The sequence below is a fragment of the Salmo trutta genome, chromosome 39 (assembly GCF_901001165.1).
Source record: "Salmo trutta chromosome 39, fSalTru1.1, whole genome shotgun sequence".
NCBI classification, from domain to species: domain Eukaryota; kingdom Metazoa; phylum Chordata; class Actinopteri; order Salmoniformes; family Salmonidae; genus Salmo; species Salmo trutta.
In genome coordinates, this window is record NC_042995.1 from 24,514,028 (window position 1) to 24,586,116 (window position 72,089).

Genomic DNA, 72,089 nt, shown 5'->3' on the forward strand with positions numbered 1-72,089 from the left:
TGGTCATAGACAGTGGGTCCACAGCTATACCTGCAGTAACAGTACAAATAGTTACTTCCGTCAATACCCAGTCAGCAGCAGCAGCTATATGAAATCCCATGTTTTCCATACCAAGTAGCAATTCCTTCCTGCGCCAATACCAGTGGTTCTTTCTGTTTGGTGAGGCTGTTGTAGGTCTTCAACCCCGTGTCGTATCCTGTTGGTCGAGTCCATTTCTTCCCCACCCCTGTACATGATGCACTGGGTCTGAAGATCAGTTTGCTTGGTGACACTAACGTTAGCTGAGTGTCCTTTGAGAAAGCATACCTGCTTCTTAATTTCAATAGAAGCGGCCTAAATATTGTTATGCAGGGCCACATGGTTACAACTTGAGTGCAAAAGAATAGGATGTACCTGGCGACGGAGCCACTCGTCCAGTCTCTTGTGTCAAGCGTGACAGACAAGTAGCTAGCTAGCTTGACAGTTCTCAATATAGCTAAGTAATGTAGATTAGCAAGCAACTCAACTGCCACTTCCAAATGTGTCGTTAAGTCGTCCGTTGTGCCTGATCGCTACCTCGACATGCTTCAATATTTGATTGTAAAGTGCACGTGCATACACCGAATCTTGAAAGCTGCTGTACACGGCGTTACATAGTTGCATTCCGTTCACAACTAGCCTCGTACAATACATCCAGATCTCGCGAGCTCTTCTTCTTCTTCTTCTTCTTCTTCTTCTATGATATAATGGTGGTCCGCAAACCAACGTTAAAGGTGCATGCCGCCACCTACTGTGCTGGAGTGTGTGGTCATTCACGGTTTATAACGTTTCTAAATCCTCCTACCTAACTCAGTCCTTCTGAGAAAATAAAAAAAGAGCACTACTAACTTCTAATAGACCCTTCCCCCATCCACAAAAACCTTTCCCAACCCGTCCAACCTGAATGACCCTACACTTCAATCCAACCCTCTCTTCAACATACTTACAAAAATATAACACATGCTCCACCGTTCCATCGACCATACACTCCAGACACAAATCATTCACATGCTTGCCAACCACATGTAATGACAAGTTCAATGTACAATTTCTTAAGCGCAATCGAGCAAACACCAACTCTTCCTTCCATTTACATAAGTATTCAGACCCTTTACTCAGTACTTTGTTGAAGCAGACTTGTCTCGAAGCCACTCCTGCGTTGTCTTGGCTGTGTGCTTAGGGTCATTGTCTTGTTGGAAGTTGAACCTTCGCCCCAGTCTGAGGTCCTGAGCGCTCTGGAGCAGGTTTTCATATTGGATCTCTCTGTACTTTGCTCTGTTCATCTTTCCCTCGATCCAGACTAGTCTCCCAGTCCCTGCCACTGAAAAACATTGCCACAGCATGATGCTGCCACCACCATGCATCACCGTAGGGATGGTGCCTGGTTTCCTCCAGATGTTACACTTGGCATTCAAGCCAAAGAGTTCCATCTTGGTTTCATCAGACCAGAGAATCTTGTTTCTTTAGGTGCCTTTTGGCAAACTCCAAGTGGGCTTTCATGTGCCTTTTACTTAGGAGTGGCTTCCGTCTGGCCACTCAACCATTAACACCTGATTGGTGGAGTGCTGCAGAGATTGATTGTCCTTCTGGAAGGTTCTCCCATCTCTACAGAGGAACTCGGGAGCTCTGTCGGGTTCTTGGTCATCTCTCTGACCAAGGCCCTTCTCCCCCGATTACTGTTTGGCCGGGCAACCAGCTCTAGGAAGAGTCTTGGTGGTTCCAAACTTCTTCCATTTAAGAATTACGGTGGCTACTGTATTCTTGGGGATCTTTAATGCTGCAGAATTTCTTTAATACACTTCCCCAGATCTGTGCCTCAACACAATCCTGTCTTGGAGCTCTACGGACAATTCCTTCGATCTTATGGCTTGGTTTTTGCTCTGACCTGCACTGTCAACAGTGGGACCTTATATAGGCAGGTCTGTGTGTCTTTAAAAAAAAAATTTAACAAAAAAATAATAATATTTAACCTTTATTTAACTAGGCAAGTCAATTAAGGTCAAATTCTTATTTACAATGACGGCCTACACAGTCCAAACCCGGATGACACTGGGCCAATTGTGCGCCGCCCTATGGGACTCCTAATCACCGCCGATTGTGATACAGCCTGGATTCAAACCAGGGTGTCTGTTGTGATGCCTCTAGCACTGAAATGCAGTGACTTAGACCGCTGTGCCACTCAGGAGCCCATGGCCAATCAATTGAATTGACCATAGGTGGACTCAAATCAAGATGTAGAAACAGCTCAAGGATGATCAAAAGAAACAGTATGCACCTGAGCTCAATTTCAAGTCTCATAGCAAAATGTCTGAATACTTATGTAAATAATCAAATCAAATGTATTTATATAGCCCTTCTTACATCAGCTGATATCTCAAAGTGCTGTACAGAAACCCAGCCTAAAACCCCAAACAGCAAGCAATGCAGGTGTAGAAGCACGGCGGCTAGGAAAAAAAACTCCCTAGAAAGGCCAAAACCTAGGAAGAAACCTAGAGAGGAACCAGACTGAGGAGTGGCCAGTCCTCTTCTGGCTGTGCCGGGTGGAGATTATAACAGAACATGGCCAAGATGTTCAAATGTTCATAAATGACCAGCATGGTTAAATAATAATAATCACAGTAGTTGTCGAGGGTGCAACAGGTCAGCACCTCAGGAGTAAATGTCAGTTGGCTTTTCATAGCCGATCATTGAGAGTACCGCTACCGCTCCTGCTGTCTCTAGAGAATTGAAAACAGCAGGTCTGGGACAGGTAGCACATCCGGTGAACAGGTCAGTGTTCCATAGCCGCAGGCAGAACAGTTGAAACTGGAGCAGCAGCACGGCCAGGTGGACTGGGGACAGCAAGGAGTCATCAGGCCAGGTAGTCCTGAGGCATGGTCTAGGGCTCAGGTCCTCTTGAGAGAGAAAGAAAGAATTAGAGAGAGCATACTTAAATTCACACAGGACACTGGATAAGACAGGAGAAATACTCCAGATATAACAGACTGACCCTAGCCCCCCGGCACATAAACTACTGCAGCATAAATACTGGAGGCTGAGACAGGAGGGGTCAGGAGACACTGTGGCCCCATCCAATGATACCCCCGGACAGGGTAAAACAGGCAGGATATAAACCCACCCACTTTGCCAAAGCACAGCCCCCACACCACTAGAGGGTGTAAGGTATCTGGTTTTTATTTTGAACAAATTAGCAAACATTTCTAAAAACCTGTTTTCGCTTTGTCATTATGGGGTATTGTGTCAATTGATGAAGATTTTTTTATTTAATACATTTTATAATAAGGCAATAACGTAACAAAATGTGGGAAAAGGGAAGGGGTCTGAATACTTTCCGAATGCACTGTAAATATTTGTGCTCAGAGTCCCATCTCTTCTGCCACACATCTTATGTTTGGCCTCACCTCTACCCAGTGGAACATTAATATCAATTATATCTCGTTTTAAAGCTCTTTTGGCTAACTGGTCTACAATTTCATTCCCTTCCACACGCAAATGTGCTGAGTCCCAGCAGAATCTCACTACTACACCAATTCTCTCAATTCTCCATAATAACATGAATACCTCCAATAGGTCACTCCTATTCGATTTACCAGATGATAAACTATTCAATACATACAGCAAATCTGAGCATACTATAATTCTAACAGGTTGCACTTCCTCCACCCACTGGAAGGCAACTATTATCACCAACAGTTCAACTGAGTATACTGACAGTTCATCTGTTAGTCTTCTACATATCTGCACATCAAATTCAGAAACATAAACGCCTGCTCCTGTGCGCCCACATTCTGGGTCCATGGATCCATCTGTGAAAAACTTCTGACAATGTAATTGTTAACCAGTTTCCCTCTATCACTGACTTGTGACCAATTGTCCCTTTTCTCTACCAAGGTTAGATCAACACCAGGATCTGGGAGTAACCATGGAGGAACATCCCCTATCATCACAGTAGGGCCAGCCTCCAACTCCCTCAAACCACTCTCATCAGCAAGCTTCCAACTGTCCAACCAAAACCACTGCCTGTCTACTAGTATATTCCCAACAGTCATCTAGAAGTGTAGCAGTGGGATACTCAACCTCACAGCTTTTCAACCTAACCCAATAAGCTAATGACAATGTTTTACTCTGTATATCCAAAGGCATCTCACCTGCCTCCACTAGTAAGGCACATAGATGTTTATTTAAATGCACTAGAACATATCCTTAAAGCTATATACTGGATTCTGTCCAGCTTCTGAAGCCAAGTCTTCGCCGCTGTTCTCACGAGCTCACAACAACACTAGTCACCACATCACTTCACTAATGTCACAAACATGGCTGACGGGGGAGGAACTTAGCTGAGCCAACCCATAAAGCGAAGCTTGTCCCAGACACAGAGTTTTACCAAACATTAGGAACACCTTCCTAATATTGAGTTGCACTCAATATTTGCACTCAGAACAGCCTCAATTAGGGCATGCTCTTCAAGGTGTCTTAAGCGTTCCACAGGGATGCTGGCCCATGTTGACTTCAATGCTTTATGCTTCCCACAGTTGTGTCAAAAATCCTTCTTTAACCTGTCTCCTCCCCTTCATCTCCACTGATTGAAGTGGATTTAACATCAATAAGGAATCATAGCTTTCACCTGGATTCACCTGGTCAGTCTGTCATGGAAAGAGCAGGTGTTATTAATGTTTTGTATGCTCAGTGTTTCATTTGTATTTATTAGGGATCCCCATTAGCTGTTGCCAAGGCAGCAGCTACTCTTCCTGGGGTCCAAACACACCAAAGCACCCACATTACATATAAAACATAAGATAAAACTGTGAACTGTTTGTAATGAATGAGCTAAAGATAAAACACTACATCACATAACATCCCTACACCACCACATATCATATCACCTGACCACACTACTGAACAGTAGTCTAGGTGCAACAATACCAGGGGCCTGTAGGACCTGCCTGGTTGATAGTGTTGTTAAGGCAGAGAAGCGCATTATTATGGACAGACTTCTCCCCATCTTAGTTACTGTTATATCAATATGTTTTGACCATGACAGTTTACCAACCAGGGTTATTCCAAGCAGTTTAGTCACCTCAACTTGCTCAATTTCCACATTATTCATTACGAGACGTAGCTGAGGTTTAGGGTTTACTGAATGATGTGTCCCAAATACAATAGTTTTAGTTTTGGAAATATTTATTACTAACTCGTTCCTTGCTACCCATTCCAAAACTAACTGCAGCTCTTTAGTCATTTTTGTTAAGTGTTGCAGTCATCTCAGTTGCTGTAGTAGCTGGCGTGTATAGTGTTGAGTCATATATGAATAGTCATAAAAAATTATAATTACAGCAAGCTGTAAAAGATTTACCAGAAAACGTGAATGACGCCTTTACTAATAAACAACCTGAAATGGTTTCCTGTGTTGTTTCAACAGATGTTCACCCCCAAATAATGTCACAATTGTGTTGCTGTTGCTGTGTTTTATAATGAGCTATTTCTGATATTATTAGCATGTTATGTGGTTGTATGTAGCCTTTTGTAATGTGCATAATGTACAGCAAAGTTAATGTTGCTCTTTTCACCTGATCTATTGTGGGTTACACAGTGGAGCTACACAATTAACATTCCATAGAATATTTAGTTAAGATTAATGGCAAAATTAGATGGTTGTTAAAATATCACGGCGACGTCGCTCAATATCTCCATCTCTGCATTACATCCTGGTATTTCTCGTTTGGAATAAAGAAAACAAAATGCTTGTTTAAAATATATTTTTTATGAAGGTTGCCCTTTTATTACAAGTGCAAAATAAATGACATTTTCAAAACCTGTGCTGATACCGTACATGAAGTCAGATGTGTTCTCGCTATATACATGTTTGAGACAGATACACACTGCCGGAGGCATTCATGCATAAACACAGGGACTATGGTGTGGCGGGTTGTGAATTGCACGTGGGTCAATTAAATGTATGGGGTACATTCTGAATGGTAACATTACATGTCCAGTTGATTCTACACTGAGGAAGAGCTGCAGCTCAACCTCCCCAAAATATGCCCATGCATATCACTGACCACGTTTACATGCACTCCAATATCCCATTGTTATTCGGGATACTCAAGTATTCTGTTTTTGAGTCATATAAACATCATACCCCGTTTACAATAACCCAAAAAACCTTGAATCCCAGTTATGAGAAACCCAGATAAGACGCCTGGGATATGCTGATTTTAGACAGGATACTGTGGCATGTAAACATCTTATCCCGTTTACAGTTGTTTTTCACGGTCTGCGTAGGCTTAGTTTCGGAAATCATGGGTGTTGTGTGATGTTTTCATTTGATTGTCAAACAAATCACTTCAGAATTTAGGCTAGCTGTGCAGTTCTATCCACCATAATAATTTATTTTGCCGATGCTCTGTACTGGACCTTGTAGTCTACTGGCTTAAGCTACTTTTATCCCTAATTTAGATACATTTCTGCTTATAATTTCAGACATTTGGTAGGCCATTTATTTGTCAACTGCAGTTAGATACATGCAGGGTCTCTTCTGTCAGAACTTGTTGCTCCAGAAGACTAAATAAAGTAGTGCTCACCAGAATAATGTCTTACATCAATAGAATTAATGCATTAGTATTCTAGTTAACACTGATGAAGTTGTATTTCGTTTAGGGAGCGAATAAATGCAATAACTCCAAAACAATGGAAAGATTGTTCCTGTGCGAAATGTCATCAGTTTGACCGGTTTTTACGAAATGAGAAGCTGAGAAAACGATGAAACAGGTTTCTGATAATACTTCAGTTAAACTTGAGTGCATATTGTATGTGGTTTAAATACTGTCTGCAAGTCTGCATGTATGTATTACAATTATACACTTCAACAGTGTTTACCACTCCTGCTCTGAGGTGGGGAGAGAGGTGTAGAAGACAGAAAGTGAAAGAGGTAAGAACAGTGGCAGACAGCATATGATTCATGAATTACGGTGTTACCCTAATATTCTCTCAGTTCGTCACAATTGCGGTGTCTCCTAACCAGCCTTGGGCCCCCTGTTGGCCCGATGGCTATCTTAAGAGTGGGTGAGGTGGCAATGACGGGATTGGCTTCCTCTCTCACATCTAAACATACCTGCAGACGAGTGACAGATGGATGGAGAGAGAGCATGATTAAGCCTTGTTTTTTTAATTCTAACAGTCAGTCATCATAATCAGGAGGTGAAATGCAAAACTGACCTTGGATCATTAACTCAGGGACTACTACATCTCCGTCTGTATTTCAATGTAAAGCATCTCTTTAATAATACTTCCTGTTGACCCGACCAAGTGACATCTCACCTATGATCATGCTGTGCCCTCAGTGTCAGCAAGTTCAGATGCGGGAGGGGTTCACCAAAACAGCTGATATAACCTAGAGGATTTAGGGAGAAGGGGGAGAGGGATGAAGTGAAGAAGAGAGACTTAATTGTGTGTATGGTCTCACCTGGTGGTGAGACCCCATTATGTGGCTACAGAGTACTTTATGCTGAAAAACAGACACATGAGGACAAACAATAGAAGATAATGTCAATAGAAGATACTGTATGTGACAGACACCTATCGGAGTGTACGTGAAACATTTAAATATAGAGGGCTATGTGCCTCACCACCAGGGAAATCATGACTTGGCAGCAACAGATAGTCCAGTGAAAATGGCTGTGTTTATGTGGTGTAAATCTGAAAATTAGCAGCTGACATCTTAAGGGTTTTTTAATTAATGCATGTGAGACAGGTTCCATGTACAACAAGACAGACAAAGATAGAGAAAAGAACACAGAACAGTTTAATTAATTACGGGCACTTTTGCCAGCAATAAAGCTTCCATGGCCTGTTCCTCGGACAATATCTACATTTTTGACCCCTTGATCAGCTCGCTCTCTGAAAGTAAAGAAAACAGCTTATTTTTTATAGATATGAAAACAATAACTGAGATATGACCATTCAATTTAAAGCAGCAGATGTCCTTTTTGGGATACGCCAATACAGCCCAGTGCTGCTTACCTGAGATGCCATCTTCGTAGGTGTCCGCTTTGACTTTGTGTCGAAAAAAAAGTTGCTTTCAAAACAATTATTTTTGATTGAAAATAAAAAAGGTTTTGCTCTCAACAAAAAGACACAAAATGTACCTCCATAGCATATAACAATTTGCCTGTGAATAACCACACTTTCATACAAACGTGCTACTGTATGCAGAATTATTGATACACAACCAAAGATGCTGCCATATCCTGCCAGCATGCCCACAAGCGAGCCACTCAGGAGCAGAATGATGACGCATTGAAGAGGGAAAGGAATGAGATGGGAACAACAATTTGTTGCAAGTTGGGGAGGGGGGCTCTTAGCTGAACAATATACTATAAAACCTTTACTAAAGAATAGTTTAATAGCCGAGCTAGGTGTGAAAAAAAACAACCTATCACAGACCAGATTTGACCTAACGACCAAGGGGTAGCTTGCTACACAATGTAATAAAGTAATGACTTTTCAAATAAGTTACCTTACCGCACGTTATGTAGGCTGACAATTTGTTAGCTACGCTGTCCTTATGAACCACATAGCATATCATTACAGCAGTATGTACTGGTTTGTCAGTGTCACGAACAGGCTCGAAGCCCGTAACAAAAAGGGAGACAACATGTAGATAAAGAATAACAAAACATATTTATTAACTGAAGTAAAGTAAATACAATTAACAATGGTGTGTGTTTAGTCAGTAGAGTAAGTGAGTGGTCGCGTGTATACATGTGATAATGAGGGGTGTTGAAAGGTGCAAACAAACCAAATAACTACAACCAAAATCTGTCTGTGTCTGCATGGAGTCTCCTCAATGAATGGGGAAGAGGTGCATTTATCCTGGGACACACCCGAGCCCTGTTGTGTCCCATTTCACTGACGACCCTCCCGGCTCTGCCCACCGACATCCTATTAAGGAAAACAAGAGCAAAGAGAACAAACTCGGCAGACAGAGTGGGAGGGTCGTCACAGTCAGCTAGCTACCTAACATTAGTAGTTATACATCAAACTTGCCAGTATAGCCTAACTAACTACCCAACGTTTATTGACTTGAGCCCATAGCAAATGAATGAAATCGAACATTCGCAGAGCCTGTTTTGACTGGAGTGAGGCTTAGAATTCCATACAAAATGCATCCCTTTTTATTTTACCAATTCAATCTGTTCGTGGGACGAAACTGGAATAATTTGTATTTATTTATAGAAAGTAAACATCCGCACCTCGATGGTGTCAACTGTGCATATGTCTCCGTAATGAAAAAGTAGGGAACAAATAAAAACTGACTTTCTGGTCTAGCGATCAATGACAAACAAGCTCACTGCCCAGACTTACATAATTACAAAGGGGAGGTTCTCCTGATTAAAATGGTGCCCGACTTGAAAAAAACTAAATACACACAGTGAGCTATTTGGCGAAATAGACCGGCATGCCTTTCCATAGAAAAACAATGGGGGGAGCTCAGAGTTCCAAGGGCAAAAAGTATTTGGGGGCTAGCATTTGATGACAACTGAGCTAGCTGCCCAGGCTTACATAATTAGAAAGAGATTCTCATGATTAAAATGCCGTCTGACTTGAAAAAAAATCTAAATATACACATTGCGAGATATTTTGTGAAATAGAAAGGCATGCCCATATTTCCCCCATAGGAAACAATGGGAAGACTGCAGAGTTCCAATATTATTTTTGTTGTTTACATTTTAACTATAAAACAATGTGAGCAGGTCTCATTGTCAACAATAGCGAAGCAGGCATTGTGACGTTGAACAATAAACTGGGAATAGGACGTTCGGAAGGCGAGTTGGTGCCACAGTGCTCAATAGAACTAATAGGAGCTGGCAGGGTGAAAAATGCAATAAGGCCTGTTTTTATTCGCGATTACTTCAAAACGACGGCATGCAGCTGGGAAATATGGTCATATTATGAAACTGGGCTCCACGGCGGATGCAATTAACTCGTTTATTTATCAGAAAAGAACGTTGTTAAAAATGTCATGTGTCCAGCCTACTATCTACACGGATTTCAGAGCACTCTCGTCAGTGTACCAGAGCGCAGAATAATTCATTTACAAGCGCTCAACACCCGTTGAATATGGCCGGTGTCAGTAAATGTTGGAAAAAACGCATAATTAAATTGTTTCCAGCAGCACATTTACAGTCACCAATGCTCTAGTTAACACAAAAACTGCCTTACCAGCTCTGCTAGGGCGAGTAAAATGGTCAGTGGTCTCATTTGTGTCAATCTTACTCCTTGGCCCGAACGTCCAGTGTGCGCTCCGAGAGCGAAATGGTCTGAATTTACAAACTGACAATGCTCTGAATTTATGAGCGTCACGTTGTACAGCGCTATAATTTATTTTCTATCCTAACGGAAACCCAGAGGGTTTTTCCTTTTTCATGGAGTAGAAACACCATAATATTAATCTAATTAATTAAGCAAGTACCAGTCAAAAGTTTGGACACACCTACTCATTCCAGGGTTGTGCTTTATTTTTACATTGTAGAATAATAGTGAAGACGTCACAACTATGAAATAACACCGGCCTCCCGTGTGCCCTGCATTCTGTATTACAGACATGGCCTGCTCTCCCTTATTTAAGCAATTAGGCACTTCCCATGTTTACGACAGTATGTATTGTAGACTGCACAGTAGCCTAATAAACAAATAAACACATTTCGTTAATAAAATAAAGATTAAAAAAATACTCTTTCAAAATGCAGATGTTGATTTAGTTATGGATCCATAACAAATTACTATGGGAATAAATATCACTGATTTACAGAAATATTGGAACAAAGTTGTCTACTGAAGGCAAACAATTTAGAATCCTCCAAACCTGTAGCCTACTCCCGACAATCACGTTGTACAGCGCCATATTTTCCATTCCATCCTAACAGAAAACCTTAGGGTTTCGCTTTTCTTCTTTCTCTGAATGGAAACACCATAACATTAATCAAATTAATTAAGCCAAATTTCTTAAAATCAATCCCATATACTATGTTATTACAAGAATGGTTTTAAATTCTCTGGTAATGCCAATACGGAATACTATAAAATGCTTCTCAAAGATGCCCTCTGGTGGTCAAACTAGCAATAACTTGCAGTAACAAAAAGAATGGCTGAGAATTGAATGACGTGCCACAGAATGCCGCAGCAGCATGCAAGGTGTACCGCAGTATGACGCAACTTTTAAAGGAGGAACCACATATCAGGATGTTTCATCATAGACATAGATACATTCTATTATGGTTTTCTTTGTTTCCTATTGGTTTTCGTTGCTGTAGATGTTACTTTACGTATTGGAAAAGTGTTTATGTTGAACTCATGAGCTAGGGGCATGATTTTCCATGTTTGAAGCGGGCCTGTATAGGTCTATTTATTTAAGAACTTGAAAATAAGTGAGAGCCGCACACTATAGGAGCTCAGATGCAAAAATGTAATATCTAACGTTTGGGTATTTAAATTCTGGCCAGATAACCAAAAAAGAACGACTTTCAACACCATAAAATTGCCACTTTCTATACTTTGCCGAAATTACACAAGAATGTTACAAAACCTCCAGGGCGCCCTATTGTAGCGGGCATTGATGCAGTAACGGCCCCTCTATCTATCTACTTTTGTTGACATTTTTATTAGACCACTCGCAGAACAGCTCCCCTCCTTTGTAAAGGACACCAGCAGTATGATCTCTATCATTGAATCTCTTGATCCTCTCCCTGAGAATACCTTGTTAGTTACTTTTGATGTTGAGTCGTTATACACAAATATTCCACACGAGGGCGGTATTGAAGCCATGGAACATTTTCTTCTGCAACGTGACCCTAAATGAACTACCTTCCAGTGCCTGCATTATAACATTGGCTGAAATAGTACTCACACACAACTATTTCGTGTTTCTAAATGATTTCTTTATTCAGACGAAGGGTACTGCTATGGGATCACCCATGGCTCCTAACTATGCTAATTTGTATGTGAGTTACATGGAGAAACAGTCCATTTTCAACCCTCAAAAATGTTTACTTGCCTAACATCATTATATCAGATTTCGATAGAAATATGGCTGAGACGCACAGAAAGTTCAAGGAGAGGGGGTACAAAAATGATCAGATTAATATTGCCATTGAGAAAATTCAAAACAAAACATGACCTTTTTCAAGGTCAGTCTCGCAAAAATATGCATTCTTGCGTTCTAACTACCCGCTATTCAAAGCGCTCTGAACAAATTAAGGGAATCGTTCTCAAACATTGGCACATTCTAAAATCCGATGATAGACTCGGTAATGTGTTTTCGGACCTTCCCTTGGTCGTATTCTCGCGGGGCAGAAATCTCAGAGACCTATTGGTACACTCTGATTTACCACCCCAAGATATTCCTGAACAACGTCTATTTGCGCCCCTACTGGATGGAAATTACAAGTGTAATGGCTGTGCTCAATGTAATGGCACTTATAAATGTAGATCCTTCAAACACCCACAAACAGGGAAATTGATCCCAATCAAAGGTGTTATCACGTGCTCCACTAAGGCAGTTATTTATCTTATAACTTGTCCTTGTGGTAAAAATTATGTGGGTAAAACAAAGTGTGAATTACGTATCTCAGAGCATCGTAGCACCATTAGGTGCAAAAACTTGACTTACCCAGTTGCGGCCCACTTTATGTAAGCAAACCACTCGATTTCGCCTCTGCGTTATATTGGCATCGAACATGTCACCCTCCCTAGGAGAGGGGGGGACCTTGATAATTTATTGTTAAAACGAGAGGCTGCCTGGATCTTTAATTTAAAGACCCTTGCTCCCTTCGGTCTCAACGTAGACTTTGATCTGAAGCCATTCTTGTGATTATTGTGACTTTGCCATTGTAATTGTTTGTAAGCTTGTGTAGTCTAAAATGTATCTATGATCGTATGCCATCCATTTGTTCTTTTGTATGTTCTTTGAATGCCATTTGTATATTTCAAGATTAACCAATGATATTAGGCCACATTTGGCCATGAATACAGACACCTGTGTGTCTTCTGACACTATATAAACGAGTCATCTCGCAGTGTTTGTGATGATACCCTGATGAAGACAGCTTGGCTGTCGAAACGTTGGATATTACATTTTTGCATCTGAGCTCCTAGAGTGTGCGGCTCTCCCTTATTTTCAAGTGTTCTACTCCGATAGCCAGCACCTCGCCTTAATAGGTGTGCGTTTCTTTTTCTTCTAGATTGTTCTATTTATTTGGGAAGACAGCTGTGCATGGCTGCATCTCCCCGTAGTAGGCTGTGTTTTGGTTATTTGGATCTCCATTCACCTTTAGTTTACTGTGTTTACTGTTAACTAACTTTGTCAAACTGATATTTTGTTTAATAGATCTACTACTTTGTACCATTGTTTTGTTCTGTTCGCATTCGCAGTTGTGTCTGTATTCTAAGCCAAACTGCTCTTCTGTTTTTTTGTTGCAGGCATGAATAACTAGGCTATTACTTTCAGCATTTAGTTTGCATTATTTTGGTAAGACAGCTGTGTGTATGGCTGCATTCACATAAACTATTTGTAATAGGTGAATTTCCCTTTCTATCTTTAGGCATATATTCATTACCAAAACGGCCTTGCTGTAGCACGCTGTTCATTGTGCTGATACAGCGCATCAGAGCTCAAATCAAACTTTTTTTGCCACATGTGCCAAATACAAGTGTAGCCTTTACCGTGAAATGCTTACTTACTATCCCTTAACCAACAGTGCAGATCAATAATTTTAATTTTTTTTACCAAGTAGGCTAAAATAAAAATAAATAATAAAAAGTAACAATAACGAGGCTATATTCAAGGAGCACCGGTACCGAGTCAGTGTGCAGGGGTACAGGCTAGTTGAGGTAATATAGATGACATGTAGGTGGGGGCGAAGTGACTATGCATAGGTAACAAACAAACAAAGAGTAGCAGCAGTGTACAAGAGGGGGGGGGGGGTGTCAATGTAAATTGTCCGGTGGCTATTTTTATGAATTGTTCAGCAGTGTAATGGCTAGGGGGTAGAAACAAATGACTATATGCAAAGATATAGAGAAGAAATAAAGGCTATTGGAGCAAATTGCTGCATTTCTGATTCATTCTTGTTACATATACTTTAGTACAGTCATTAAAGTGAAAAGGTGTTATTCTTATTCCATAATGAAATACTTATTTATGTGAAAAATCATTCAAACTTCAAAGAAAAAAGTGAATCATTTATGTAATGCTCCCTGTTAGTGTTTTTTAGGTCAGTGTGTTACGGGTGACAATGTATGCTTTCTGAGTGAGAATTGTTGCCAATGTTATGGTCGAACGAGCTTATTTTGAGACAAGTATGAAGCGTTTTGGTGGTTTGATGCATGTTGGTAATGCAGACTGTGAAGAGTTTTGAAAAAGTGGCTTTCAGTATTGACTGATGCTTGTTAGCAATTGAAAAAAAATGTAACAGGTGTGCCTTCTTAAAAGTTAATTTGTGGGATTTCTTTCCTTCTTAAAACCTCTTGACGTTACCCTAGGATAGGGGGCGCCACAGCGCATTTTGAAAAAAATGTGCCCATTTTCAACGGCCTACTAATCAAACTCAGAAGCTAGGATATGCATATAATTAATACCTGTGGATAGAAAACACCCTAAAGTGTCTAAAACTGTTTGAATGATGTCTGTGAGTATAACAGAACTCATATGGCAGTCAAAACCCCGAGACCGATTGAAACAGGAAGTGGAATTCTGAATTGTGGACTCAACTTCACCACTTTGCCTATTAATCACACCGTGAGCTATGGTTCATTGAGCACTTTCTATTGCTTCCACTAGATGTCCCCAGTCTTTACAAAGTGATTTGAGCCTTCTACTGTCGAAACTGAATGAATGAGACGCTGTGGAAATTGGTCACAGGGGGAGGGCCATCACCATTATGACGCCGGCGGCCCTGTCTACCCCCTCCTTTCGAAACGTTTTGAAACACAATACAATCGTCCCCCTCGAATCTTATTGGCTCTCTTGTTGAAACAGGCCCAGAAGATTTATGTTATACAACGTTTGACATGTTTGAACGAACCTAAATGGGGGAAAAATGTTATTTTTCGAAACCGCTGTCCCGCGCCGACGGAGCATTTGGATACAATACATTTGTTGTGGACCTGGGATTTCTGGAAGTGCTTTCTGATGAAGACAACTAAAGGTAAGGGATTATTGACAATAGTATACAAAATTAGATGTGATATGCGATTGTTCCAAGATGGCGCCGAGCTGAAATTACTAGCAAATCTTCTGAGTATCGCATCCCCTTTTATCGCAAAGTGTGATTACCCAGTAAAGTTATTTTTAAATCTGGTATGACAGGTGCTTTCAAGAGATATTCATCTATAAATCTTAGAATGACAATATTACATTTTAAAAATGTTTTCGAATAGTAATTGAGTAAATTGTAGCACTGTTTCCCGGGATGCATTTGAGGGAAAATAGTTAGTCAACGTCAGGCTCCGATGTAAAATGCTGTTTTTATATATAAATATGAACTTTATTGAACAAAAGAATGCATGCATTGTGTAACATGATGTCCTAGGTGTGTCATCTGATGAAGTTTGTAAAAGGTTAGTGCTGCATTTAGCTGTTTTTTGGTTATTTGTGATGCATGTGGTTGGTCGGAAAATGGCTGTTGCTACTTTTACCATGTACTCCTCTAACATAATCTAATGTTTTGTTTTTCCTGTAAAACCTTTTTGAAATCGGACGACGTGGGTCGATTCAGGAGAGGTGTATCTATAAAACGATATGAGACAGTCCTATATTTGAAAAAAAAAAATATTCAATTTCGTTATGCTAATGTCGCTAGGAGTTTTTCGCTGGATGTTGATCCCGCTTACGGGACGAGACGCTCTTAATGCATTTGAGCCAATCAGTTGTGTTGTGACAAGGTGGGTGGGGGTATACAGAAGATAGCTCTATTTGGTAAAAGACCAAGTCCATATTATGGCAAGAACAGCTCAAATAAGCAAAGAGAAACAACAGTCCATTATTACTTTAAGACATGAAGGTCAGTCAATATGGAACATTTCAAGAACTTTGAAAGTTTCTGTAAGTGCAGTCACAAAAACCATCAAGCCCTATGATGAAACTGGCTCTCAGGAGGACCGCCACAGGAATAGAAAACCCAGAGTTACTTCTGCTACAGAGGATAAGTTCATTAGATTTTCCAGCCTCAGCAATTGCAGCCCAAATAAATGCTTCAAAGTTCAAGTAAGAGACACATCTCAACATCAACTGTTCAGAAGAGACTGTGAATCAGGCCTTCATGGTCGAATTCCTGCAAAGAAACTACTAAAGGACACCAATAAGAAGAAGAGTCTTGCTTGGGCCAAGAAACACGAGCAATGGACATTAGATCGTTGGAAATTTGTCCTTTGGTCTGGAGTCCAAATTTGAGATTTTTGGTTCCAACCGCTGTGTCTTTGTGAGACGCGGTATGGGTGAACGGATGATCTCTGCATGTGCATTTCCCACTGTAAAACAAGGAGGTGTTATGGTGTGGGGGTGCTTTGCTGGTGATTTATTTAGAATTCAAGGTATACTTAACCAGCATGGCTACCAAAACTTTCTGTAGCGATACATCATCCCATCTGGATTGTGCTTAGTCCCACTATCATTTGTTTTTCAACAGGACAATGACCCAACACACCTCCAGGCTGTGTAAGGGCTATTTTACCAAGAAGAGTGATGGAGTGCTGCATCAGATGACCTGGCCTCCACAACCAAATTGAGATGGTTTGGGATTAGTCGGACTGCAAAGTGAAGGAAAAGCAGCCAACAAGTACTCAGCATATGTGAGAACTCGTTCAAGACTGTTGGAAAAGCATTCCACGTGAAGCTGTTTGAGAGAATGCCAAGAGTGCGCAAAGCTGTCATCAAGGCAAAGGGTGGCTATTTGAATCTCAATATAAAATATATTTGGATTTGTTTAACACTTTTCTGGTTACTACATGATTCCATATGTGTTATTTCATAGTTTTTTGGTCTTCACTATTATTCTACAATGTAGAAAATAGTAAAAATAAAGAAAAACCCTTGAATGAGTAGGTGTTCTAAAACTTTTGATCGGTAGTATATATATATATGTGACACGTATTAATGCCAAAATAACATGCATTAATATATACTTATATGTGACACGTATAAGTTTGCAAACAATGTAAAAAAAATATATATATAATTGAGTTAATAAAGCAGCATACAAACATGGTCTCTTTCTCAGTGCTTTCTGTGGTGGTGTACAATGATGTAATATGCAAGGGAGATATGTATACTGTAGCTAAGAAAGTAATACTAAGTGTATGTTGTGTAGTAAGCTGTTAGTAGCCCATGTGCCTCACCCTAATAATTTGGTCTATTTTCACCAACGCGGTATTGTAAACGCATTGTTCGTGGCCAGTGTCTGCTTGTTTGCCAACTTTTTTTGTACAGCTTTGGCAGTGCTATTAATAGTACTGGTGGCGCTTGGCTTGCACCTGCAAATTCAGCACACACAACATTCTATAATAGAATTGTGTTATTTGACACATCAAATTAAAAGCTTATTTAATGTGTCAAAGTGTTACATGACGTATCTTTTTGATACGCAAAGAATCAAACAGCGTTCAATGTGCCTCACCCTAATATTTTTGTCTATTTTCACCTCTTAATTTCACCGACTGTTCTAACATGGTGGTGCACATGTAGCGTATAACTTCTTTTACAGAAATGTAATCAATCTCCCAGCTTTCATTGTCTGTTTATCTGCTCCCTTTATTTATCCTATGGTTCTGACTTGTTGTACAGGGAGTACACTGTAAGAACAACCCATGTTCTGAATTATGTTGCTGTACATTTCAAACGTGCTGAACAAATAGTTATATTTACTACGTCCGTCGTCGCTCGCTCATTAATGTCTTAATCGAAATCACGGATTTCCTATGTTTCTTTAAAAGGCAGTAAATGAAGCTGAATTAACTGTTTCGCTGCCAGACAAGGCTCCGCTGAAAGCCAGGTGTAGCACTGGTAAGGTGTTGGGAATGCTGCTGGGACTGTAATAGGCCCTAATAGTTTGTGGGCACCGTTTGTTACCGTTAGAGTACAATCAATGTATTGTTTAGTGTTGTGGCTTTGCTGTCATGCATCCCACTATTTTTGTTTTGTTTGCCCCACCAAGATTTACATACTAAAATCGGCACTGCTCCTTTGCCACTTTTAGGACCACAGTCGGTATGAAGAGTTTACTCTTCATACCGTCAGACAGATTGAGACGTACAGCTGCATCAAAGCCAAGACCGGAAAACTAAAAAACAGCTTCTATTACCAGGCCAGACTGATAAACCGCCATCAATAGCCGTCTACCTGGTGATGCACACTCACACAACGCTGCTGTCCCATGTTATAGAGACATTGAACCACCGGTCACTTCCCGTTTCACGCTGTGTATTTAAATACTGTATCCTCAACATAGTGTATTCTAATATTTCTACTACTGTATATTGTATTTTAGTTACATTGTTTATACACAGCGCATATTCATTTATATACTTAATTATTGACGCTCACTATAATATATCTACTGCTGTACATATCATTCTTAGTTTATCTTGTGTAAATTCCCCCAGTGTACATAGTGTAACGACCCTGGCTTTATAAGCGCGGAAATCGAGCATGCTTTTGCGGCACAGTCGATAGCGCGCCGGACTTCGGGCTAGAAGGTCGAGGGTTCGAGACCTGCTCCCTGCCTGCTGTTTCCTTACATTGGTGTCAGAAGTGGGATCGGACCTTGCATCCACGACAGCGCGTGTGCTCGGCCGGTGAGCGCGTTCCTGTAAGACGTTGAGTCGCAAGCTAGCGCGAGGACGCGCTCTTTGAAAGGAGGGAGTAGTGTAACGACCCTGGGTTTATAAGCGCGGAAATCGAGCATGCTTTTGCGGCACAGTCGATAGCGCGCCGGACTTCGGGCTAGAAGGTTGAGGGTTCGAGACCTGCTCCCTGCCTGCTGTTTCATTACAATATGTATAGATTGCATTTTGATATTGCTACAATGATATTTATGTTAATTGGATTCGTCCCACCATTCTTTATTTCTTTGGTTGCAGTCCAAACACATAAGACACACCCTATCCCCGCAGCCCTCATATTAAGTGGACACTTCTGATGACGTGTCATGACATCTGACGAGTATACACTTGCAGGGCAAGGGGCGAAGGAATGATTTTTAAATGGACAACGCTTGGCCGGAAATTCGTCACTCGTTTGTACCGCCCGATGATTGTGTTCTCAGCCACAGTCAATTATAAGTGCATGTCTAAGTATATTAAATATATAATTATTAATATACGCCTACTGTATGATAGCTAGCAAATTAATTAGCTAACTACCGTTAGCCCACCTAGCTGGAACTTCTGAAGAAGGATGTTTTATTTCTACAATTTCCAAAAGGTAACCAAACAAAAACATATTTACTTTTTACGTAGTAGCAGAATTTCTAACTTATTTGCATTCGTTTGTACTTACATTTACGTATGTTGATTTTTACGTTTTCGCTGACTTTTCTTAGCGGATGTACAATCGTCGCAAATTGAATTATGGGGAGTTTCAGGCCAGGAGTGACTATGCTTGCAGTCCAAACACTTAAAAGTCACACACACTCCATCCCCTCAGCCCTAAAATTAAGTGGACTCTTGTGATGACGTATCATGATGTCTGATGAGTATACACTTGCAGGGCAAGGGAGGAGGGAATGATTTTAAAATGGACCACGCTTGCCCGGAAATCCGTCACTCGTCCATCCCGCCATGATTGTGTTTTCAGCCAACGGTAGCACTACAGTCAATTAATTTTTACATATGCCTACTGTATGATAGCTAGCAAATGAATTAGCTAACTAACATTAGTCTGCATAGCTGTAACTTCTGAAGGAAAATGTTTTATTTCTACATTTTTCAAAAGCTAACCAAGACATGTTTGTGCCGCAATTTGCATTAGTAACAACATTTCTAATTGATTTACATTCGTGCATGAGAAAATAAATCAATACAAAGTAACAAGGGACGGAGTGTTACAATGTATCAACATATTTGTAAGCAGCGCTGTAGCCAGATCACTATGCTGGTTTGTTTTAAACAGTAAACAAGCTCAATGCCTTGACACCCTCGCAACAAATTACCTTTTGAAATCCCTCATGAGTCGCCTTCTCGCAGGAGTAGACATCACTGAAGATTATGCACACATCTTTTCGGGTCTATAATTGTTGCAGTAGTTATGTTTTGACACGAAATGTACCCTTTCGTCCTGACAACAAAACACATGTTCTTTGTATGCCCCAAAATATAATTAGCGGCGATATCGCATTCTCAAAATAGATAAGAGTTCTGTATATAGTTGTCGTCCTCAGGCACACACACAACCAAACAAAAAATACATTCTTGTAATGTATTTTCAAAATAAAGCATTGACAAAATCTACAATAATGTCCATCAGCGTGGCTAATATCACGTCTAGAGATACTACAAATGCACACCCCTATTTCTAGGTGTAAAATGGAACAGACTCAGCTGGAGGCGTGGCCTTGGAACTTGAGTGGTTGTACAAAAAGGTTGACCGCAGAGGCGACAAGGTGACGCACAAGAATGCATAGCCATGTGAGTTCGAGATTGCCCTCAAGGGATGGCATGTACTTTTAGGACTACAATTAGTATGCATGGGAAGAACAACTTCAAATAGATTTGACAAATGTATTCTGTGGTCTTTGACCTACCTTAAAATTAGTCAAGTCACACCTTGTCCATCCAGGACTTCTACATCAGGTGGTGTCAGAGGAAGGTCCCAAAAAATGTCCAAAGAATCCAGCTACCCAAGCCATATACTGATGTCTGACACACGGTGCCTTCTCGAATCAACAGGCGCCGAGACCGCTAGTACCCCCAAGCCATAAGACTGCTAAATAGCCAGACCACTAAATAGTCAATTAATGGGTACCCAAAATATCTGCAGACTCTACACACACTTTTACACTCATTTGCTGCTGCTACTCTTTCTTTATTTTACTCTTATCTACCTGGATGCCTAGTCACTTTACCCTTCCTTCATGTACATATCTACCTCAAGTACATCTGCACATTGATCTGGTACTCCCTGTATATAGCTCCATTCTTGTGTATGTTATTTTATTCGTCATGTGTTAGTTACTATTTTATTTTTAAAACTCTGGATCATTGGTAAAGGTTTGTAAGCAATCATTTCACTGTAAAGTGTACACCAGTTTTATTCGTCGCATGTGATAAAATTTGATTTGATGAGAGTAGTATCTCATGAAAGCACATGATTGTACATCTTCAGACATGATTCAGTTTGTATTATTAAGTCCAACACAACCCTATAATTCCCATTTAAAATAAATGCTAGTTGCACAAGCAAGATAAGACAAGGTCATTCAAAAAAATTATTCAAACATTTTAGCAATGCCATGGAAGCAAAAGGGAAGACATGGTCAAGCATGCAATTTGATAAAACATTTATTTCAGAAGACAGTCAGTTTACAGATTGTCTACATGATAAATACTGTTTGCAGTGCTCCAAGTACAGACAAGGAACAACAAGGTAAAACAAACTCAGTACAAACACTTTTTTTGTGCCATAATAGATTTAACATAAGTGTTGGCACAGAACCTACATGTCAAACACAAGTCATTTACCCTTTTGGTGTAACACACACACACAAAAAAAATAAAAATAAATCGGGCATCGCAGTCTTATCATAACTCATAATTCTAATAACCTGCATTTTATGCAAAACCATCACCAGACAAACTAGGATCAGCTTACCACAATCACATGTCTTGCGCTACAACACAGACAGTAATAAAATAAGAATTTCAAATATCAAATACAAAAACGACAATGCTACAGCTGAAGACAGAAGTTTACATACACTGAAGTTGGAGTCATTAAAACTTGTTTTTCAACCACTCCACAAACTTCTTGTTAACAAACTATAGTTTTGGCAAGTCAGTTAGGACATCTACTTCGTGCATGACACAAGTAACTTTTCCAACAATTGTTTACAGACAAGATTATTTCACTTATAATTCACTGTATCACAATTCCAGTGGGTCAGAAATTTACATACACTAAGTTGACTCTGCCTTTAAACAGCTTGGAAAATTACAGAAAATGATGACATGGCTTTAGAAGCTTCTGATCATTTGAATCAATTGGAGGTGTACCTGTGGATGTATTTCAAGGTCTACCTTCAAACTCTGTGCCTCTTTGCTTGACATCATGGGAAAATCCCAAAAAATCAGCCAAGAACTCAGAAAATAAATTGCAGACCTCCACAAGTCTGGTTCATCCTTGGGAGCAATTTCCAAACGCCTGAAGGTACCACGTTCATTTGTACAAACAATAGTACGCAGGTTTAAACACCATGGGACCACGCAGCCGTCATACCGCTCAGGAAGGAGACGCGTTCTGTCTCCTAGAGATGAACATACTTTGATGCAAAAAGTGTGAAGATGCTGGAGGAAACAGGTACAAAAGTATCTACAGTCGTGGCCAAAAGTTTTGAGAATGACACTAATATTAATTTTCACAAAGTCTGCTTTGTGGTAAAGGTAAAGTCATTTTCTCTGATGAATCCCCTTTCCGATTATTTGGGGCATTCGGAAAAAAGCTTGTCCGGAGAAGACAAGGTGAGCGCTACCATCAGTCCTGTGTCATGCCAACAGTAAAGCATCCTGAGACCATTCATGTGTGGGATTGCTTCTCAGCCAAGGGAGTGGGCTCACTTACAATTTTGCCTAAGAACACAGTCATAAATAAAAAATGGTACCAACACATCCTCCGAGAGCAACTTCTCCCAACCATCCAGGAACAGTTTGGTGACGAAACAATGCCTTTTCCAGCATGATGGAGCACTTTGCCATAAGGCAAAAGTGATAACTAAGTGGCTTGGGGGAACAAAAACATCGATATTTTGGGTCCATGGCCAGGAAACTCCCCAGGCCTTAATCCCATTGAGAACTTGTGGTCAATCCTCAAGAGGCGGGTGGACAAACAAAAACCCACAAATTCTGACAAACTCCAAGCATTGATTATGCAAGAATGGGCTGCCATCAGTCAGGATGTGGCCCAGAAGTTAATTGACAGCATGCCAGGGGGATTGCAGGTGTCTTGATAAAGAAGGGCCAACACGGCAAATATTGACTCTTTGCATCAACTTCATGTTAATTATCAATAAAAGCCTTTGACACTTATGAAATGCTTGTAATTATACTTCAGTATTCCATAGTAACATCTGACAAAAATGTCTAGACACTGAAGCAGCAAACTTTGTGGAAATTAATATTTGTGTCATTCTCAAAACATTTAGCCACAACTGTATATCCACAGTAAAACAAGTCCTATATCGACATAACCTGAAAGGCCACTCAGCAAGGAAGAAGTCACTGCTCCAAAACCGCCATAAAAAAATAGAACTGTTTGGCCGTAATGACCATCATTATGTTCGGAGGAAAAAGGGGGAGGCTTGCAAGCCGAAGAACACCATCCCAACAGTGAAGCACAGGGGTGGCAGCATCATGTTGTGGGGGTGCTTTGCTGCAGGAGGGACTGGTGCACTTCACAAAATAGATGGCATCATGAGGATGGAAAATTATGTTGATATATTGAAGCAACATCTCAAGACATCAGTCAGGAAGTTAAAGCTTGGTCGCAAATAGGTCTTCCAAATGGACAATGACCGCAAGCATACTTCCAAAGTTGTGGCAAAATGGCTTAAGGACAACAAAGTAAAGGTATTGGAGTGGCCATCACAAAGCCCTGACCTCAATCCCATAGAAAATTTGTGGGCAGACCTGGGGCCAGAATTCACCTAACTTATTATGGGAAGCTTGTGGAAGGCTAGCTGAAACGTTTGACCCAAGGTAAACAATTTAAAGGCAATGCTACCAAATACTAATTGAGAGTATGTAAACTTCTGACCCACTGGGAATGTGATGAAAGAAATAAAAGCTGAAATCATTCTCTCTAGTATTATTCTGACATTTCACATTCTTAAAATAAAGTGATCCTAACTGACCCAAGACAGCGAATTTTTACTAGGATTAAATGTCAGGAATTGTGAAAAAACTGAGTTTAAATGTATTTGGCTAAGGTGTATGTAAACTTCCGACTTCAACTGTACTTGTTCCCTTTGGTAGATGGGCCAAAGTGTCTCTTTCTCCTCTCCATCCCCAGTGCAACAACGATGTTATGGTAACCATTAGGTTTTAAGGCAGGCTAGCGGCTCTAGGCAAAGTTGCGTCATTGCTGGGGCAGGTAGATAGACTGACTACTTACTTGGGAAGGGCCAGCCTCCCCCGATTTAGGATCCGTGGTAGAGGTGCATGTCACTGAGCACGGCCTGGTCGTAACACTGCTCCACGCACACCGAGCTGCTGTGCTCTTCAGCCAGGTCCTCTGCCGTGTCCCCAAAGCCATGGTAATGTCCGTAGTGCAGGGTGTCCCCCAGGTCGCTGGCCATGGCCTCCCAGGAGGGCCGGTGGGACACGCAGCTGCTGGGGCTTCCCGTCAGGTGTAGTGAACCGCACATCTCGTGGGCTGAACGCTGCCGGGTCTCCTCCGCCTCCTGATTACCTAGCCGTGATGACGACAGTCCGTTTTCAGTGGAAGTAGCCAAGGCCGGCAGTCCCCATGACGTGGAGAAGCCGGTTGACAGCACAGCAGGATTGTCCCCACTGAGGTGTTTTGGCATGTGGCCATTGGTGGAGATGGCACCGTTCTGTGGCCCACTGTTGCCATTCGTCTGACCCGTGGTGGCTTTGGGGTCATCTGCTGTTGAAAAAAAGACATGACTTGTCATATTCAAATGTTGGATGGCACATAGATGGAACACACTTGGCAGGTTAATGAACAGGATTTGGGAGCAACTCTCCAAACACATAAATACGAGGTAAGCATCTTGATTTTGTTTTGCAAACACGTCCTTGTCCGATTCTCATGATACGTTTACAAAAATAAACCTTTGAATATGACCCAGACAATTACTTACCCTAGACAGATGATTTCAATGTAATTAAATGCCTATGAAATTTCATCACGTCAAGGTCATCAAAAAGGTTAATAAAAATATGACTTTCGAGTATACATTCTCTATCGATGTGCCTTTCAAACACATGACAATGTACCAGAAATACATACCCCTGGCCAAACTAGATTTGTACTTACAAGGATTAATCATAATAGATACACTAACATAACATTAATAGAACTGTCAGAATCAGAAAAAATCTAGGCGTACTATAAACATTGGTAATTATTTCTATAATGTACAGTTGAAAGATACTGTGTCAGATTAATCACTACCATACCATGCAAATACAATTGAGAATGTATTATTTGCTAAGGTTTGTCAAATACAGTGGCACAGCACAAATCCTTAATTAGCCTATTATACAATGCAGTCCATATTGTGTTTCATTGAACTGATTAAACCACAAATGGCCAATTTTATAGTACAAACAAGTTCATTTCTCATCGCTTCCCTTTGAAATTTAGAATCAGTCAGGGGAGTAAGAAGTCTACCCTTTGGCTCTTAAAGGATTTACAAGGAGTTAAACCAAAGCACCAGCTTGTATCTCATTCTCTTAATTTTCTTTAGATCAAACAGGGTATGGGACAAGGTTATTATAGTTGTGATTTTGTATTAGTTTCTATTAGTTATTAAAATGTTATTTGAAATTCAGTTATGATTTTATAAAACTATCTATTTTGTTTTTGTATTATTTAGTTTCAGTGTTACGGACAGAAAGTAGCCCATGTGTGGGAAGCTAGGATCCATTTATGTGTTGTTGGCCTTTTATTGTTTTTTGGGGATTTTCACATCTTGCCACTGGGGGCAGTAATACAAGCTGAAGGTCAGGTAATAGGTTTGGCTATGTTTAAAGGAACTTAATGTGACTTGGATTTAAAAGGATAATCGTCAGTGTCTGACTCAGATTCAGACATTTCTGCCACACACCGTTTATAGTCATGACCAGCTCTGGTGGTTCTTGTTCATGGGTATTCTCTTGCCTGTTTGGAAAGCTTGATAGCTATGTTCGCCCCGTTGTCAGTTACGAGTAGGCTCTTCTCCTCTGGTATGTCCTATACGTCCAATGTGCAGTCAATTACCACTCCGGTGTGTGGATGTTAAATCCAAGAGGCTGAGCAACACGTGGTGTCTTGTTAGAGGGGTGATAGAAGCAGGCTGATATGCACATAAACAAAGCAGTCAGTCCTTTCTTGCTCCAGCAGTCTACACAAAGGGTTGCTTTTCATGCCTCTTTTAGAATGTCCTTAACTTTATGGGTTGCTGTATCCATTTGCAAAGCAATCAACACGTTTACTCTAGCATTGGCAGGAGTTTTAAATTTGGGATCAAGTTCCACTGGGCAAAGACGTCAATTCAGCATCTATTCCACACTGGCGTGGAAACAACATTGATTCAACCAATGTATGCCCAGTGGGGCATTTGGTTGAATTGTCTGAGGGCTGGTTCATCGCACAGTCTTGTGGACTTGCCCGACTGGATGAATAAATTAACCAGTGCTGCTTTTATAATTCTTTTACACATTTGAATGAGGTTTCCATGTTTCTGCTCTTTTCATTTAAACTACTAGTTTTTTGTCCTAACGTTGATGTGCAGCTACTTGTAGCTTCTGGCTGTCTCGCCTTGTCTTTAGCCTGAAATTGTATGATTCTTTGTGGGCACTGTTCAGATTAACTTTGAGATTGGTTGGGATTTCCCTTTTACCTCTGTTCCATACACACTGCTGACACTATAATACATGGTCCTTTCCAGAAATGTACTCAAAACAATCCCATACAGCGCTTTACCTTTTGCTGCCACCATTGCTCACCCTCAGATTTCTTCCCAGTTAGGTTGTGATAGTGATGCACAAGCTAGGCCTAGTTGAAACATAGCCATCTACTGGCAGCATCTTTCCACCACGCTCTTAACCCGGAAGCCAGCTGCACCAATGTGTCAGAGGAAACACCATTCAACTCACGACTGAAGTCAGCCTGCAGGCGGCCGGCCCGCCATAAGGAGTCGCTAGAGCGCAATGAGCCAAGTAAAGCCCCCCCGGCTAAACCCTTCCCTAACCTAGACAACGCTAGGCCAATTGTGCACCGCCCTATTGGCCTCCCGTTCATGGCCGCTTGTGACATAGCCTGGGATCGAATCCGGGTCTGTAGTGATGCCTCAAGCACTGCGATGCAGTGCTTTAGACTGCTGCGCCACTTGGAGGACAATGGTTTTTATTTTAATTCGTTATACAGTCAAAGATAGAAAAATACTGAAACTAAATGTTCATTATTTTAACAAAAATTTGAAAAACAATTTTGTTTTGTTTACTATAATAACCTCGGTATTGAAAGAAGGGAATATGTAGGGGACGAACTTGGAATAACACTTATACCATGTAATCAGTCAAAATGTACTTTCATAAACACCCCCTTTCAAGAAAACCTTAATCTACAGGATACATTCATTTTGCTGTTGCCAAAGCATAAATGGCACACAGGGATGTGGATATAGTCATATTTTTTCTACACAGGATTCGACTAGGGCATAACCAAATTGTGGATGACAGACGGTTGTGAAAAACAAATGTCATTTGTTGAGGTTCATTCACATAGGCCTCCACAAAATGGTAGTTATCAAAAACAAGGGAAATCATTCAAACTGAACAGTAAGGAAAGGGCATTTGGGTACACACGGAATGGGAAAATGCATTAATGATTCCATGCATAAAATATGCATGTCTGGATTTGTGTGCATTCCTACATCTTGAATATTAATGTGCCAGAAATGCAGAAGGTGTAGGATGAGCTGCTCAGGGATAGTGAAAGTTAACATTGACATTACTAGAAGCTTAATACATTTCCCGAACCATTGAACATTTTCAGATGCCTTGATCTTGACAAGATATTAAAGTTAAGACCATAACAACCTAGCTTATACAAACACATGATTCAGAGAGTGAAACTGGCTTTTTAAGAAATGCCACTACAAATAGGCGCAGGAGTTAGTGCAGCAGCATAGGATCTGCATGGAGACCACAGTAGAGATATCCAGCTCTTTCGGGGCTGTGGAGGGGCCAGTCCCACCTGAGACGGGGTCTGCAGACTCCATATACATGGTCTCCAGCTCCTCCCCGCAGCCATGCTGCATCCACTTGGGCAGGTCCACACCTGAGGGAGGACGGACAGACAGAGCTGAATTAGACATAGTTAAGGACCTACTATAAGAATGTCTACAGATCAAATTTTGTTCTCATATGGTATCTAGAAGAGTTGCCGCCCACTGACATGCCAGGCAATTACATTTTTGTAATAGCTAGAAAGATAGTCCAACGGATTCATATCGAATCAGCACATTGGCAAAGAAACGCACACATTTGAACATTTCGCAGGCCCTGCAACAGACTAGATAGGCCCCTACCGTCTCTTCTGGCCTTCTTGATGTGATTGGGCTCCACGCCGTCCAGAAGCCTCTTTCTATTGGCCAGCCCATTGAGGAGACCCTGGCTTTGGCTGAGCGAGTGGTGGCCGTTTAGCACCCCGTTGGAGTGGAAACCATTGAACTGGTTGAGGTGGTTTTGAGCGTTGGAGAGCAGCTGGGCGCACTCCCAGAAGCCCTGGGCGTGGGCCAGGTCTGCCGCCGTCAAGCCATTAGCGTTCCTTAAACTGCCCGGTGAGATGGGACTGAAGTTAGGAACTTTCGCAAGCACGTACAAGACAAGTCACACAGCCCCCTCTATATCCAACCCTGTCAGCTCTACTTCTGCTATCATTCTACAGATTATTGCACTGACTCAGTTACACTGAAACTGATCCAATTCTTATCCTGAAATAACAAAACAAAAATAGACGAAGGATGGTAGAAACCAACACTGCAGTAAGAGATGATTAACGTCCATCTATGGGTAGCATTAAACATGATAATCCAGGAAAGAATGACTTTTCGTAGTAGTTCAGTAGATGGAGTAGGTCCAGCTAGACAGAAGTGGACCAGAGCTTCAACTGCAAAGTAATCCAAAAGTGAGGTTTTAGAGAATGCAGTCCCAAAAAGATAGAATTGTAGAAACTGGTCAAAAAAGTGTTCCGTTTACATATTTTCTGGATAGCAAGGTAGACTGCATAGAATGTCACATCATGTAGACAGAGCATCTTAGTTGTTTATAAGGATTCAAAGATGTAGCATTTCTCTGCTTTGAAACTCAGTACAATACTCGGTTGTCGTAATTAATCATTCATTGACGCCATGGTAAGAAGAGTTAACACACGTAAGAAAACTATCCTTTTAAACAGACTTGAGAATGTAGGCTACTGCAACAACCTATTGGTGCTGGTTGACTGAACTACCAGTTAAAATAGAAGTCAACATTTATCTGGGCCCTACCAATAACTTATGTTCAAATAGTCTTGCCAAGAGGATGTCAACAAGCTCCACAAAGTCCAGATCTTCATGATGTGGTTGATGACGGAAAAATATGATAATTTGCAGAGTAAATAAGAGTGGGATCCATCTAGAAAGTGAAGACCCTGTGTGGTGTCTCTTTATTATAGACATTAGAGAAGCCAAGATCGTCAAGCTTTCTGGATATGGACAGGAGAATGTTCAAGTGAAAGGCCCTGCCGGAATGTAGATCTGCGTCAAAGCCATGATCCTAGATGGTATTTCAGGCATTGAATAGGCCTAGAAGTTCAGTCCATATTCATAGGAGGTTATATATTCAGAATGTCTAAGCAGGAACAGAGAAGACCAAAAGAATGTTTAATTGAAGTCAAGGAACTGTATTCCTTCCCCCTAAATGGATAATGTGAAAGTAGTAAGGCTGTGTTAACACAAGCAGCCCAATACAGATTTCTTTTCCCCCATAATTGGGTTGCCTGTGTAAACACAGCCTGAGACACACAGCCTGAGACACACAGGAAAGGCATGTTGGCCAAGTGACTGTTTGGAATGGACACAGCATCAACATGGATTGTAGCATCCTCACCTTAGACCTGACCATCTCCCACTGCAGTGTGAGCTAATCCTGGTCCGAATTCATGAATGAACAAAACCCTTTAATTAGTCTCGTAACTCACTTGTATGATGGGCTTCACAATACTATTCATTGAAGAAATCATGTCAAAGTGCATGTCACTAGTATGGGTTGTCTGTACCACAATACATCAAGATGTTCAGAAATCTAATTAAATATTTGTATATTTTTAATATAACTGGTTGAAAAAGTAGAAGATATTACTTGAACGTTATCTTGTCATTTAAGAAAATATGTTCTGAGAAGAAACTGACTAAAATACCCTTGTTTTAGTGATGGGAAGAAAATAAAAATCGATTTAGTTATCGGAAATTATTTTTGACGATATTTCGTATGGTATCAAATTTGACAATATTGCAATATTATTTGTGCGCTAGTTGGCTGTACCTGCGCCAAAACGGCATAGCTTGTTCTTTTTTTTAAAAAGGGAGCCAATTTGTTATTAGCACTTTTATTTGTAAGACTGATCAAAATAAATTCTCAAAGCTATCCTGTTCCTCTGCAGCAGACATATGGTGAGCAATATGTTTGGAACATCGAATCGCAATAAATATTTTTTTTTATCACAGTATCGAATTGCAATACATACAGAATCATGAGAATTATAATACATATCGTATCGGCACTTAAGTATCGTTATAATATCGTATTGTGAGATCCCTGGCAATTCCCAGCTCTACTTGGTTTCAGTGTAAACAAAATGTTTAGAGTACATTTTCCATCTGACCTAAACTGTTCCTTTGGCCCCATCTACCTCATATTTAAGAGAGGTTTTTGGCTACATTACAATATACAGTGCATTCTGGAAAATATTCAGACCCCTTGACTTATTCCACATTTTGTTACGTCACAGCCGTATTCTAAAATAGGTTGAATAGATTTTCTCAATCTACACACAACCTATAATAACAAAGCATAAGCAGTTTCAGAATTTGTTTAAATGCATTACAAATAAAACAAATACCTTATTTACTTAAGTATTCAGACCCTTTGCTATGAGACTCGTGCATCCTGTTTCCATTGATCGTACTTGATGTTTCTACAACTTGATTGGAGTCCACCTATGGTAAATTAAATTGATTTGACATGATTTGGAAAGGCACACACTTGTCTATATAAAGGTCACACAGTGGACAGTGCACGTCAGAGCAAAAACCAAGTCATGGGGTCGAAGGAATTGTCCGTAGAGCTCCGAGACAGGATTGTGTCGAAGCACAGATCTGGGGAAGGGTACCAAAACATTTCTGCAGCATTGAAGGTCCCCAAGAACACAGTGGCCTCCATCATTCTTAAATGGAAGAAGTTTAGAACCACCAAGACTCTCCCAGAGCTGGCTGCCCAGCCAAACTGAGCAATCTGGGAAGAAGGGTCTTGGTCAGGGAGGTGACCAAGAACCTGATGGTCACTGACAGAGCTCCAGAGTTCCTCTGTGGAGATGGTTGTCCTTCTGGAAGGTTCTCACATCTCTGCAGCACTCCACCAAATCAGGCCTTTATGGTAGAGTGGCAAGACAGAAGCCACTCAGTAAAAGGCACATGACAGCCCCCTTGGAGTTTGCCAAAAGGCACCTAAAAGACTCAGATCATAAGAAACAAGATTCTCTGGTCTGATGAAACCAAGATGGAACTCTTTGGCCTGAATACCAAGCGTCACGTCTGGAGGAAACCTGGCACCATCCCTACGGTGAAGCGTGGTGGCAGCATCAAGCTGTGGGGATTTTTTTCAGGGACTGGGAAGCTAGTCAGGATCGAGGGAAAGATGAACGGCGCAATGTACAGAGATCCTTGATGAAAACCTGCTCTAGAGTGCTCAGTACCTCAGAAGGTGAACCTTCGCCCCCAGTCTAACAGGACAATGACCTTAAGCACACAGCCAAGAGAATGCAGCAGTGGCTTTGGGACAAGTATCTGAGTGGCCCAGGCAGAGCCCAAACTTGAACCCGATCTATCATCTCTGGAGAGACCTGAAAATAGCTGTGCAGCGACACTCCCCATCCAACCTGACAGAGCTTGAGAGGATCTGCAGAGAAGAATGGGAGAAACTCCCCAAATACAGTTTGCCAAGCTTGTAGCATCATACCCAAGATTACTCGAGGCTGTATTCCTGCCAAAGGTGCTTCAACAAAGTACTGAATTCTTATGTAAATGTGATATCAGTTTATTTTTTAATACATTTGCAAAAGTGTCTATAAACCTATTTTTGCTTTGTCATAATGGTGTACTGTGTGTAGATTGATAAACTTTCATCCATTTTAGAATAAGGCTGTAACATAACAAAATGTAGGAAAAGTCAAGGGGTCTGAATACTTTCAGAATGCACTGTATTTTCCACAGGTGGTAAATGTCAAACTTGTTTGGCATCAGAAGGGTTGGCACTCAGAGGGCTGTGGGCAGAACATTGGTTCTGGCAGGGACATTCTGCTGCTGGCGATAGCTTCTGTAATTACATTGAAATTAGGGAATGTTAAGACACTGTCTCCCAACACTGCAGCATCAGTCAATTGTACAGGGTTGCTCATTATAGCAGCCTATATCAATGTCGAACAGAATTTTGGGTGCATTGCAACAAAGGCACTTTATATTGAGCCCTTTGTTAGCGTGTTTTTTTTCTTCTCAAAACTATACTACCAGACGATTACAAGCACACTGCACATGCGTACTATAATGAGCTTGATTGCAACGAAAAACCAACAAGAATAAACTAGTGATTTAGCTGCTCTTCCGTTGATACCAGACAGCTGTAACTTTTGTTGTCCAGGTTCTCTATTCCCACCCCTCAACGAAATAATGACCTATCAGGAGCATCGGAAACCATAAGCCTGATGAATTTAAAATACTTAAGAATATAGGAGAAGGTGTAGTATACTTCATTCAAACATTTCATCTTAAAATGGCAAATAATGCGTGCCATTTGAAATAACTTTACTATTTTCATTTGATAAATTAAGATATGTAACTCATCATGATTGACTTGATTTAGTTACATATTTCAAATATGGACAGTGCAGGGATATCCCCCCCCCAGTCTTGATAAGAAATTATCTTTATTAGTTTGTAAAGACAAATTGTAATTAATGGATTACATAAATTGGAAATGAAAAATTTGCATGAGAGCACCAAAATTTGTTTTCCATTAGTATGTAGGGTAAATTACCACAGCAGATTTGCCATGGTAAATTAGGAAATACTTTATTTCAGTTGTACGGAATGATTGTCAAATTGATAAATCGCTTTTAGGATTAATTAGGATTCATTTTTCCCCGATGATAATAACCAGAGGTCGAAAGTCTTAAAATGTTGGCTGCAATCAGGACTAAAATAACCTTGGCATCTACTTTAGGGAGTAGTAAAATCGGTGGCCAATGATGGTTGTAAATAAGATCAGCTGTGCAGGAGATAATCTTGTGTTAGTACGCTGACCAACGTTCATTGAAATAGGCCCTACAGGTCTTATGTGACATTAATTTGGTCATTAATACTACTTATGGAGATTGATCATTTATGAATTCAGACAAATGCAACATAGGCCTAAGCTCTACTTTATTCCTCATCACTTGTATAACAAGCTCAAATAATGTAGTAAAATAAACAGCAAAATGCAATGAATTGTAAGTTAGAATTTCAAGTGCACAATCACATTACAAATTAAATGAACAGATTATTTGCATACAGCTATTTCCCCAGTATACCCCAGCTACCCTTTACTTACAAATAAAATGTTTCCAAACATGATCCGATTTTCTTTTTAACTGCCTCATAACAGACATTACTTAGTATTGGGGAGTCACCTGGAGAGTCGCTCTCAATGCCAGGCAACCTGCAAGGAAGAACCCTAACCCAACACCTTTGAACGGTCTGCTCATCTATTTTCCAATCAGTTCACCTATTTGCGATCAGTTGAATGGAGGTTGGTTGTAACCAAATCCATAGAGCCTAATAAAAATCACAGTTAGGAAAGCACCATTTTGGCTCTGTCCAAAAAAAAAATAAGAAAAAAAAAAGATTTTTTTTATCATGTTTGTTTGGGCTTTCTTTCACCGTGGAAAGAATAGGACTACTGTTTTGCCTTGCACCACTAACATCCGGATACCAGGGGTCCATGAAAACAGACCAATATAGCAACAGTGTTTGCTATTAATAGAGAAGTCTGTGTATGCAATATCCTATGATGGACTTGGGCCTGGTGCACATTGTATGTATGCCAGTGGCTACTGTTGTTATTTAGTCTGATTATAAAATAATGAACAAGATGCTTATCAGGCTTCTTGTAAACAAGGATTGATCTTTTTCTAATGACATTGATTGAGTCTATGGGATTTATACCCTGTCAAGACTGGGTATTAAAATTAGGCTTACTTCTCTTGTCTGGCATTGAGAGTAAGACCTGTAACAAAAGTTGCTAAATGCATACTAATGACTCAATTGGACTGCATTCTGCACCATTTCTGATTTGTAAATCCTGAGCTTGACCAATAATCCTATGGTTAGTTAGCAAGTATCTGAATAAAATTAGATTAACAATTAGGTAAACTAAACATGCAGGTCTAGACATGACTATCATGACTGCTATCCTAGCATTAAAACCAATCACTGCAAGAAATACCTTGACAGTTTGCCAGTGTGTAGAAACCAAGCGATAGAGAGAACACTCAATGCCACAACTGTAAGATGTTCGCTGTAGCACTTGTGGCAGATTCTGCAGTGCCTATTTGGAATGCTCCCTCTTTCTGGGATTACTTGAGAAATTCAAGTTCAAATTCAATAGCTGCAAAACATCGAAACGTGCAGGGGATTTGTTTTTTAGTGACAGTACAATTTTTTTGCAATCAATTCTTAGACGGCCATTTAGCAAATGATTTCAAAAAGATCTAAATCAAATATATTAACATTCAAAACAGTGAAACAATCCTACATAAAACATGGAAACATTAATGAATCATTGTTATGCTGTAACAAGTAAGCAACCTAAACTCACACAGGAACTGCTGTCCTAACATATCTCTCTATTTTCACCCCTTCACTGACTGCCCCACTAAATTCAGGAACCTGAAAGCTCATGATGTAGAAAAATATAATAATATAGCAGTCACTTAACTGTATATGTATACATTTCAGGACTATGCATTTGGTTTCTCTTGAAAATGTATCTTTAAATTAATGAGTAATTTTTGCAAAGACATGGAAGTTAAAAAGTCTAGTCAAAATCTGGTAATTACGGCACTTGGAGGATTGTTAATAAATTGACAAGAAATGACCAAAAAAACTACTGCTCTATGTCCAGGTGAATCTGGCAGTATAAATAATGGAAAGTAAGACAATGGAAAGAATTGGAAAATGGAAGCAGAATAGGAACGCATGGGGTAGTTAATAATAAAATATAAATAAACATTTGATGGGTACTTATATTTGTCCTGTTTCACATATGCACAAGTGTGTATTATACGCATGGAACTGAAATGTGTTTTTTGCATATCCCAACTTCCCCTGAGACAACCTTGGAGAATAAGGTCACAGCCAGAGTCAGCCATTATCAACTGCAACCCTGGAGCAATTAGGGCTGAGTGACTTGCTCAAGGGCACGTTGATATGTTTCACCTTGGGAATTGAACTAGCAACCTTTCGGTTACTGGCCCAACGCTCTAACAGCTAGGCTACCTACAGCCCGGTGATCAAGGCATTGGCACATAACTTGATTTCGGAAAAGTATATGCAAGAATGTGGAACAACGTAGAGGCCTTCGATTATTCTATGCAAAACAATTGCTCACATTTACCTCCAGAGTTATACAGCAAGTAACTGCATGCTTTTCATGATCAGTAAACATCAATTGATGATGTATTTTCAGATACGCAAGGGTAGCCTATCCATTTGGAATGTAACTCGCTAAGTAACGTGTCATTTAGCTTGCTTTATCAGAGATTAGGCTTTGGAAAGAGCTTGACATTGGCAAGTCCTCGTCTTAGTAAAGTTGTCAGTCGGACTACTGTCATCACCACTATAGATTGCAAGCAAATCAAACAATATTTGGATATAACCAGATAGTTTATCCCCTGAAGTTAGCTTGTTAACTAGCCATATTGACGTGATCTGTTGTTACCTAGCCAATTTAATGTGGTCCATCATTAAATGAAGCCTATGATGTCTGTCAGCAGCTTTCACGATTAACACTTAAAAACAATGTTGAAAAGGGGATAATGTTAGCTAACTAAGCTAGGTAGGCCTACATTGCTTGGATAAAAATGTACATTAAGTCTAGTCAACTGTACAACGTTTCTACCAGTAGCTTGCAAAGTAAACATGATCAGCAAACAGTAAATCTGCAAAAGCGTCCTTCTGCTTGACAGGCTGAACCCATAAAGGATGGGAAATGAACCTAAACCCTGTCAGGTATAGTTCACTTTTATTTTATAAAATCACTCAAATATCCAATTAATGGTGGCCAATATTGAGAGATATCGTAAGGCCACCCTCACGTATCTGAAATGACATGATAAATGGATGTTTACTGATCTTTTAAAGCATGCCATTACTTTCTGTACAACTATGATGGAGCTAAATGTGAGCAATTGTTTTGCACGGAATAATCAGAAATTGTAGTTCTGACTATGCTCTTCAAGAGGTGATGATATTACAACCAAATAGTTCACATTTATTTAACAATCCCTTGAAAACGTCACGCAGTTGTCAGTGGTTTTAGCAGAGCTTGGAGTCTTCTGGCCCGCCAGCAGGCAAATCTAATCCTCATTGTGATGTTTTTTGATAATGGCATCTTCAAGATGTATAGTTGTTCAAGCTATGTTTTCAGGTATGGCTGAGGAGGGTGTTCTAAAAAAAATTGAATGGCTTAATTTGGGTAAGGAATGTTAAGGTTTGTTCTGCTCAGAATGTTCTATTTGGCGTTACGATTTATTTTAAGAGAAAAACTGAGTAATCATGTGGTCTAGGACAGAGTCATCCTACCACAAAAAAGCTCCTTATAAAGTTCAACGTTAAACCCACGATTTGGAGAGATGTCCAATAAGATCAATACGAACGGTCTCTCCATGGACACAACGTCGAATGAATTGTGAACAAGTAAAAATCTGCCTTCACCTAATCTCCAGGCTTTGAACGAGAATAAATATAACAAGGACATAACATTTAATAATTGTTCCATGGTGGCTTTGGTTGGTACGTGTTATTTTTGAAGTCATGATAAGGGATTCAAGAGAAATCAAAAGTTTCCATCTTTTGTAAGACACTACAGTCCTGATTGAGTGTGGTGAGGAAGGACACACTTTTGAGAGACATTACTTAAAACCTCAACTCTTAATTGAGCCAAAGTTGGAGGCAATATCAACTCTGAGGTATAAACAGTTGAATAGTCTGTTTTTCATGGAAGCCGCTAATCCAGTATTTTGGTTCACTTGGCTTGGGGAAGTCAATACAGAGGCATTGACCATTAAAATTAGAACCAATCCCTGCTACAGAAATGAATTTAGGTTTGCCAGGCTTTTGAGTTCTTATCTTATGGCCATATTGAAAATTGGTGGATGTGGAATAAATATTGGATTTAAGGTTCTCGTATTGTGCCAATTTAAGTTACTTTAAAAGGAATTACCATGGATCTTTAATTTAAGATATTTTCAATTCTCTCAAACTAATGTTGAGAGGATAATGTCAGATGTCATCTTCTTGAGTGACTGCGAATTAAAATAGTCTACGAAACATGAGCTTCCTTCACTTTACTAGTCACTATACATTTTACCTAAACTTTTCACTAACATAACTAAAATACTAGATCTTAGTAGCTGTCAAAGGCATGAAAAAGCATGGGTAATACATAATGCTATAAATATACACAGATGCAGACTACTAAGAGTTATATTATGACTTGTACCACATTTCTTACAAATCATTTTTCATTGATTGTTTTGGAAGGAAACATGGACCAAATGCACATTTCCTCATTTTCAATTCTTTCATGATTAAATAATCCTTGTGGAGATTTGTGAAATTGTGACAAAAACATGACAAGGAAGTGAAATCGTCATTGTGACTAATGGGCTTGACTGTGAAACTTGACAGTAAATGCGGTCAAATCAATAAGGCGAGGTGTCCAGGTACAATGCTTGTTATCAAGCTTACAAAATACTCAACACTTAAGGTGGGGTATGCCCTTCTTAACACTGCATTCCTTAATACCAGCATACGTACTAAATTAGTACAGGGCCTAATTGTTTGCGGCAGCTACAAGTTCATGCGTCTACACTAATGAAAAGTATCCGATAAGATGCAGATTAAAAAAACTCGACATGACAACTGAATAAATTCAAAAGACACCAAAGTAAACACTTACACTTCAACATTCACCTTCTGCTACCATTTCTGCCAAGCCGTCACCGGATACAGTTTGACACATACGTTTGATAAATCCAACGTATGAACCACACAGAACGCACTGCAACGCTGCGTTCCACTGGAAATGAATGTACTTCTGGTGTACCAAAATGCACTGACGGGATTGGTGTGATCGAGGCGTTAGGCCTAGGTTAAGTTAAGATATCACATACCACTGTAGTTCCGTAACACTACATATATGCTATAGTTTTGTTGTCACATCCCTCACATGGTGAGATAATTATTAGATGGCACTAGCAAGGAGAGGGAGAAATCCAGACTCTGTATAAGCCAGGAGGAAATGTGCATTTGCCCTATGCCCTGCTAAGAGAAGTACATTAACTCTAAATAGTATATTTCTAGTATATATTTAGACATTTTAAATGCATACAGTTAGCATAACCTTACAATATTTAACAGAGTTATAATAAAAGACAATGAAACGTAAACATTGAAATAACCACTACAGCAGCAGACTTATTGATGAGGAACACCACCAACAAACATTCTCCAAAAGTCATGTATCGCACAAACGGCAGTAAACAACTAGGACAAAAAGTCACCTACAATAAGTATGAGAGTGTGGTTGTGGTGGCAGATTTTAATTCAAGACCATAATTTGGAGTGGTTGAAGGATGGCACATGGTAATGATACAGTGCAGCGAGGGAGAGTATTCCTGAGAAGGTTGGGAACTGACTAATTGGCACTGCCATTGCCAACTAAGCTGTTTTTTAATAAATCACACAGAAACAACTTCCTCATCAACCCCTCGGGAAAGGGGCTTTATCATGAGTCACCTTATGGACACAGAGGATTTGGATGTCCCCCACCGAAATGCAAATGCGCTTATGGCGCAGCCTAACAGCCAAATCCTTACAAAGCTCCATTTGCTGCAGAAGCACCCAGAACGAATCATCAGCCAGTTCAGGCCTTTCATTACAGAGCCATCTGGCACCTGTGCTGTGACAATTATGTCAATTAGTAATTTCATTCAAAAAGAGAAGTAGGTCCCTCGTGTCACTCAGAAATGATCAAATGTATTATTAGTTTCTGCCATGTTTGTACTGATTTGGTTCATAAAATAATTTGTTTGAGCAAGCATGCTTATAAAAGACACTATTGGCACAAACATTTTATTCAACACAACCCAGCACAGAAGTGGCACAAAGACAATCATTGAGCAATGCGGGGTGCCAAATTCACGCAGCTAAATTGCCTTGACTTCAAGGGGGGCAGAATGCAGAGTGGAGGCCATCTGGTGGAGTTCCCCTTTTCAACAATAATGTTGTTGCCGTGGTAACAAAGTATTGTATGGTACAGTTTGGTGTAAACGTGCACAGTGAAGTGGGGGACTTACTCCGGTTTAGCACCCTGTATCAAGAGGGCGTTGACACACTCCATACTACCAGCCCGGGCTGCCTTGTGGATAGGGGTCTCACCTACATAGTCCTGGAACAAGACAAGGCAAAAACACATCACTATACAAAGTGATAGACAACACTTTAGATGGATTAACATGCTCTCAACCAGTACAATGGGGAGAATGGAAAAACATTATGGCTTGCAATATATCAATATACAAGGCATTGTTAATACATTTTAGTAATTTAGCTGACGACTTACAGGAGCAATTAGGATTAAGTACCTTGATCAAGGGCACATTCACAGATTTTTCACCTAGTCGGCTCAGGGATTCAAACCAGTGACCTTTCAGTTACTGGCCCAACGCTCTTAACCACTAGGCTACTAACAGTTGAGCACAACAGTTGAGCACAGCTGAAGACAGCAGCAACAGTCCTCCAGAGAGACTAATCACAGAGAGAGGCTGTGAAAAGGTGTCTGCTGCCAACAGAGACAGTGGGCACTGGAGACAGGCGCTGAACTCCTCACCCAGCTCTCCGGCACCCCCTCGAGCCAAGAAGAACTGACACTTTGCACTCTAGCCAGCAAATACGCCTTCCAGCTACCATCCCGTTCTGCTCCATGCAGCCAGAATGTAAGTCAGGCTGCACAATTTCACTGTTAGTGAACCGTTAAGGGTGGTGAAGGGATAAGGGGCTCTGTGTGTATGTATTAGGGATGTAACATTCACTGATAAACATTTTAATCAGGGACAGATGCATAAGATATGATTGCATGGTTCCGCGGACCGCAAACTGATCCAAATTAAGCTTGCGGTGGTCCAAAAATCAACAACTGTTGCTCATTACTTTTTCTACCTTCTGTAAATACCTAATCCTTTGTGACAACTGATGCGTTTTTCACCTTCAGTGTCAAACTAAGCATGTTACTGTGTTGACAGTCATTGATCTACAAGTCATTTTGCATACCGAACAACCCCAGGGAATATCATTAGCCTAGTCAAACTGTGCCCAGCTTAGCGAGCTAACCAATGTGAAGTAGGCGGCCTGTTCCTGATTTTGCACACCTGCGTGGCACCTTCAACATTCAAACACAAAAATGGCTAGATATTAGGCTTTATTAGTTGAGTGACAACCTATGTAATTTGCTAGGTGGTTGTTGTCTATGCACTGTTAAAATTGTTTTAGCACAATAAAAGTAAGCTACCGGAGACAACTCTCAGCTGGCTATACCTGCTGAACGGGGCTTACAATAAAATAAAATATTGTTTTATAGGTTCACCATTAGCAATAGTTTTGGTAGTTTTGCTTTAAACAATCAGGGTATATGGTCATTTTTAGATACACAGGGTAAAGTTGATAATTTCATAACTAGGACAGGAATCACTTGCTGGGTTTTTCACACTCAACAGGTTCCTGTGTGTATCAAAAATGGTCCACCTCCCAAAGGACATCCAGCCAACTTGACACAACTGTGGGAAGCATTGGAGACAACATGGGCCAGCTTTCAACACCTTGTAGAGTCGATGCCCTGACGTGTTGAGGCTGTTCTGAGGGCAAAGAGAGGGGGGGAGGGGGTATAACTCAATACTAGGAAGGTTTTCTTAATGTTTGGTGTATTCAGTATACATCGAATGGAAAATGAATGCGTTTATGTAACAAATATTAGTGCATCGAATCATATCGCAGTAAACGGAATCGTACCGAATCATTTCAAACTAAAACGTATCGTTCCTGAATCATTTCTGAGCCCATGTATCCATATGCGTATCAAATCGTCTTAAAAGGGTACGATGCACATCCCTACTATTTATTTATGTGTGTATGTTTGTTGTAGGGCAGTGTAGCGATGCTCCCCCGTAGCTCTGAGGCATCACAATCTTCTCCTTCTCACCCCGTTACATAGGATCAGACTGCTAAACTTGACCCATAAAACCTCTAAATGTCACAGTGGCGAGAGCCAGGTGGAAAGGATGAAGCAGTGGAGTGTTATGCAATCATGACCTCCTAATCTGAATTCCTGAGCAGAGCTTCCCTGGCTGCTGCTTTTAGGTGCATTTAAAAAAGGTAGTCACAGACAAACAGTAGCAACGGCAGGCCGGGGCAGTCCCTATTTGAGCTGTGGTCATGACACGGCTGCCTGCCTGTTGGCTCAATGGTGTGACTCCTGAGGCCATACATACTCTCTAGTCAAACAGTCTGGTGTGACGTGAAGAGACAGTCTCAGACAAACCGACACACAGCATGAACTATAGCTCTGTCTCCCAGAAAGCCTGATCCCTCCATAGTAGGATAATTCTGGCCTACGTAGGCCACATGGAAAAGATAGACATAGGAGGTTTGACTCACTTTTGCAAACAGGGAATTTACTGAGAGTTTGACACAAACAGGCCTACAAATCATGTAGCTCTTGTAGTCTGTCTTGTTATTTTGTCTATCCAGTCATAAGTGCCATTGTTGTGTAAGACTGAGACCCACCTGTCTGTTGATGTCGGCCCCGGCCTGCAACAGCCACAGCACACACTCTGGGTGGCCTCCAAAAGCCGCGATGTGGGCGGGCGTCTGGGCAAACCTCGTCGTCATGGCGTTCACCTTGCAGCCCACCTGCACCAGGCACATTACACACTCCAACTGTAAAGAAAGTGAGAGTGAGTCAACATACTGTAGTTGACCAATCAAAAGCTTTTCTGTTGAGAGCAGAGTTAATGATTGACAAGAAACACAGCCGTTACGCAAATCACAGTGAGAGTATCACTACAGACTGTTGTATTCAGAGCTCTGTCATTACAGAAACCAAACCACAGCAAAGAAAGTGTGTTTGAGGTAAACCCCAAAGGCACACTAACCAACCAGTGGCATCTTTATTAGGGCATGGACAACACCAGTATCGCAAAATTGTTTTCATACAAAAAATGAAAACACTAAGAACAAACCCTTCCGTGCTTCTACACCTGCATTGCTTGCTGTTTGGGGTTTTAGGCTGGGTTTATGTACAGCACTTTGTGACATCAGCTGATGTAAGAAGGGCTTTAAATACATTTCATTGATTCCGTCCTTTAAAAACCTGCTGTATGTCAGATAGTGTGCTATAGCTTGGAAAATGTGACTCTGGATGACAACATAATTGTTTGTTTCCAACATTAGGGTTGTTTTCCCAAAGCAGTTCAGTACACTTTGTTTCGTTTCTTTGCCGCGATAGTAATGAGTAACGCGATATTGGCATTGTCCCAACCCTAATCTTGTTGGTCTCCACATTTTTTCCCCCTGTATTGAGCTTCTTCTACCGAAGAGGACACCTAAGCCCATATATGGTCACAGCATAGGGGCTTCAACTGCAGTCACTCCCACTGACTGTTATGTTCAGACCAGCCTCTGTGTGGGAAGACTGGGCACACCCAGCCTAAGCAGTTTTGGCGGGAGACACTACTGTTTTCCTGGGAAACAAAGACACTTTAACCCCGCCATATCAAATAATGTTGTCTGGGAGGACCTGTAACCTAATAGCTCTGCAACAAAGACCAGGCCATGAGTCATAGTTGATATTGTACTGAAGTCCCACTTCAAGACAGGGCTTGGTAAATACAGTACATGTAGTTTAAAAACATGATCCAAGCAGCTGTTCAAAATGTGTATGCCTGACTGACTGAACTAAACAATCTCTCTCCTGTCAAATGTGCATCTCTAGATTGAGAAGTGCCGATATGATAAAGATAAAATGAAGATATGATAGTCCGGATGGCCATGCTGTGGACACGGGGCAGAGAAAGCAGCGGTTTCATTGTTTCGGCTTTGGGCACAATAGTAACTAATAACTGCCTCATTCCTTTGCTCTTCTGCCCTGTTCCTTCTCCAACATCTGTGGAACTAGTGTGACCAATTTGGTCGCATATGCGACAAAATAGAGTGTATTTGGAAAGTATTCAGATCCCTTGACTTTTTCCACATTCTGTTACAGCCAAAGCCACTCCTGCGTTGTCTTGGCTGTGTGCTTAGGGTCGTAGTCCTGTTGGAAGATGAACCTTCACTCTGGAGCAGGTTTTCATCAAGGATCTCTCTGTACATTGCTCCGTTCAGCTTTCACTTGATCCTGACTAGTCTGCCAGTCCCTGCCGGTGAAAACATCCCTACAGCATGATCCTGCCCCGACCATGCTTCACTGTAGGGATGGTGCCAGGTTTCCTCCAGCTGTGACACTTGGCATTCAGGCCAAAGAGTTCAATCTTGGTTTCATTACACCAGAGAACCTTGTTTCTCATGGTCCGAGTGTCTTTAGGTTCCTTTTGGCAAACTCCAAGGGGGCTGTCATGTGCCTTTTACTGAGGAGTGGCTTCTGTCTTGCCACTCTACCATAAAGGCCTGATTGGTGGAGTGCTGCAGAGATGAGAACCTTCCAGAAGGACAACCATCTCCACAGAGGAGCTCTGTCAGTGACCGTCGGGTTCTTGGTCACCTCTCTGAGCAAGGCCCTCCTTCTCCGATTGCTCAGTTTGGCCTGGCGGCCAGCTCTAGGAAGAGTCTTGGTGTTTCCAAACGTTTTCCATTTAAGAATGATGGAGGCCACTGTGTTCTTGGAGACCTTCAATGCTGCAGAAATGTTTTGGTACCCTTCCCCAGATCTGTGCCTCGACACAATCCTGTCTCTGAGCTCTACAGACAATTCCTTCGACCTCATGGCTTGGTTTTTGCTCTGACATGCACTGTCAACTGTGGGACCTTATATAAACAGGTGTGTGCCTGTCCAAATCATGTCCAATGAATTGAATTTACCAGAGGTGGAATCCAATCAAGTTGTTGCAATATCAAGGATGATCAATGGAAACAGTATGCACCTGAGCTCAATTTTGAGTCTCCTAGCAAAGGGTCGGAATACTTATTTAAGGTATTTCTGTTTGTTTAATAGATTGGGAAAACTTTAAAAATAATCTGTTTCCGCTTTGTCATTGTGTGTAGAATGAGAAATTAAATTTCATACATTTTAGAATAAGGCTAACATAACAAAATTTGGAAAAAGACAAGGGGTCTGAATACTTTCCCAAGGCACTGTACTTCAAGTATTTTGGCAATTAGGCCCTTTATCTACTTCCTCAGAGTCCGATGAACTTGTGGATACCATTTTTGTCTCTATGTCCAGTATGAAGGAAGTTAGAGGTAGTTTTGCATGCTAGCAGATACCCATAGACTTCCAGTCATTGCACTAGCCAATGTCATTGCACTAGCACAAAACTACCTCTACCTTCCTTCATACTGGAAACAGAGACAGAAAAATGGTAGCCACAAGTTCATCTGACTCTGGGAAAGTAGATAAGGGCCCTCATTGCCAAAATCCCGAACCATCCCTTTAAAAAGATCTGACCCATATCACCAGTGCAATGTTTTTTTCTTCCTGTCGAGGATTGGGGGCATGCATTTTACATTGAGGGAGCTCTATTACGCTGGCTCAGGTTGAACCAAGCAATGGCCCGTCACGTCACTGAGCGAAAGCAGGGAGGGAGGAGCGCCCTTCTCAAATCAAACAGAAATCTGCACCGCTCGGTCATGTTGTCAACAAGGCAGCATGGTGCATCGTCCATAAACATACAACATCTATTGTCCATTAAATAAATGTTTGAAACTACAAAACTAGTTATCATGGGAAAGGCCGATACAGCGGTTTTTTCCAAATCAATCACTTTTCCATATGAAAACTCAGAATCCTACTCATCACTTAATTACGCAGTGGTGGAAAAAGCACCCAATCGTCATAGTTGAGTAAAAGTAAAGAGAACTTCATTAGAAAATGACTCAAGTAAGTCACCCAGTAAAATACTACCTGAGTAAAAGTCTAAAAGTAATTGCTAAAATATACTTTATCAGAAGTAAAAGTATACATTTCAAGTTCCTCATATTAAGCAAACCAGACGGCACCTTATTTTTTTATTTGCGGATAGCCAGGGGCACACTCCAACATAATTTACAAACTAAGCATGTGTTTAGTGAGTCCGCCAGATCAGTCAGTAGGTTAGACCAGGGATGATCTATAGATACATTTAACAAATTAGAGCATTCATGTCCTGCTAAGCATTCAAAATGTAATGAGTACTTTTGGGTGTCAGGGAAAATGTATGGAGTAAAATACATAATTTTCTTTAGGAATGTAGAAGTAATAGTTGTCAAATATAAATAGTAAAGTACAGATACTTAAATACTACTTAAGTCGTTTTTTGTGGTATTTTTAAACCCCTGTAATTATTCCCTTTTGTTTTGAGCAGACTTCACCATAGGCCAGAGCGTGGCACCTGGCTCACCCCCGGGAGGCAGCCCGGTTCTAAAACAAATGCAATCACATTTCACCCGGCTCAAATTCTTCCCACTGGGGTAACACAGCCAGAAAAACGAACCCTTTTATTCATAAACCATGTCACAGGTTCTTCTAAGGCTATTTGCGGGCAAGTTTAACCATTTGTTTTACACATTGTTCAGTCATGTTTGTTACCTCATTAGCTAGCTAACAACCTGGTAACATTACCAGTATATGTTAGACTAAACTCTCCTTCCAGACTCACATTAAGCATCTCCAATCCAAAATTAAATCTAGAATCGGCTTCCTATATCGCAACAAAGCATCCTTCACTCATGCTGCCAAACACACCCTCGTAAAACTGACCATCCTACTGATCCTCGACTTCGGTGACGTCATCTATAAAATAGCCTCCTCTACTCAACAAACTGGATGCAGTCTATCACAGTGCCATCTGTTTTGTCACCAAAGCACCATACACTACCCACCATTGCGTCCTGTACGGTCTCGTTGGTTGGCCCTCGCTTCATACCTTGTCGCCAAACACACTGGCTACAGGTTATCTACAAGTCTCTGCTAGGTAAAGCCCCGCCTTATCTCAGCTCACTGGTCACCATAGCAGCACCCACTCGTAGCATGCGCTCCAGCAGGTATATCTCACTGGTTACCCCCAAAGCCAATTCCTCCTTTGGTCGTCTTACCTTCCAGTTCTCTGCTGCCAATGACTGGAACGAACTGCAAAAATCTCTGAAGCTGGAGACTCATATCTCCCTCACTAGCTTTAAGCACCAGCTGTCAGAGCAGCTCACAGATCACTGCACCTATACATAGCCCATCTGTAAATAGCCCATCTATCTACCTACCTCATCCCCATACTGTATTCATTTATTTATCCTGCTCCTTTGCACCCCAGTATCTCTACTTGCACATTCATCTTCTGCACATCTACCATTCCAGTGTTTAATTGCTATATTGTAATTACTTCGCCACCATGGCCTATTTATTGATTTACCTCATTTACACTCACTGTATATAGACTTTTTGTTTTCTTTTGTTCTACTGTATTATTGACTGTATGTTTTGTTTATTCCATGTGTAACTGTGTTGTTGTGTGTAGAATTGCTACGCTTTATCTTGGCCAGGTCGCAGTTGCAAATGAGAACCTGCTCTCAAATAGCCTACCTGGTTAAATAAAGGCGAAATAAAAATAAATAAAAAATATCCAAACATTTGGGGCACAAAAAGAAAGGACAAGCTTATTCAGGAGATCTATGATTATAGCAATATATAAATGACAGATCTCTTGCATGTTGTCATCAGAAACTTGACATTCTTAAAGAGTCAGTGTAAATGTTCTAGAATGTATTGCAATAGGAAAAGTGTGCTTTTACAGGTTTAACCACATATTACACATCACTTTTTAATTTTAAAATTGTAGCTTTAAAATAAGTGTATTTACACTTAAATATTTTTTTTCTAGGGCACAGCATGTGCTTCAGAAGTAGCTAGAATTCATATAGGCTATATCTCAATCGATACAAATGTAATGTTGCGTTCTTAACTTCTTAAAGTTGTGAGTACCAGTCAAATCAAATCAAATGTATTTATATAGCCCTTCGTACATCAGCTGAAATCTCAAAGTGCTGTACAGAAACCCAGCCTAAAACCCCAAACAGCAAGCAATGCATGTGAAAGAAGCACGGTGGCTGGGAAAAACTCCCTAGGAAAAACTCCTGAGAAAGGCCAAAAACCTAGGAAGAAACCTAGAGAGGAACCAGGCTATGAGGGGTGGCCAGTCCTCTTCTGGCTGTGCCGGGTGGATATTATAACAGAACATGGTCAAGATGTTAAAATGTTCGTAAATGACCAGCATGGTCATTGACAGGCTCCCAGTTGGGAGCCTGTCAGTCCATTTCAATTAAACAAGTCAAGAGTTTGAAAGATATGGGGGGGGGGGATGTACGTAAAATGTTTTAATGGGATATACTTGTAAAACAAAGTTTAAATAAAGCAATGCCAGTCATGCAAGACTTTTGAGAATATGGTTTGTTCCATGAGCACAGCACAGCCTATAAATGTATGCAGCGCAGGTACGTGCAAGTTGTTTCAACTGTAGATATTGTTGGCGGGTTGTTTGCCATTGGCCCATGCACAGCCAATAGAAAACGATGCAGTGCTTTATAAAATATTGGACATTTCCTGAAATAAACTGACAGGAAGGGAAGGCTAGATACTTTCTCGGGAAGACTAACGTCAGCTCTATGGCCCAACAAATACTGACAACTAGGCTTCAACAGCAGCCTGAATGCACTATTAGGACAATCAACGTCGATATTACGTTCACACAACAGTTGCTTTCATGTGTGAACGTATGCACGTTTCACGACGTTAGGTGATAACATTTGATTTCACATTATGGAGATGAACAAACACCTAACAATTAGAAAATATTAGAAAACCTTATGATGAGTGTTAAGATAAATGACGTAAGTCGCTGTTCAGATAGACAGCTTGCTACATTGTAACGTTTTAGATAAAAAATATACATACTTAAATTGTATCAATGTATCGGATTAGCATCACAAATCGGAAAATCTAACTGTCATTTCTTCGAAAATGATAACAGCATTTCTAGCTAGATTTACGCCTGCTAACAATGTGACTGGATGAATCTTCTATCCCTATTGGTTTTAGAATGTTTGCAAGCTACCTTTCCAAAATGTGCTGCCCAATGAATGGGAGTCCAGCCATAGACGGAGTCTTCCGTGATGAGGTCTGCTTGGTTTGTGGTGCACTGAAGAAGCGAACACAAAGCAACAACGTCTCCATCCCTGCACGCCCGGTGGAGAGGGTAACGAATGTTCAGCACCTCGTCGTTTGAAACTCCGGACTCTACGCCGACGGACATTGTTGCGGTACGGTGTATACAGATGTTTGGGAGAAAAGTAGCCGTATCAAGTTGCCTTAGTCGCCAAGAACTTAACCCACTTCGCAGGAACATGCACAAGTGATACACAAAGGAAAGGAAGCGATGAGAGCTCGAGCTTTCAACTTGGCGCGAATCGCAAAACACGGACAGTTTTTTTTTTTCTTGGCTGCTTGGTTCTATCAAAACCCGTCATGGAGTCCTTTGTTAAATCTTCTTCTTTGTCGATGATGTTAAACGGCGGTTAGTATCCAATAAATGTTGCATTACCGCCACCTACTAGACTGGAATATAACTCCCTTAGACGTTGCTTGAGAATTTAAAAAAATTATCAACAAAAACCCTACCATCTAACCCTACACTCACTAAAAACTCACCATCCTACTCAACTGTTTAAATCAATTTAGTCCTACCTCAGGCCAACAGCCTGAAAGGATGGGATACCACCACTTAACATACCCTGTAACTCTTCTGACGTCGTCTTGCACATCCAAATACCTCTCTGCAGCTGCCACCACAACCTCAATGTTCTGCGACTTACATTCTATCCCTGCAGTACAGTTGATACCATTGCTATAAATACTAAAAATCCAATCTTACTGAAACATATTTCACTTGTTGGCCTATCCTTGTACAGCTGTACTATATTTACATGTTACATTTTAGTCATTTAGCAGATGCTCTTATCCAGAGCGACTTACAGTACTACTCACACCACTCCTCTCAGGATCCCTCCCCTTTATCCATCTTCCTCTACTTTCTTCATTGCTTCAGCATACAACAACTTCTGCACTACTCTAACCCTGGAAACCTCAATCTGCCTCTCTTACACCGGACATTTCTGATCCCCAGCCCCATGGGCACCCCTACAATTAACACATACCACTATTTTCCCCAATGCTACACATTCCTTTGTCTCATGCCCTTCTGCACATTTCTCACACCTAGGAACCTCCCTCCTACACACTGCTGCAACATGCCCATAAGCTTGACACCTATAACAACTTCATGTATTTGGCACAAAGCTCGTACGGGATAATTTACTATTTTAACAGCACTTGTTGGGCAGTGTCAACATCAAAAGGACAGACAACAACTCTTCCGTTTCACCACTCACACCACCCTGTCTGCATCGCACAAAAGGACGAGCATCACAAACACCATGAATCTTCCCCTTCTGTTGGTCAACTTTCACATTTACCGCTACCCCAGTAAACACTCCTCTCAATGGCACCATTTCCTTGAGAGCAAAACAATTCACATCTCTTGTCCCCATTTGTTTAACACGGAGCACCTGCTTCCTCTGACAAGCAGAAACCCAAGGAATTATCACAAGACCACTTCTGGTTACCTTCACCGATTCCACAGCACCCACCTCTGTTTTCACCCACCCTGAAACCACAAATGGATCAGCCAAAAGGAAAGGGTCCACTTTTCACTCCTACTGTCACAGACTCAACTTTATCCTGGGCTCCGAGAACTTCACCACACATACCACCTCCGATACTTTTCCCTCATTCACTTCCATTTCTCCTCCTGTCTTCGATCTGACGTACAGCCGACTCTGCTTACACTTTCTATCATTCTTCTTTAACAAATAATCTCCCTTTTTCCCGCCATGTTTAACCTACTCAGGCTCAACCTCTTCCTCCCTCTTTCTCTTCGAACTCCTTTGCCTCTTTTCCCCTCCATTCCTCCTCCATATTCCAAGTATACGTCTCCTTATGATAATACTGCACTTCTCCTGACATACATCCTGACATCTTGTTCTTGCCCTCTCAAGGGGCACCATTTAACCGGCTGTCACAATCTCTGTACAATCAGCACGAACCCCTCGGGATGTAGCGCTCAACAGTGCATCCCACTTCTAAAGCAGCTGCTTTGTCTTGATGTTCTTTGTCAATAGCTACCGTGAAGCTTTTCCATTTCAAACAAGCGCGCTCTTCCAACCACCATCCACAGACACTTCCTGAGGTATGACCAGTCCGCGAGCCTCCTCCCTTCATTTTCTACTTCATTGCTACTGCTTCTTCTGTCCCTTTGTTGAATCAGGCTATACAGTGTCTTTAGAAAGTATCCACAACCCTTGACTTTTTCCACATTTAGTTGTGTTGAAGCCTGAATTTTAAATTTGGTCAAATTGAGAATTGGGGTTAGATTTTGGGTTACACAATAGCTCATAATATCAGAGGATTTATGTTTTTAGAATTATTTACAAATGAATAAAAACATGAGAAGCTGAGATGTCTTGAGTCAATAAGTATTCAACCCATTCTTATGACAAGCCTAAATAAATTCAGGAGTAAAAATATGCTTAACAAGTCATATAATAAGTTGCATGGACTCACTCTGTGTGCAATAATAGTGTTTAACGTGATTTTTGAACGACTACCTCATCTCTGTATCCCACACATCTGTAATGTCCCTCAGTCGAGCAGTGAATTTCAAACACAGATTGAACCACAAACACCAAGGTTTGTCAATGCCTCGCAAAGAAGGGCACCTATTGGTAGATGGGTAAAAATAAAATAAAAACAGAAAGACCAGGGAGGTTTTCCAATGCCTTGCAAAGAAGAGCACCTATTGGAAGATGTGTAAAAATGAAATTATTAATTACACTTTGGATGGTGTATCCATACACCCAGTCACTACAAAGATACAGGCATCCTTACTTACTCAGTCGCCAGAGAGGAAGGAAACAGCTCAGAGAATTCACCATGTGGCCAATGCTGACTTTAAAACAGTTCAATGGCTGTGATAGGAGAAAACTGAGAATGGATCAACAACATTGTAGTCCCTCCACAATTCTAACCTAAATGACAGAGTGAAAAGACTGAAGTCTGTGCAGAAGGCACTAAAAGTAAAACTGCAACAAAAAAAGGCAATTTTTTAAAACTTTATGTCCTGAGTACAACGTATTATGTTTGGGAAAATTAAACACAACACATCACTGAGTACCACTTTTCATATTTTCAAGCATGGAGTTGACTGCATCATTAAATCTGTTTTACCTAATTTCTACCAGCATGTCATGTGCAACCAGAGGGAAAAAAAGTTGACCACCTTTACGCCACAAACAGAGACACGTACAAAGCTCTCCCTCGCCCTCTGTTTGGAAAATCTGACCATAATTCTATCCTCCTGATTCCTGCTTACAAGCAAAAACTAAACCAGGAAGTACGAGTGACTCGCTCAATATGGAAGTGGTAAGAGGACATGGATGCTACGCTCCAGTACTGTTTTGCTAGCACAGACTGGAATAAGTTCCGGGATTCATCCAATGGCATTGAGGAGTATACCAACTCAGTCACCGGCTACATCAATAAGTGCATCGACGAAGTCATCCCCACAGTGACCGTACGTACATATCCGTACATATCCCAACCAGAGAAATGGATTACAGGCAAAATCGCACCAAGCTAAAGGCTAGAGCTGCTGCTTTCAAGGAGAGGGACACTAATCCGGACACTTTTAAGAAATCCCGCTATGCCCTCAGACGAACCAACAAACAGGCAAAGCATCGATACAGGTCTAAGATTGAACCCTAATACACCAGCTCTGACGCTCATCGGATGTGGCAGGGCTTGCAAACTATTACGGACTACAAATGGAAACCCAGCTGCGAGCTGCCCAGTGACGCGATCCTACCAGAGGGGCTAAATGCCTTTTATGCTCGCTTAGAGGCAAGCAACACTGAAGCATGCATGATCGCACCAGCTGTTCCGGGTGAGTTTATGATCACGCTCTCCGTAGCCGATGTGAGCAAGACCATTAAACAGGTCAAAATTCACAAGGCCGTGGGACCAGACGGATTATCAGTATGTGTACTCAGAGCATGAGTGGACCAACTGGCAAGTGTCTTCGCTGACATTTTCAAACTCTCCCTGACCGAGTAATACCTACCTGTTTCAAGCAGACCACCATAGTCCCTGTGCCCAACAAAGTGAATGTAACCTGCCTAAATAACTACCGCCCCGTAGCCATGAAGTGTTTTGAAAGGCTAGACAAGGCTCACATCAACACCATCATCCCGGAAACCCTAGACCTACTCCAATTTGTATACCGCATCAATAGATCCACCGATGACACAATCTCAATCGCACTCCACACTGCCCTTTCCCACCTGGACAAAATGAACACCTATGTGAGAATGCTGTTCTTTGACTACAGCTCAGCGTTCAACACCAAAGTGCCCACAAAGCTCATCACTAAGCTAAGGACCCTGGGACTAAACACCTCCCTCTTCAACTGGATCCTAGACTTCCTGACGGGACTCCCCCAGGTGGTGAGGGTAGGCAACAACACATCTGCCACGCTCCTCAACACGGGGGTGCCTCCTCAGGCCTACCACAATGATGAGACAGCCAATAGGGAGGAGGTCAGAGACCTGGCTGTGTGGTGCCAGGACAACAACCTCTCCCTCAATGTGAGTAAGACAAAGGAGATGATCATGGACTACAGGAAAAGGAAGGCCGAACACGCATCCCATTCACATCGACGGGGCTGTAGTGGAGCGGTCGATAGTTTCAAGTTCCATAGTGTCGACATCATCAACAAACTATCATGGTCCAAACTCACCAAGAATGTTGTGAAGAGGGTACGACAACACCTTTTCTCCCTCAGGAGACTGAAAAGATTTGGCATGGGTCCCCAGATGCTCAAAAAGTTCATCAGTTGCACATTCGAGAGCATCCTGACATGTTGCATCACCGCCTAGTATGGCACCAGCTGGTCATCCGACCGTTAGGTGCTACAAAGGGTAGTGTGTATATCCCAGTACATCACTGGGGCCAAGCTTCCTGCCATCCAGGACCTACATACTAGGCGGTACCGGAGCGCCAAGTCTAGGTCCAAAAGCCTCTTTAACAGCTTCTACCCCCAAGCCATAAGACTGCTGAACAATTAATCAAATATTTGCATTGACACCCCCGTTTGTTTTTACGCTGCTGCTACTCGCTGTTTACTACAGTTGAAGTCGAAAGTTTACATACACTTAGGATGGAGTCATTAAAACTCGTTTTTCAACCAATTTCTTGTTAACAAACAATAGTTTCGGCAAGTCGGTTAGGACATATACTTTGTCCATGACACAAGTAATTTTTCCAACAATTGTTTACAGACATATTATTTTACTTATAATTCACTGTACCACAATTCCAATGGGTCAGAAGTTTACATACACTAAGGCACTTCAGGGTTTTGTCCCGTGTGGCTCAGTTGGTAGAGCATGGTGTTTGCAACGCCAGGGTTGTGGGTTCGATTCCCACGGGGGACCAGTACGAAAAAGAAAAAAAATGTATGCATTCACTACTGTAAGTCGCTCTGGATAAGCGCGTCTGCTAAATGACTAAAATGTAAAATGTAATGTTGACTTTGCCTTTAAACAGCTTAGAAAATTCCAGAAAATTATGTCATGGCTTTAGAAGCTTCTGATAGGCTAATTGACATCATTTGAGACAATTGGAGGTGTACCTGTGGATGTATTTCAAGGCCTACCTTCAAACTCAGTGCCTCTTTGCTTAACATCATGGGAAAATCAAAAGAAATCAGACAAGACCTTAGAAAATAAATTGTAGACCTCCACAAATTTGGTTCATCTTTGGGAGCAACTTCCAAATGCCTGAAGGTACCACGTTCATCTGTACAAACAATATTACGCAAGTATAAACACCATGAGACCACGCAGCCGTCATACCGCTGAGGAAGGAGATGCGTTCTGTCTCCTAGAGATGAACGTACTTTGGTGAGAAAAGTGCAAATCAATCCCAAAACAACAGCAAAGGACCCTGTGAAGATGCTGGAGGAAACAGGTACAAAAGTATCTGTATCCACAGTAAAACGAGTCCTATATCAACATAACCTGAAAGGCCGCTCAGCAGGGAAGAAGCCACTGCTCCTCAACCGCCATTAAAAAGCCAGACTACGGTTTGCAACTGCACATGGGGACAAAGATCATACTTTTTGGAGAAATATCCTCTGGTCTGACAAAACAAAAATAGAACTGCTTGGCCATAATGACCATCGTTATGTTTGGAGGAAAAGGGGGGAGGCTTGCAAGCCGAAGAACAACATCCCAACCGTGAAGCATGGGGGTGGCAGCATCATGTTGTGAGGGTGCTTTGCTGCAGGAGGGACTGGTGCACTTCACAAAATAGGTGGCATCATGAGGATGTAAAGTTATGTGGATATATTGAAGCAACATCTCAAGACATCAGTCAGGAAGTTAAAGCTTGGTCGCAAATGGGTCTTCCAAATGGACAATGACCCCAAGCATACTTCCAAAGTTGTGGCAAAATGGCTTAAGGACAACAAAGTCAAGGTATTGGAGTGGCCATCACAAAGCCCTGACCTCAATCCCATAGAAAATCTGTGGGCAGAACTGAAAAAATGTGTGAGAGCAAGGAGGCCTACAAACCTGACTCAGTTACACCAGCTCAGTCAGGAGGAATGGGCCAAAATCCACCCAACTTATTGTGGGAAGCTTGTGGAAGGCTACCCAAAATGTTTGACCCAAGTTAAACAATTTAAAGGCAACGCTACCAAATACTAATTGAGTATGTAAACTTCTGACCCACTGGGAGTGTGATGAAAGAAATAAAAGCTGAAATAAATCATTCTCTCTACTATTATTCTGCCATTTCACATGCTTAAAATAAAGTGGTGATCCTAACTGTCCTAAGACAGGAAATTTTTACTAGGATTAAATGTCAGGAATTGTGAAAAACTGATTTGAAATGTATTTGGCTAAAGTGTATGTAAACTTCCGACTTCAACTGTATCTATGCATAGTCACTTTACCCCTACCTACATGTACAAATTACCTCGACTAACCTTGACCCCCGCCAGGACGTGGTTTCGGTACCCCCTGTATATAGCCTCATTGTGTTGCGTTGTGTGACAAAACTGCACATTTTAGTGGCCTTTTTTGTCCCCAGTGTAACAGTGTAGGTTCCGTCCCTCTCTTCGCCCCAACCCGGGCTCGAACCAGGGACCCTTGCACACATCAACAACTGACACCCACAAAGCATTGTTACCCATCGCGCCACAAAAGCCACGGCCCTTGCAACGCAAGGGGAAACCCTACTTCAAGTCTCAGAGCGAGTGACGTCACTGATTGAAACGCTATTAGCACGCACCACCGCTAACTAACTAGCCATTTCACATCGGTTACACTCACCCCCCCTTTGACCTCCTCCTTTTACGCAGCAACCAATGATCCGGGTCAACAGCATCAATGTAACAGTGTAGGTTCCGTCCCTCTCTTCGTCCCAACCTGGGCTCGAACCAGGGACCCTTGCACACATCAACAACTGACACCCCACGAAGCATCGTTACCCATCGCGCCACAAAAGCCGCAGCCCTTGCAACGCAAGGGGAAACCCTACTTCAAGTCTCAGAGCGAGTGACGTCACTGATTGAAATGCTATTAGCGCGCACCACCGCTAACTAACTAGCTAGCCATTTCACATCGGTTACACTCACCCCCTCCTTTTCCGCAGCAACCAATGATCCGGGTCACGGCACCAATGTAACAGTGTAGGTTCCGTCCCTCTCTTCGCCCCAACCCGGGCTCGAACCAGGGACCCTTGCACACATCAACAACTGACACCCATGATGCATCGTTACCCATCGCGCCACAAAAGCCGCGGCCCTTGCAACGCAAGGGGAAACCCTACTTCAAGTCTCAGAGCGAGTGACGTCACTGATTGAAATGCTATTAGCGCGCACCACCGCTAACTAACTAACTAACTAACTAACTAGCTAGCTAGCCATTTCACATCGGTTACACTCACCCCCTCCTTTTCCGCAGCAACCAATGATCCGGGTCACGGCACCAATGTAACAGTGTAGGTTCCGTCCCTCTCTTCGCCCCAACCCGGGCTCGAACCAGGGACCCTTGCACACATCAACAACTGACACCCACAAAGCATTGTTACCCATCGCGCCACAAAAGCCACGGCCCTTGCAACGCAAGGGGAAACCCTACTTCAAGTCTCAGAGCGAGTGACGTCACTGATTGAAACGCTATTAGCACGCACCACCGCTAACTAACTAGCCATTTCACATCGGTTACACTCACCCCCCCTTTGACCTCCTCCTTTTACGCAGCAACCAATGATCCGGGTCAACAGCATCAATGTAACAGTGTAGGTTCCGTCCCTCTCTTCGTCCCAACCTGGGCTCGAACCAGGGACCCTTGCACACATCAACAACTGACACCCCACGAAGCATCGTTACCCATCGCGCCACAAAAGCCGCAGCCCTTGCAACGCAAGGGGAAACCCTACTTCAAGTCTCAGAGTGAGTGACGTCACTGATTGAAATGCTATTAGCGCGCACCACCGCTAACTAACTAGCTAGCCATTTCACATCGGTTACACTCACCCCCTCCTTTTCCGCAGCAACCATTGATCCGGGTCACGGCACCAATGTAACAGTGTAGATTCCGTCCCTCTCTTCGCCCCAACCCGGGCTCGAACCAGGGACCCTTGCACACATCAACAACTGACACCCACGATGCATCGTTACCCATCGCGCCACAAAAGCCGCGGCCCTTGCAACGCAAGGGGAAACCCTACTTCAAGTCTCAGAGCGAATGACGTCACTGATTGAAACGCTATTAGCGCGCACCACCGCTAACTAACTAGCCATTTCACATCGGTTACACCAGCACAAGGTGCTGTTTACATTTACATTTTCGTCATTTAGCAGACGCTCTTATCCAGAGCAACTTACAAGTTTAATCAGCTTCTTGATGTGCCACACCTGTCAGGTGGATGGATTAGCTTGACAAAGGCTAAAATGCTCACTAACGGGGATGTAAACAAATGTATGCACACAATTTAGAGGAATAAGCCTTTTGTGCATAATTATGGAACATTTTGGGATCTTTTATTTCAGCTCATGAAACATGGGACCAACACTCTACATGTTGCGTTTATATTTTTGTTCAGTGTAGTATATTTGAATTTAACCATGTTAGTGTTGTAATATTTGATCTGCCTTTTCTGGAGGATGAAACTGGAATTGCAACCAGCTTTCTGTGGCTTGTTTTAGAAAAGGAAATATTTTTGAAAAAGGTTCCATTTAATTTAACTGAAAATGAGAGGTTGTAATCTGGATAAAGGGAAAAAGGCAATTTTTGAACAAGGGATGATCCATTTTTACTAATCTACTGGAGAACAAGTTCGGGTTTAAGTATAACTTTTCTATGACAGGCTTTTTAAAATAATTTTATTTAACCTTTATTTAACTAGGCAAGCCAGTTAAGAATAAATTCTTATTTACAATGACGGCCTACCCTGGCGAAACCCTAACCTGGATGACGCTGGGCCAATTTTGCGCTGCCCTTATGGGACTCCCAATCACGGCCAGTTGTGATACAGCCCAGGAAATAACCACGGTCTGTAGTGACGCCTCTAGCAATGAGATGCAGTGCCTTAGACCGCTGCGCCACTCTGGAGCCCTGATGCTTTTAGTGAGAGGTTTAATGCTTTAATATTTTATGAGTTAAGCCCCCAAAACTGATATTTATTTACAGATACAGTGGGGGGGAAAAGTATTTGATCCCCTGCTGATTTTGTACGTTTGCCCACTGACAAAGAAATGATCAGTCTATAATTTTAATGGTAGGTTTATTTGAACAGTGAGAGACAGAATAACAACAACAAAAAATCCAGAAAAACACATGTCAAAAATGTTATAAAATGATTTGCATTTTAATGAGGGAAATAAGTATTTGACCCCTCTGCAAAGCATGACTTAGTACTTGGTGGCAAAACCCTTGTTGGCAATCACAGAGCTCAGATGTTTCTTGTAGTTGGCCACCAGGTTTGCACACATCTCAGGAGGGATTTTGTCCCACTCCTCTTTGCAGATCTTCTCCAAGTCATTAAGGTTTCGAGGCTGACGTTTGGCAACTCGAACCTTCAGCTCCCTCCACAGATTTTCTATGGGATTAAGGTCTGGAGACTGGCTAGGCCACTCCAGGACCTTAATGTGCTTCTTCTTGAGCCACTCCTTTGTTGCCTTGGCCGTGTGTTTTGGGTCATTGTCATGCTGGAATACCCATCCACGACCCATTTTCAATGCCCTGGCTGAGGGAAGGAGGTTCTCACCCAAGATTTGATGGTACATGGCCCCGTCCATCGTCCCTTTGATGCGGTGAAGTTGTCCTGTCCCCTTAGCAGAAAAACACCCCCAAAGCATAATGTTTCCACCTCCATGTTTGACGGTGGAGATGGTGTTCTTGGGGTCATAGGCAGCATTCCTCCTCCTCCAAACACGGCGAGTTGAGTTGATGCCAAAGAGCTCCATTTTGGTCTCATCTGACCACAACACTTTCCCCCAGTTGTCCCCTGAATCATTCTGATGTTCATTGGCAAACTTCAGACGGGCATGTATATGTATTCTTGAGCAGGGGGACCTTGCGGGCGCTGCAGGATTTCAGTCCTTCACGGCGTAGTGTGTTACCAATTGTTTTCTTGGTGACTATGGTCCCAGCTGCCTTGAGATCATTGACAAGATCCTCCCGTGTAGTTCTGGGCTGATTCCTCACCGTTCTCAAGATCATTGCAACCCCACGAGGTGAGATCTTACATGGAGCCCCAGGCCGAGGGATGTTGACAGTTCTTTTGTGTTTCTTCCATTTGCGAATAATCGCACCAAATGTTGTCACCTTCTCACCAAGCTGCTTGGCAATGGTCTTGTAGCCCATTCCAGCCTTGTGTAGGTCTACAATCTTGTCCCTGACATCCTTGGAGAGCTCTTTGGTCTTGGCCATGGTGGAGAGTTTGGAATCTGATTGATTGATTGCTTCTGTGGACAGGTGTCTTTTTTACAGGTAACAAGCTGCGGTTAGGAGTACTCCCTTTAAGAGTGTGCTCCTAATCTAAGCTCGTTACCTGTATAAAAGACACCTGGGAGCCAGAAATCTTTCTGATTGAGAGGGGGTCAAATACTTATTTCCCTCAATAAAATGCAAATCAATTTATAACATTTTTGACATGCGTTTTTCTGGATATTTTTGTTGTTATTCTGTCTCTCACTGTTCAAATAAACCTACCATTAAAATTATAGACTGATCCTTTCTTTATCAGTGGACAAACGTACAAAATCAGCAGGGGATCAAATACTTTTTTCCCCCACTGTAGGTAAACTGGGATGTGACTAAACAATGAATCACGGTGATTTTTCCACAAATAGACAGGTATTTTCCTTACCATAGTAGCAAAATCTTATCTATTTTTGCTAACTTTCTGTTCAAATTTGTTGTAGTAAGTTGTTTTATTTCTTTAGGGACCTTTTAATTAACATTTTGATGTAACCTTCAATCGGTCCAAATAACTGTCTGGTAATGTATTATGTAAAAAAATGAGTTATTATTGTATTTCATTTTTATTAATCATAATTACATTTGATGATTTAAACAATGACTGTGACCATTATTATTTTATGTAAAATTGTAATGTCTTCTAATCAAATGAGAAGTGTTAAGAAGAAAAAAGATTCACAATAATTCAATTACAACAATAGGCACAATAGTTTCACAATATCATATTTACATTTACATTTAAGTCATTTAGCATATAAATAAAGGCCTGCGCAGGATTTACAATAAAAATAATAGGATACTTTAAAAAAAAAAATGTATAAAAAAAATAGTAGGACAACAGTACATACCGTAGCAGGGGTTGTCATAAAATCAGATTTGCATCCATAACAGTTGTCTGAAGTTTACATACTTTTTTGTTCATCAATGTAGGATTCTTTATAAATGTGGAATTCATGATGGAAAACAAAGTTGTGGATAGCCTTCGTAAATGTCACTTTGTGGATAAAAAAGGGCAATATTTATTACATTGGTCAGAAATTCCGAATTTGAATATTTTATAATAGCACCATATACAGTATATGATATAATTTATCGAAAACGCTATCTCTGGTAGCGCAAGCCAGTCTTGAAGATCAGTCCAGCATGTTTGGGTGAAGGTACAAGAGAAGAATACATGCATGGGCCGCAGTTTTGACCAAGGTTGAAACGAAGCCTTAGAAATGAACTGGATTTATAAATATTATTGAGAATTTTAAAGTGCACTTTGGTTTACAGGGGAAGCTAAGACAAATCGTTTTTATTGCAATGGACTGGCTGCCTACTCGTCTTTTTTCTTGGATTAACTGCCAGTTACCTCATCTCAGCAAAAGCAGGGGGTATGAAATCAAAGCAATTATAGAGCTCGCCAGTTTGTAGTCCCTAGAACCCGGAAATTACTTACCTCTGGTTTGTTCAACCATCCCTTTGGAATAAATGCCAAAATAAGGTCTGAGGTTGACACAGGTTAAGGAGATGTTATACTTTTTGTTGTATGATATATTAGTCAGCTAACATAACCTTTATGAATAGGCCTTTGTGATTTTTTTTAATTACATAAATTCTTAAAAATTCACAAAGTGAAATTAGCTGATGAAAATGAACGCATAGAACAAAACGTATGAGATCTAAACCTATGTTTATAACATAACTTATTTTCGGAGTTTATAAAAAAAAACATACAAAAAGACGCTATTACTATTTCTCTCTTCCATGTAGGATAATTACGGGGTGTAAAGAAAGCATCTAAATCAAACGAGAGTTTGTATTTTGAAGGCTCAAAACGGACGTGACGTTAATTTTGTTTACAAATATAGCTAGCTAGCTAGGAAGCAATCCGCTGGCAATTGTTTATTCAACGCTAGTTCAATTACAAAACGATAACAAAATGAACGGAATTTACACTGTGTTGTTGGCTGACGCATAGTCATTCACATGGCACTATATACTGTGAGGTTAACATACATATTTAGTTTGGTTTTAACTAGCTACTATCATGAAGTTGGCAAGCTAAATGGCTTACTAGCTTTGGTACGTTATCAGTATTAGCTAGTGACGAGATTTTTGGGGACGTGGATCGTGTGGTATTTCTGCAAGCTCATTATGGAAGGAGTTCTCTATAAGTGGACAAATTATATGACAGGTAACGTTATGCATTTAATGTGTTTGGTCCATAGTTTAGCTAGCTAGCTTGACTGTCTCGTTAGCATAGCTGTCACATTGACATTCAATTTAGCTAAGCTAACGTTAGCTTAGATACACAACCTTCCTCTGCTTGCCTGCCCTTCACAGCCCTTGCTGTGTCATTTGATATGTGTAAGGTAACTAACTTATAAGATGCTTACTAATTTATAAGCTAGCTAACTCTGCACTAACCGACTAAACTCAACGATTTACGATGGAGTTGGGCTGTGACTAGTTCTGTGCTTGTGGGCGGACTGGAGCTGTCACATGGAATTACCAATGTCGTGTGTAATTGCGGGCTGTTCTTTGGGTGCTGAAATCAGTCGTTTTTTTATGTGACGTTGATGTTCCAGTCTGCCTACACTCGTCAATTGTGTATGATTGCGACCTGCAATTCGGGGCGTTCCTGCATGTGGGAGTCCTCCTAGCTGGGTCATTCCTACATTGCAGTACCTTTTGGACCTCATAATTTTAGAATACAAAACAAATATTTGTATTTATTTTTTTCTTCAGAAAAAGGACATCTTTGACTTTCAAAAAAACAAATTGGTCAAACTAAGGCACTTTGATCTATTTTAGGTGCATAATCCAATACAGTTATTGCATAATAATAACAGGGTGGAACCTAGCCTAAAGACCCTAGACATAGAAATTAGCGTTTGGACCAGGAAAGTTTCCTTTCACGACCTGTATGAGCCAGAATGCTGAATAAAATCATACTTTACCGGTTGTCCGTTTGGTTGGTCCTTTTGCAGATAGGAATGTGAGACAAAATATTCCCAGAGTAGTGTTATCAACCCAACCTTAAGTAGGCCTATGCTGGTCTGTTTATCATTTGTATTTCTGGTTTTTATTTTCAATACTGATGCAATTCGCATGTGACAAACACTTACACAATATGGCCTAACCGAACGGCAAACACTTCCAGCTGATTGTGAGGAAATGTGCTTCGGTCGACTACATTTGGTTATGTTCGGCTATTTTTTACATATTGAGCATCACGTGCAATGCATCAACAGATTAAAAACACAAGCGACAGAACCCACCTGCGCCACAAAAAGTGGGTTGAACAACACTTTCCTGTGGATACCCTATCTCCACCTCCTACCGCCAAAAAAACAATAGCATGTACAACCAGTAAAGTAAGTGTAAATATAATTTTATTTAACATTCTACCTTGTAAAGACTATTGCGTCTTTTTTACAGCGACTTCTTTCAGACTGATATTCATAATTAACCATGGAAACAGGGATATTTAGGCAAGGTAGAACCTAACAGGGTGGAAATGTGTAGCCTTAATTAGCCATAGCTCTGTGGGTGATTGAGATTAAACTGGCATAATGGTAAACATTTGAATAAGTTTTGAACTTCTATATGAAATGTATTTTAACATTTAGAAAATGTTAAAAATATTTCTATATAATTTAGCCTAATAGGGTGGAAATGCATGTGTGAGACAGACAAGTGTCATGAAACATGGGAAAATAAATCAAACCGAGTGTTTTGTATTTATTTAGCTTCGCACCATTGTTTTCCCACCAAACAACAACATGAACATAGAAATAGGAGTTATGGATATGACATTGTCATTGAAAGCAAGTCTAAAGATGCGCTATGCAGAAATCGCTCTGTCATTTTCTGGTTGCTAAAATTCTAATAGAATGGGCTATTTTCAGTTCATGTGACAAAATAAGCAAGGTTGTTGTAGAGAATCATTGTACCATCTAAACTGTTGTGAAATATATATTTTCCGTAATAAAAAATATTGTATTTTCAGCTGTTTGAAGCTGGTGTACAAAACCAGGGCTAAAACAAAATTTAAGAATGGGAAGCAAAGAAATAGCGCACATAGACTTGCTTTCTATGACAATTACATCTCTATAACAAATTCACATATTTCTATGTGAATTTGGTCAGGTCACCCAAACAGTTACATATTACAGCTTTAAAGGAGAATTACTACAAACTAACAAGGTGGAAAGTGATAAAGGACACAGAACATTTTATATGCAATCAAAATAAATACAATAATCATGAAAAAAAACGTTTGAGATTTTATTAACTAGAACTATAAAATAATAAAACATTTTGGGGGGGTATTTTTTTTAATGGCTTATATTTCTATTAGAAGTTGATGAATAACACCTGTGTACATGTCAAAAACACCCAAATCCACAGAAAAAGTATTCAAAATGCATAAAATGCCCTTTCAATATCCATATTTTGATGTTAAGGTAAAGGACACCTGATCTCATATTTAAAGTTTTTTGGAGTCACATTTTAAACTAAATAAGAACGGATATTTCCTGGCGACAGAACAGGCACCGCAATGTAGGAATGACCCAGTTAACTAGCTAGCACACAGTGTCTTTTGCTCCCTCTTGCCAAACACCTGGCCTCACCATTGTTAACAGAACTGCAGAAAAGCAGTGCCTGACAGGCAGGGGCGAGGGATACTGTCTACCGGTGTGCTAGCTAGCTACCTATCCCGCCTGCTGCTTGCTGTGTACCGGAGTCCTAGCTTGCTAACTAGCTAGCTCGCACCTATTGTCCTAAATGCCTGCCGAAGAACTGCCCTTGTTAACAGAACTGCAGGAAAACATTGCACGACAGGCGGGGGTGAAGGACACTGTTTACCATAGCTAGCGACCGTTGTCGCCCCATCTCTTCTTCTGTGGAGTTTGTCAGTTGGCATCCATTGTTATGGTGCATTATCGCCACCTACTGTACTGGAGCGCCCCCACCCCCCCGCCTGTGTACCGGAATCCTAGCTTAAAAATGGACCAATAGAAGTATAAAGAGCGATTCCTGCATATGCAAGAATGCCCACATGCAATTCTGCCCCAAATTGCAGGTCGCAATTGCCCCCTTCTCACACTAGTCACCGCTCAACTCCATCGTAAATTGTGGAGTTGAGTTTAGGCTACCTGGAAGAGTGTTTGACTAGGTGTTCTTGGTAATACTGGTTGGTTGTGTTGATATCTAGCTAGGTTGATTCATCAGTTGTCTGCACAGGAAGAACCAACCTGTAAAAACAGAAGTTGTCCGCGCAAGAAGAACTAACCTAGCTTATCTGAAATGATTACAGGGTGGCAGCCACGCTGGTTTGTTTTAGATGATGGAATAATTTCCTACTATGATTCTCAAGATGATGTCTGCAAAGGGAGCAAAGGAAGTATTAAGATGTCCGTCTGTGAAATCAAAGGTATGATTTGTTTCCGGAAGGCCTATATTGTGCCACTCACCCTATGAATTTGATACTGGTTACATTTGTCAACTCCCATCCCTCAGCTGTTTAACCAAACATTGGCAGGGTTTCTGCTTCATTGTTCTTTTAAATCCCAGATTGCCAGTTAAACCCCTCTAATCTCAGTACAGGTAGTATTTGCTATTGAAATCTCGATTTATAGTTGATTCTTGTGCTGAAGGGTTGTGTTGACATATTTTTCATTAGTTCACCCCACTGACAATAACAGACTGGAACTGATCATACCAGGAGAGCAGCATTTTTACGTCAAAGCTGTCAATGCTGCCGAACGACAGAAGTGGCTTGTGGCACTTGGAAGTTCCAAAGCTGGCCTTGCTGACATGAGGGCCAATAAAGAAAAAGGTACTGACCCAGCAGTGTTTTCTTTGTTCGTCATTAATCTCCCTTGTGCTTGTCTCCCTCTCACATTGACCTCATGCGTTGTCATTCAGTGTCCTAATTGAACATGTACTGTATAGGCCAATCCTTTAGGGTGTTTTCACACATTGTCCTCTTTAAAATAACCAATCGCAGTCCACTTTAAAGTGAACTTTGGGGTAAAAAAAAGAGAAGCTAAATAACTCTGTTCTCTTTGTATTCACACTGCCCTTGCCTTTGAATGAGGACTCAACTCCAGTTCACTTCACCTATTTTGTGGTCCGACTCCTCTTTGCATTCACATTCCTGTGTTAAGAAAGGAACCAGGATATTTTTCAAACATTCACTCGATGCAATTTGGGTTTTTACAAAGTGCAGAACAAGCAATTCCATCAGATCGTGTTATCGGATAGTGTGATATACATACTTACAGGTACGAGGGACGCAAAAAGACAATAGACTCAAACATGAATTCATGTTCGACAACGCAGACTCGCGACGCATGTGGCAAGCAGTACAGACTATCACAGATAGTCTACCCCAGATGTTACCATCTGCCCTATGGTAAAGGAGGGAACGGAGCATGAAGTCGGATACCAACAGGCTCAGAGACAGTTTCTGTCTACAAGCCAATAGACTGCTGAACACTTGAACTGGACTGACCACCTGCTCTGATTCTCCGCACCTTAGCACACACAAACTCACTTATGCACACATACATATAAACTCATCAAAAAAATAAATGTTTTTTAGGACCCTGTCTTTCAAAGATAATTCATGAAAAATCCAAATAACTTCACAGATCTTCATTGTGAAGGGTTTAAACACTGTTTCCCATGCTTGTTCAATGAACCATAAACAATTAATGAACATGCACCTGTGGAACGGTCATTAAGACACTAACAGCTTACAGACGGTAGGCAATTAAGGTCACAGTTTTGAAAACTTAGGACACTAATATCTTAAGGTGAATGCACCAATTTGTAAGTCGCTCTGCATAAGAGCGTCTGCTAAATGACTTAAATGTAAATGTAAAGAGGCCTTTCTACTGACTCTGAAAAACACCAAAAGAAATATGCCCAGGGTGCTTGCTCATCTGTGTGAACGTGCCTTAGGCATGCTGCAAGGAGGCATGAGGACTGCAGATGTGGCCATGGCAATAAATTGCAATGTCCTTACTGTGAGACACTTAAGACAGCGCTACAGGGAGACAGGATGGACAGCTGATTGTCCTCGCAGTGGCAGACCACGTGTAACAACACCTGCACAGGATCGGTACATCCGAACATCACACCTGTGGGACAGGTACAGGATGGCTACAACAACTGCCCGAGTTACACCAGGAACGCACAATCCCCCCATCAGTGCTCAGACTGTACGCAATAGAGAGACGCTGGATTGAGGGCTTGAAGGCCTGTTGTAAGGCAGGTCCTCACCAGACATCACTGGCAACAACGTCACCTATGGGCACAAACCCACCGTCGCTGGACCAGACAGGACTGGCAAAAACTGCTCTTCACTGACGAGTCGTGGTTTTGTCTCACCAGGGGGTAATGGTCGGATTCGCGTTTATCGTCAAAGGAATGAGCGTTACACCGAGGCCTGTACACTGGAGCGGGATCGATTTGGAGGTGGAGGGTGGTCTGGGGCAGTGTGTCACAGCATCAATGGACTGAGCTTGTTGTCATTGCAGGCAATCTCAACGCTGTGCTTTACAGAGAAGACATCCTCCTCCCTCATGTGGTACCCTTCCTGCAGGCTCATCCTAACATGGCCCTCCAGTATGACAATGCCACCAGCCATACTGCTCATTCTGTGCGTGATTTCCTGCAAGACAGGAATGTCTGTGTTCTGCCATGGCCAGCGAAGAGCCCGGATCTCAATCCCATTGAGCATGACGGGACCTGTTGGATCGGAGGGTGAGGGCTAGGGCCATTCCCCCCAGAAATGTCAGGGAACTTGCAGGTGCCTTGGTGGAAGAGTGGGGTAACATCTCACAGCAAGAACTGGCAAATCTGGTGCAGTCCATGAGGAGGAGATACACTGCAGTAGTTAATGCAGCTGGTGGCCACACCAGATACTGACTGTTACTTTTGATTTTGACCCCCCTTTTGTTCAATGAACGCAGTTGACAGTGAGAGGACGTTTATTTTTTTTGCTGAGTCTACGTTCATGCTACACTCACTTCACAACTGCTGCTACCAGGCTCTTATTATACTGCTCAGATTATACACTGCCCCCACCTTCCACAATACATGTGTAAATATTAGACTATAAATTGTCCCTTTATTATACCTATGCTAAAATGTTTATTCTATTCTACTGAGCCATTTATTTTATTATTTCTTATTGTTGCATTGTCGAGAAGGAACCTGCAAGTAAGCATTTCGTTGGACGATGTATACCATGTGTATCCTGTAAATACAACTAATAAAACTTCAAACTAACATTTTGAAAGCTAATAGATTGCATTTAGATAAAAGATGAGACAATTCTAATCAGAACATAATATTAACATGTAAATATTATTGGTAACAGAATAAATAGCAGAAGAACACTGCAGATTAAAAAATGCTGTAATGGCGAAGGTGCATAAAGATGGAGGAATTCAGATATGACGTCTTTGTTTAGGCACTATCCACAGACCTTTTAATCCATGACGTGATACGGTTCATTCAATGTACCTATAAATCAGCACAATTTACTTTTTCATTTTTTTCTAATTGCGGCCGTCTTTGAACTTGTATTGGGATCATTCATGTACATTGCCTTCAGAAAGTATTCACACCCCTTGACTTTTTACATGTTTTGTTATGTTACATCCTTAATTTGTAGGCTATAAAAATAGATAAAGAGAGCCACACACTCAAGCTCCCAGTAATTTATTTGGTAAACCTTAATTTTTCTCTCGCTGGCCTACAAACAATACCCAATAATGTCTAAGTGGAATTATGTTTTTCTGAAATGTTTACAAATTAATTAAAAATGAAATGTCTTGAGTCAATAAGTATTCAACCCCTTTGGTATGGCAAGCCTAAATAAGTTCAGGAGTAAAATAATTGCTTAAATGAATTTCACTTTCAGCAGAACAATAACCTAAAACACATGGCCAAATCTACATTGGAGTAGATCACATATTGCAAACAAATAATCTGATTATTGTGCCAGTACAAATCTCTACACATATTTGGGAATTTCTCTCCATCCTTGAAAATTGCTAATCAATATCCAAAAACCGCACACGTTTTCCCCATGAACTTTCACATCATCATCTCTGTTTTGTGGCACCAATGTGAGGGGCATGGCAGGGGAAACAGTGTTGCAGTAGTCTGGTGCAGGAATAATGACAAGCGAACCTGGGGAGCTTTTGTGTTCACATTGCCCTTTAAAAAGGGAACCGAACTAAAAACACCCTTAATTGAGTGATCATGTAGCCTGGATGCCAGTCTGTTTATGCTCTCTTGCTGACTACTCCTTATGGAATTGTAATGCCAAATGACAGCAATGAAGTTGAAAGTAGCAGTGTTTCCCCATCATGTATATCGCAATCGTGGCCGCAATGGTAAAAAAAATATGGATATGTATAGATGTATGCCCCATAAAGACCCCATATCCCCCGCAGGGAGACCCCCTCACCGCTAACTCTGACACTGCTGCTGGAAAAAATCCTAGGGGGAAACTGAAGAGCACCAACAGATCTAGGACCACTGACCAGGCTAGGGTAACAGTACCTTACCTTAAAGGTCCTCTCACTAACATAACAGCGTTCTGTTTTTTTTATTGGAAGAAATAACAGAGACGACAGAATCTCTGAAAACGAAGATGTCCGAGCTGCGTCTCTACTGTGACTTGCTAATGCAGCAGGTCCACACGATACAGGAGTCTGTGGGCCAGGAGGACCAGGAAGGAGACCACTCCAATTCCAGCTCGGAGGTAACTATACCTGCATGGTTTTAGCTAGGCTGTGTCCCAAATGGCACCCTATATCCTACATACTGCACTTCTATTGCCCGGAGACCTATGGGCCCTGGTCAAAAGTAGTGCACTGTGTACAATAGGGTGCCATTAGGATGCAGCCCTAGTGTTGGCTGTCAGAAATCACCAGCGTGGCGGCAGGTAGCCTAGTGGTTAGAGTATTAGGCCAGTAACCAAAAGGTTGCTAGATCGAATCCCTGAGCTGACGAGGTAAACATCTGTCGTTCTGCCCCTGAACAAGGCAGTTAACCCACCGTTCCCCGGGCGCCGAAGACGTGGATGTCGATTATGGCAGTCCCCCCGCACCTCTCTGATTTAGAGGGGTTGGGTTAAATGCGAAAGACACATTTCAGTTGAATGCATTCAGTTATACAACTGACTAGGTATCCACCTTTCCCCATTTGCTCTTTTACTCTTCATCTGCGCCAAATTAAGTCGTGGTAGTGCCACTGTACTCGAGATCAGAGCGACAGGCCAAGGTCTGGAGGGTTGCCGGTGTGAATCCCTGGGCTGGCGAGAAAATATTTGGTGCATGCTGGTACTGCAGTTGTGCCCTTGAGCAAGGCACTCATCGTGTGTGTTTGGTGTGGTGTGTCAGGAAGCCCAGGGTTGGGAATTAAAAACAGTCCACAAAAATATATATTTGTTTTGATGAGTACAGAAATGAAGTTAATTATGTTAAACCAGAGCTCCAGACTAACGTTTCCCCCTGGTGGCACTGTAACCAGTCACTTTTTCAGTTGGTGGCACTAGCAGCAATTTGGTCGCACCGCAACATTTTTGCGGGGTCACGCAATAGAAAGTAATTTAGATGTACAATGCTAGTGTAATGGACTGATATAACATGTCCAAGCAGGAATGCGTAATTCAATATATTTTTGATATGTAACATAATCCAGTGATTGTCATGGATTTGGGGTTGATAATTATTATTGTTATTGTTTTACTGTCAAAATAGGACTCCAGAATTCAATTGGTACTTATTCACCACCTAAGGGAGTGAACATTTCAAACACAATAGCTAGATTGCTGACAAAAAATATAACACCTACTGCTAGTGTTGCCATGTATTAATCTAACAGTATATTAAATGTTCCCAATGAGGCCTAGTGCACTTGTGATGGCCGATATGCAGTTTGCGCGCTCCGTATTTCACAGCCATATCAGACATCTTGATTTGTAAAACAGTGTGCTTTGAGCAAAAGCGTTGAGAAATATTGAGAGTTGAGAAATAAAAAGTATACCTACAGAAAGCCGAGATCCTCCTCTCTTTTTTGCATGGACAGCGGCTTGCTTCCAAAGTTGTTTTACCCCCGCAATTGCATTTTTAAATGTTATACAATCATAATGCATTTTTCGGGGTGCATGAGGGGGGAGAAGAGGGTGTGAGAGAGTCACTCATTGCATCAGCCGGCCCCGTCGAAACAGGCACAGTGGCACGCCAGACAATTTCATTACAGGAACCATGAGGATAATGCACTTTACTGTTTGACAAAAGCATGGGTTTATCCACCCAAAACATTTGAAGTTTTGATTGAGGTGACCAGGTAAAATGTGCAACTCTCACCGGTATGTCTAATTTTAAAAATGTAAACTTCACAGCCAAGTCAAAGGGTCGTGAAATGTGACTAAATGGTTGTAGTTTGGAGCTTTGTAAACTCTTCAAGCACTTTTAAGTAACAAATTGTCGTGCCAATTTAAGGAGCAGTTTCTTCACACCACCTAAGAAGGCCTGAGGCACATGTAGTAATATATTAGGCTTAATATTGTGTATATTTATGGATTTTAGTTTTGTCCGTGCCCAATCTCCAATTGTAGTTGACTGATTCGCCTCTCCTTGTCTTTTCTTTGTTGCTCCAGACTCTGAATGAGGCCTCCTCTTTACTGAGTGCCACGTGTAACACCTTCATCAAAACACTGGAAGAATGTATGAAGATGGCCAACTCCAAGTTCAAGACAGACATGGTGCTGTTGAACCCTCCAGCTGACATGATGATGTCCCCTGTTTCTCCGTCCCCAATACAGATGGCCCGGGTAGGATGGTATTCAATGTACTGTCTAGCTCCGGAGTGAAGTTTCCCCTAGGTACAGATCTTGGATCAGATTCCCCTCTCCAATCCAATTAGTGGGGAAAATGCAAAACTTGACCCATGATCAATGTCTAGGGGCAACTTCACCATACTCTGTACAGCTTCATCACAGGGGTGTGTTCATTAGGGCATGCAACAGACAACGTTTTAAAACATTGCGAAATGAGCATTTCGTATTGGAAAATTACAGGTTGTCACTCCGTTTCAATCCGTTTTCTCCCATTTGGTGCCTAATGAACACTACCCAGATGTCTT

At 41.3% G+C, this 72,089-nt stretch overlaps 3 protein-coding genes and 1 long non-coding RNA gene across 6 annotated transcripts in view; 1 reads left to right on the plus strand and 3 right to left on the minus strand.

Moving 5' to 3' along the window:
• cars2 (cysteinyl-tRNA synthetase 2, mitochondrial) overlaps positions 1 to 680 on the minus strand; it is a 9,608-nt gene extending 8,928 nt beyond the window's left edge. The window contains exons 1-2 of the mRNA XM_029740695.1: positions 112 to 680; positions 1 to 30 (exon numbers count right to left, since the gene is read on the minus strand). The exon at positions 1 to 30 is cut by the window's left edge and continues 21 nt beyond it. Coding sequence (XP_029596555.1) covers positions 1 to 30; positions 112 to 359 — 278 coding nt within the window. The 5' untranslated portion in view covers positions 360 to 680. The remainder of the gene's footprint in view (positions 31 to 111) is intronic.
• A 7,998-nt stretch (positions 681 to 8,678) lies between these two features.
• On the minus strand, positions 8,679 to 10,367 carry LOC115179455 (uncharacterized). Its single transcript, XR_003872895.1, has 2 exons — positions 10,240 to 10,367; positions 8,679 to 8,958 (listed from the first exon to the last, which is right to left on the minus strand). It is a non-coding gene; the product is annotated as an uncharacterized LOC115179455 (long non-coding RNA).
• A 13,829-nt stretch (positions 10,368 to 24,196) lies between these two features.
• Positions 24,197 to 49,290, minus strand: ankrd10a (ankyrin repeat domain 10a). Of its 2 annotated transcripts, none has more exons than XM_029740543.1 (6): positions 48,875 to 49,290; positions 42,366 to 42,518; positions 39,884 to 39,975; positions 28,539 to 28,783; positions 28,205 to 28,288; positions 24,197 to 24,883 (listed from the first exon to the last, which is right to left on the minus strand). In XM_029740543.1, the coding sequence occupies exons 1-6, from the start codon at positions 49,163 to 49,165 to the stop codon at positions 24,417 to 24,419; spliced, it is 1,332 nt and encodes a 443-aa protein (XP_029596403.1). In that variant the 5' UTR covers positions 49,166 to 49,290; the 3' UTR covers positions 24,197 to 24,416. The 2 variants fall into 2 exon arrangements, with proteins under 2 accessions (XP_029596403.1, XP_029596402.1); XM_029740542.1 differs by having other exon boundaries at positions 24,197 to 24,886.
• Positions 49,291 to 61,747: 12,457 nt separating this feature from the next.
• LOC115179151 (pleckstrin homology domain-containing family A member 3) overlaps positions 61,748 to 72,089 on the plus strand; it is a 17,837-nt gene continuing 7,495 nt past the window's right edge. The window contains exons 1-5 of one of the 2 annotated variants that reach the window (XM_029740459.1): positions 61,748 to 62,103; positions 65,233 to 65,349; positions 65,641 to 65,754; positions 69,557 to 69,702; positions 71,605 to 71,778. In XM_029740459.1, coding sequence (XP_029596319.1) covers positions 62,064 to 62,103; positions 65,233 to 65,349; positions 65,641 to 65,754; positions 69,557 to 69,702; positions 71,605 to 71,778 — 591 coding nt within the window. In that variant the 5' untranslated portion in view covers positions 61,748 to 62,063. Of the gene's footprint in view, positions 62,104 to 65,232; positions 65,350 to 65,598; positions 65,755 to 69,556; positions 69,703 to 71,604; positions 71,779 to 72,089 lie in introns of both variants that reach the window. The other variant, XM_029740458.1, reaches the window with a different exon arrangement.

Excerpts from the sequence above, each read along its gene's own strand:
- ankrd10a (XM_029740542.1), bottom strand. The coding sequence starts at position 49,165 with ATGTTCCTGCGAAGTGGGTTAAGTTCTTGGCGACTAAGGCAACTTGAT. Across the intron at positions 42,519-48,874 it reads GGGCAGCACATTTTGGAAAG|TTGGAGTGTGTAATGTGCCT; the intron begins GTAGCTTGCAAA and ends CTTTCTTTACAG. Across the intron at positions 24,887-28,204 it reads GTCTGCAGACCCCGTCTCAG|CAGATGACCCCAAAGCCACC; the intron begins GTGGGACTGGCC and ends TTTTTTCAACAG.